Genomic DNA, 71,490 nt, shown 5'->3' on the forward strand with positions numbered 1-71,490 from the left:
TAGTAACAATATACTACAATGCAAAGACATAGTCATACTAGCAGCGTGATGCCAACACAGGAAATGACAATAGGCCCACAGGGCAGAATAAAGGGCTCAGAAACAGACTTGTTAGGTGATTGGTGATACCCCAAATCAGTGAGGATAAGATGGATTGTTTAGGAGATGGTGTTGTGACATCTCATTCAAGACAAGAGGAGAAATAAAGATTGGTTAGCACCTTACACTACAGACACTTTGTATAGAGGTGGAATCCAGATGGCCTCAGAACCAAAGCAGGAGATGTAAAACTATAAATCTACTAGAAGAAAATGTAGAAAGATATTTCTGTGGCATAGAAATGGCAAGCAACTTAAATAAAATACAAAAAGCATAAATCACGGGGTGAAAAATGGTATGGATTGGATACACAAAACTTAAGAATTCTGCTCAAAAGAGACACCATAGAAAAGTCATCAGAAAGATGATAGTCTCAGAGAAGAATCATATGATGTCTGAAAGTAACAAGAGATGTCCAGAAAACACAAGGGGTTCCTGAAACGCAGCAGAAAAGACAGAACACACCTGCTTAAAAATGGGTAAAGGATGTCAAAAGGCAACTCACAGAATGGGAAATATAGCTGCTATGTGGATTTGAAAAAGTGTTCCAATCCACTATAAATAAAAAAATGTAAATTAAAACAACAGTCAGATGTGCCTTTGTAATCTATCAGATGGGCAAGAATGAGAAAGAGGGAAGTTGCTGCTGAGGATGTGGGGAAATGGAAATCTTAGCTTGCTGCTGCCTAGGAGCTGCAAGCATCTGGGAGATTCTGGCAGTATTTTTTTTTAATTAATTTATTTTTCGCTGCATTGGGTCTTCGTTGCTGCACGTGAGCTTTCTCTAGTTGCGGCGAGCAGGGACTGCATTTCGTTGCGGTGTACAGGCTTCTCACTGCGGTGGCTTCTCTTGCTGAGGAGCACGGGCTCTAGGTGCGTGGGCTCAGTAGTTGTGGTGCGTGGGCTCAGTAGTTGTGGCGCACGGGCTTATTTGCTCCACGGCATGTGGGATATTCCTGGACCAGAGCTCAAACCCGTGTCCCCTGCGTTGGCAGGCGGATTCCTAATCACTGTGCCACCAGGGAAGGGAAGCCTTTGGCAGTATTTAGTCAGTTAAGCATGTGTCTACCCGAAGGCCCAACCACCCCTCTGCGTGGGTATTCCCGATAAACTGTCACCCAGTGCTGTGACATACATGGCATACAACAGAGTGCATACAGAGACAACCTGTTTCCACCACTAGGAAAACAATGAGTAAAACGGCTTGCATTGATATTGTGGAATACTGTTCAGTAACTACAAAGAACACGTAGACACAGCAACGTAGATCTTAAAAACTCAGTGAGAATTTAAAAAAATGACAGAATGAAAACAACAACATAAAATTTATGTTAATTAGAAAACACACAAACAATACAGTGTGTTTTATAAGACATGTATATTCACAGACATGTATCAAACATACTTGGGCGGGTGCCTATGGGAGAGGAAATAGAAATGGGGAATAGAAATAAAAGGAAGTAAATTAGTAAAACAGGAGTGGGACCGCATAAGGACTGATAATGGTTTGCTGTGAGCATGAGCTCCAATTGAAAACATTCGCTAGATGGAGCAAGCAGGAAGCTGAGCTCCATCAGGGGCACCGGGCTTTGAGCAGGATGGCCAGCCGTGGGTGGGAACCTGGGGCACGTGAATGGGATTGCATCAGATATGGGATTAATCAGGGGTTCTCAGAAACTGCTTGGTCCAACTCCCTTATTCTCCAGGAAGGCGTCTGTGATCTGGCGAGTTATGGGTCCTCAGAACCATGAGTGGCAAAGGTAGGACCAGAAGCCACAGTTTCTGCTGCCCCCTCAGCGCAGGGATTTTCCTTCTGCACTTCATCTCTTCGGCCACGGGGAGGCGCCTTCACAAGGGCGGAGGCAGCAGGGTGTCTGGAGGCAACACTGTGTCCAGATTCTTAAGGAGGGTGGATAGATTAGCCAAATAGATAAAACCTTACCTGCTGCTCCGCCCCTCCCCGCAGGCGGCGCAGCTTCCCCTGCAGCACTTCCGCTCTCGGGGATGGAGCCGGAGGGGGCTTTGGAGGCCGCGCGCAGACCTGCTTTGGCTACGCGCGGCGCCGCTGTCGTAGGAGAGCGGCAGCAGCAGCCGCGGCGGCCCCAGGGGCTCACGCCTCCCGCAACACCTCGGGGGAGCCGAGCGCGCCTCTCCTGCGAGCCCAGCACCCCCAACCTGCTCCCCGCGCGCAGCTGAACCGCCGCGCGGGACTCGCCGCCCAACATGGATTTCCTCCTGGCGCTGGTGCTCGGGTCCTCACTCTACCTGCGGGTGGCCGCGGAGTTCGACGGGAGGTGGCCCAGGCAAATAGTGTCGTCCATTGGCCTGTGTCGTTATGGTGGGAGGATTGACTGCTACTGGGCCTGGGCCCGCCGGTCCTGGGGACAATGTCAGCTGGCTTCCAGGAATGAATGCAGTAAAAATAGGAAAACAGAATTAACAAAGGCTAGAGGAAGGAAAAAGGATAGAATAAAAGCCCATGTATTTTAACGATTAGTCAGCAGTTGATAGAGTTGGTACCCAGAAGCATTGGGAATGGAATACAGATAGGTGTCTCCACCAGTATCCAGTATTAGGATCCGGTATTAGGAGGCTCTGCAAAGAAATCAGTGTGAGAATTTTTTGTATCAGATTTGTATGTTATTATTTTTGTATTCATTGAATATCAGTATAAAAAGTCATTACCAAAAAACCCCACAAAAAACCCCATACCTGCTCAAAAAAAATAACCGGCAATGGTGAGACGGGCTAATAATCCTCCAAGGAATATAAGCAAAGCAATCAATGGTATCCATTGAAGTAATAGGCACGCAGAGAACATCTTTGCTGACTAATCCTTACTGAGACGTGGCACAGTGGAAAACATCCTGGCTACACTATCCACGCAGGGCAGGGTTCAAGTCCTGGTTCTACCGTAAAACGCACGTGGCTCTGGGCAATGATCCACTTGGCTCAATAATGTTTATTGAATACCTGTCACCCACCAGATACTGTCCTGTCATGTGGAATATACCTGTGAATGAAACAGACAAAAACTCCTTCTTGCTTCTGAGAGGGTTCCCATCCTAGTAGGTTCCTGCACAGTTGGCACAGGTGCAGTCATCCCAAGTCTGGGATAACTTCTCAAGCTTTGGGCGTGGACCTTGAGTATCTGGAGGTGTCTCCTCCACCAGACTCTTATGTGATATGGGATACATGGCAATGCTTCTGATTTGCAGTCAGTTGCTGCAAATGACCCTAACCACAAATTCTTTACAAATGTGGTCCCAGGAGTTGACTTTTCTTTTTTTTTTTTTTTTTGCCATACGTGAAGCTTGTGGGATTTTAGTTACCCGACCAGGGATCGAACCCAGGTCCCCTACAGTGGAAGTTCTGGGTCCTAACCACTGGACCGCCAGGGAATTCCCAGGAGTTGAGTTTTCTTACTTGACAGCACCTAGTTTCATGAAGACGTTTGCTTCCCCAAACCTACGACTTCATTAACTTGGACACGCTTGTTTCCTCCTAGGTTTTGGCCAGCTTGCCCTGGGCTCACCCAGCCCTTTGGGGTACATTTTGCAGCCATCCCCAGACCTCTGACTTGGGGCCAGTCAGTCCTCTTCTTTTGTTCCAGTCAAACAGTTCTTCTTCTGATGTTTCTCCTTGCCTGTTTCCTTTGAAAAGACACCTCTGTTAAGTCATTATTTGAGCCAGAAACATGCAATTTGTTGGCCCTGATCACTAGACTTCCACCATGGGAGGTAGATGGTTGGTTCCGGGAGTCTAGTTTAGCATGAGAAAGCAACGCCTAACATTGTACATGTTCAGTTAAGTGTCAGAGTCATCAACTGACGTCGTCGTTAAACTTGGACTTGCCCTCGAATTCATTAGGGTATTTATTTGTGTTTATATTAGCGAAACCAGACAAGTTCCAGGGAGTTTTAGATGTTCCAGGGTCTCTCTCTCTCTCTCTCTCTCTGTTTATTCAGATGGAAAGTGCAGGACCTTCTATGGCCCTGGTCCTTACTCCTAGTCCCTCCGTCTAGCACTTTTCTGTTGTTGTTGTTAGGGGTCTTCCATGTCCTCTCCTTCCTTTCCAGCCTCCAAAGTCTTGTCCTTCCCCTCTCCCTGTCCAGCAGACCACCCTCCATAGAGATGGGTCAGCAGGGATAAGCTGGTATTTATAATTTTAATAATTATAATTCAAGTATGGAAAGACAACTTCTGAGAGGAATTTGAAACATAGTAACAGTTCCTTTTAAAATTATAGCATCTTTTAAATAAATGAAAATGTATATGGCAACCTGATGTATAAAACAGAGAAAAGCAGAGCTATCGGGTTGAAGTAGAGAGAGGAGGTCTATCCACTTAGCCTCTCCCTTGAACTCATGGTCTATGGTCACCAAAAACATCTATCACCAGGACAAGCTGAAGCTAGTGGCACTCAGTTCCATTTCTACTTATGGAAGAGCAAAATTCTTTTCTGTTTAAGTCTTAGGTCCTTGTCTTTGGGTTTTCACTGCAACTACTTTCTCTACAACCATCTAATCACGTACTGGCCAAGAGTCCCTGTGCCTTACGCTTAGATCCCAGGTCATCTCCCTCTTCACTCCTTCATGGATGGAAAGAATAGACATAGCCACACTTGAGACTTGACTGCCACTTGGTGGCAGCATACTCAAAACAATAGGTTTAAATTTCTAAAAAGCATATGTTTTGAAGGTTAACTCTTCAACCTCAAACTAGTGGTAATAGAGGCAAGATGATAGATGAAATGGGACACAAAGCAGACAAGTTTTGGCAAATGAGACAGTGTATAGAGGAAAGAAAATTTCATCACCTGAGGAAGGAGCCAGTTTTGATGGAGGGAATCCAGGTGACTATGGGGCAGCATACAAGCGTAACAAAGAAGGCAAAAGGTCATAGATAAGTTTCTGATTCACAGTTTTGTTCAAGATAGCCATGTGTGCTGTGGGTTATTACACTGATGCAATAGTAGCCCCAAATACTACCAGGCAAGGTATTCTGAAGGTCACTGAACAGAAAGGCTCACAGACCAAATTAAGATGGTCTAATCACAAGGCTTAAGTCCATTTAAAAAACAGCAAGAAGCAAGGGGAAAAGTGATGAGTCAATTAGCCCATGTAAAGTAAGGTGCCAGGGGGTGGAAGGTTCATACCTGCTCCATATAGGATTAGGCAATATTGACATGTCCTCTCTCCTCTGTTGCATTCACCTTCCCCTCTGTTGGTGTGTTTAAGAGGACTAGAGGGGTTCCAACAGATGGAGCATGTCTGGAACCAACACACATGCTTACTTCATCAGAGAGACACTGGAGCAGGTACACCTGGCCACAGCAGCAGTTCACCTATTAGCCTGCTGGGTATCTGTGAATTTTATCTGCATTCTTTGGGAGACGATGCCTAGGACCAGAATGGGGCCATACTGGGTGTTACCAATGGTTGGCCAATTTAGGATGACAGGGCTATCAATGCACACATGGCACGCTCATGACTTCTGACTTAATCTTTCCATTACTTTCTTTCTATAAGTGGTACTCTTGTTTGTTTCACCAAATATTGTTTCATAAATACTCTATTTTTAATATTGTGTGCTGTTACTATCTTACTGTATATTTTAATGCATGATATAATTTCTTTCTTTTATTTTAACATCTTTATTGGAGTATAATTGCTTTACAATGGTGTGTTAGTTTCTGCTTTATAACAAAGTGAATCAGCTATACATATACATATATCCCTATATCTCCTCCCTCTTGTGTCTCCCTCCCACCCTCCCTTTCCCACCCCTCTAGGTGGTCACAAAGCACCCAGCTGATCTTCCTGTGCTATGCCGCTGCTTCCCACTAGCTATCTATTTTACATTTGGTAGTGTATATATGTCCATGCCACTCTCTCACTTCGTCCCAGCTTACCCTTCCCCCTCCCCGTGTCCTCAAGTCCATTCTCTATGTCTGTGTCTTTATTCCTGTCCTGCCCCTAGGTTCTTCAGAACCTTTTTTTTTTTTTTTAGATTCCATATATATGTGTTAGCACACTTTATTTGTTTTTCCCTTTCTGATTTACTTCACTCTGTATGACAGACTCTAGGTCCATCCACCTCACTACAAATAACTCAATTTCGTTTCTTTTTATGGCTGAGTAATATTCCATTGTATATATGTGGCACATCTTCTTTATCCATTCATCTGTCGATGGACACTTAGGTTGCTTCCATGTCCAGGCTATTGTAAATAGAGCTGCAATGAACATTGTGGTACATGACTCTTTTTGAATTATGGTTTTCTCAGGGTACATGCCCAGTAGTGGGATTGCTGGGTCGTATGGTAGTTCTATTTTTAGTTTTTTAAGGAACCTCCATACTGTTCTCCATAGTGGCTGTATAATTTACATTCCCACCAACAGTGCAAGAGGATTCCCTTTTCTCCACACCCTCTCCAGCATTTATTGTTTGTAGGTTTTTTGATGATGGCCATTCTGACTGGTGTGAGGTGATACCTCATTGTAGTTTTGATTTGCATTTCTCTAATGATTAGTGACGTTGAGCATCCTTTCATGTGTTTGTTGGCCACCTGTATATCTTCTTTGGAGAAATGCCTATTTAGGTCTTCTGCCCATTTTTGGATTGGGTTGTTTGTGTTTTTGATATTGAGCTGCATGGATATTTTGGAGATTAATCCTTTGTCTGTTGCTTCATTTGCAAATATTTTCTCCCATTCTGAGGGTTGTCTTTTCGTCTTGTTTATGGTTTCCTTTGCTGTGCAAAAGCTTTTAAGTTTCATTAGGTCCCATTTGTTAATTTTTATTTCCATTTCACTAGGAGGTGGGTCAAAAAGGATCTTGCTGTGATTTATGTCATAGAGTGTTCTGCCTATGTTTTCCTCTAAGAGTTTTATAGTGTCCGGTCTTACATTTAGGTCTTTAATCCATTCTGAGTTTATTTTTGTGTACGGTGTTAGGGAGTATTCTAAGTTCATTCTTTTACATGTAGCTGTCCAGTTTTCCCAGCACCACTTATTGAGAGGCTGTCTTTTCTCCATTGTATATTCTTGCCTCCTTTATCAAAAATAAGGTGACCATATGTGCGTGGGTTTATCTCTGGGCTTTCTATCCTGTTCCATTGATCTATCTTTCTGTTTTTGTGCCAGTACCATACTGTCTGGATTACTGTAATTTCTTTCTGTGTCTGCAAACTCCCTGCTTATTCATGATCTGTATTTGATGCTTCCTGTGTGTTTTGTCTATGTCTTGAGCTACCAGCTTACTTTACTTCTATACTTAACACTTATTATGAGCTTCATTCATCCTGTTTTTCTTTCTTTCTTTTTAGGATTAGAATTGAATATTCTTAAGTAATAAAGCGAGCACCCATTACCTCAGGCTTCTGCTTTCCCATCTTTACAATCAGTAAGAATTTTTGCCCCATCTGTCTCTCAGGAATGCAGCTTCAGGTATTTTCAAGAACCATATGATTGGAAATCATTAAAGTGTGAGTGGGTCAAGAGACGCAAAGGGAGAGATACTCGGGGGTTGCTATAAGCTTTGTGATATGTGGACTGTGGTGGTTTGTTGACAAGGGATGAACTTGGCCTTGCAGTCAGATTTGAATAGACTTGGAGTTAAACAAAATTGGATTTGAGTTGAATTGAATTAGAACCCCAGCTCTGTCTGCCACTGAATGTGGGCAAATTGCTTAATTAAATGCAGCTTCTGTTTTTTCATCCATAAAAATAGAATTAATAGTGTTTATGTTTCTGGAACTCTCCCTACCCAGCAGTCAAGTGCTCTTTGGGACCTGGGATAACACAGTGGAGACAGAGGCTGTAGAATCTGAAGAGATTGGAGTCCAAGATGGTTTCAAAGAAATAAACTTCACACAGATTTCATGTGTGTTTTCTCCAGACTTTTTGCAATTCCATCCCCTCTCATTTCCACCAGCACCTGTAACTGACAATACACACAACCAAAGCAGCAAGAGAACGAGTTGTCTATATTACCCTTGTGAAAAAACTGAATACACAGAAACCTCAATTAAATAGAGTCAGGAGACCAGAAGGGGAAGCTCTCACACCCTGTGACGATAGTAGAGCCCAATAAGAAGAAGAAGGAGTGCTTTTCTTTCCTGGCAACAAGCTATAGACTCTTTGTTTACTATAGCCCTCCCAACTTCCTTTTCCCTGCTGTAAAATTTTGAGTTCCCTTTCCCTTGTTGTGTGGAGTTTTGCTCATGGCTCACCGTGGTTACAGACCCTGAGTTGCAATTCTTTGCTGATCCTGAATAAACCCACTTTTGCTGGGGAAATAACTGGCAGTCTATTTATTTTGGTCAACAGTTTGGTGGCCAGTACGGGGATCCAGAGAATACCCCTGATGATTCCAGGGCTGGTGGGTAAACTGGTGCAGTACCCACACTGAGCCCATTGTCACTCTCTGCTTTTGTCACCAACCCTGGAGGTGGAATGCTACTCTTTCTCCTGAATCTGAGCTTCTGCCCTCTTTGTGTTTGGAAGCTCTCCAGGTTTAATTCGAGATCTATTTTAAGATTATGTCTTTTCTGGTTAAGGTCTTGTTCTGTATGCAAGTACTTGTTTGGCATTTTGGTCTGATTTTGAAATCAGACTGTTTCATTGGAACTGGCTAGCCTTTGACCCATTCCTTCAGGAACAGGGGCTGTTTCATTGGAACTGTGCCGGTTCAGCCTTGGGCCCACCCCTTTGGAATAGGAGCTGGTCTATGGGAACTGGGCTTAGAAACCTTCAGACTGGCTCCTCAAGGACCACGTTGTTCCCTTAGAACTGGCTGGTATTAAGCCCACAGTTTGTCTGAGGTATTTGAGCTGCTGGAGTTGCACACTATTTCTCTTATTTGAGTTGTTTAAACTGTTTTGAGTTGTAAGCTATTTATGCTGTTTGAAAATTATGTTCTTTCTCTAGAGAAAGTCTTCTGAGAAATGGGATCCCAGTTATCTACATATTTTGAGGGTACCCTCCCTACAGGTACTCTAGCCTATTATGTATTTAATAACTACCATCCTTCCTCATTCACATTTCTAACTAAATGGACTGACCTAGCCAAAGGCAATTTAGACTCTCAATGGCTATTACAGGAAAGTTGTGAAAACCTCAAAATTACTTTTCTTAAAACTGAATTGGGGACTTCCCTGGTGGCCCAGTGGTTAAGACTTTGCCTTCCAATGCAGGGCATGTGGGTTCAATCCCTGGTCGGGGAGCTAAGATCCCACATGCCTCACAGCCAAAATAACAAAACATAAAACAGAAGCAATATTGTAACAAGTTCAATAAAGACCTTAAAAATGGTCCACATCAAAAAAAACCTTAAAAACAAAAACTGAATTGGACTACCATAGCTCTAAAATTTCCAAAACTGAATGGAATGCCTATTTCAGTTGGTATTTTGAGGATTCCATATGTTATCAAAACCCAAAATTGCCTCTCTGAAAAATAAGATTTTAAGATTAACTGAGGCAAACCAACAATTAAAGACAGATAAATGGCTTCTAAAGTCTCAGGCTCCATTTCATTGGCTTTTAAATCTCAGGCCATCCCTCCAGCGCCATCTTCCTCGTTCCCTTCTATGCTGCCTACATCTCCTCTATACCCTTAGCTCCCATTACTAATTCTCTCAGCCAGCCCTTCTTTTTCTGTGAAACTCTTCCCATTCCATTTTCCTGTGAACTTATCAGAGCCTGTCCTTTTTTTAAAAAACACTTTTATTTTTTAAATTGAAATATAATTTACAATGTTGTGTTAGTAACATAATATTTTATTAATTAACTGCCAAACATACACCTTTGATACTTTTTTCTTCTACATTTCTTGACTGCATACTCTTTTTTTAAAAATTAATTTTTATTGGAGTATAACTGCTTTACAACGTTGTGTTAGTTTCTGCTGTACAGCAAAGTGAATCAGTTATACATATACATATATCCAGTCTTTTTTAGATTTCCTTCCCAGTTAGGTCACCATACAGCATTGAGTAGAGTTTCCTGTGCTATACAGGAGGTTCTCATTAGTTATCTATTTTATACATAGTAGTGTGTATATGTCAATCCCAATCTCCCAATTCATCCCACCCTCCTTACCCCTTTGGTAACCATAAGTTTGTTCTCTACATCTGTGACTGTTTTTGCTTTGCAAATAAGTTCACCTGTACCATTTTTCTAGATTCCACATATAAGCGATATTATATGATATTTGTTTTTCTTTCTGACTTACTTCACTCTGTATAACAATATATAGGTCCATCCACGTCAGAGCCTGTCCTTTAAAATGAAGCCTTCCAAGGATACAGAGGCTAACCCCTTAAAATCTTATACTCCCAGGACTAAAGCTGAACTCCAACCATAGTCAAAGGTTTTCCCAAAGTAACCAAAGATCCTCACAAGTTTGCTGAGGAATTTAATATAGTTATTCAAATTTATCAATCTGGTTTCTCTGACTTATATCAGCTAGTTCATATGCTTGTTGGTGAAGGCCAGGCCAAGCATTGGATGAAAACCACTAATGGCAAATATCCTGAAAGGTCTGTAAGTACAACCAAAAGACCAGCCCACTAACTTATATGATCAGGCTCAGGGAATTACCAGGCAACTTCACTGGGCAATTCCTGGGGATTTTCCAAAGCCTGTGGATTGAAACCAGATTTAGACTTCCTCACAGAAATCTGATGAACCCGTTCATGACCATTACAATGGATGTCAGGTTATTTTAAAAGAAAAGTCTGGTCTTCCTTCAGATATTGATTCCACCTGGATAGCTTTTAACCCTGTGTTTATTGATGGGCTGAACTGGGACCTTTTCCTTCTAGTAAAAAGGATCAGGATGGAATGGAAACTATGTCCATACCAGGTTTAGTTAAGTTGTCAAACCAGCTCTCTCTCATTCTAGATGAATCACCTCAAAGGAAGGCTACCAGAGTTCTTAATCTTCAACACCAGCAAGTGAAGGCACCCGCCCCCCTCCCCAAACCCAAAGGCTTCTAGTTTCTGCTATTATTGCAAAGAGCTAGGGCATTGAAAAAGAGATTGTTATAAAATTTAAGTGCTTCAGGCGCTTTCAGTCTTCTAACCAGACTTTCCAGTGTCCTCCCAGTTCTCAATAATGGGGCTCTGAGGAACTACAGGGGCTCTTTCAAGCCCTTCATCTTAATCTGCCTGGAGAACATTTCTCCAAGTTGAAGATGAATCTCTTCCAGTCCTAACTAACAGTGGAGCCCGCACTCTCAGTGCTCAACCCCACTGCTATAAAACTCCCTGCCGTGGAGTCCTAAAAGGGCTCCAATAGTGGAGCTCTCTAATAAGTCTGAAGAGGTTCCTGTCTCTGAACCTATTCCCTTTGGTTTAGCCCTTTGAGAGATGCACACCCTTTTCTCCTTAGTTCTTCTACCACTTTCCATTTATAAGGCCAAGACTTTTTAGATAAGTACCATGCCAACATTTCTTTCTCCCCAAAGGGGGAAATAATTCTAGGAATTGACAGTAGTCATAAAAGCATCCAACCAGGTAAATTAAATGACCCTTTGATATCTTTTATTTGCTGTCTCTGATGGTACTAGAGCTGATTCTGGAAACACTGCTCATTTGTCCCTAGTGCGTCAGCTACCAAGGCAAAATCTCCAACTGATTTTGGCACAATGCACAGCACATCTCCCATAAGAATTCAAAAAGGTCTCTTCAAACCTCTTTCCAGAATTAATCAATACCCAATAAATAAGGAGCACTTCAAATCCTAACATCCACAATTTATTACAACTCTCAAGGCCTCATTATCTTGCACTATTCCCCGTTAATATTCCTATTTTACTGGTGAGAAACTTAAGGACCAAGGATGGGGGTTTTTCAGGGACCTCCACTCAATAAACATCATCGCTATCACCTGAAACCCTGCCGTTCCTACCTCCCCGACACTACTGATGTCTATTACTACCGGAAGCAAATTCTTTACTATAATTGATTTATGCAGTACATTCTTTCCTATTCCAGTTGGTAGGGTTAGCCAATACCTTTTTGCCTTCACCTGGCATGGACAGCAATGCACCTGGACAGTAATGCCTCAGGGTTTTACTGAGAGTCCTTATTTCTCAGAAGTCCTGAAGGCTGACCTATGATATAAACCTCCCTAGGAGTTCTATGGTATTGCAATATGTGGATGGTTGCTTTCTTTTTTTCTTCTTCTCAAGCTTCCTCACAGGAAGACAGCATCTGCTTGCTAAGGCTTTTAGCCATAAAGAGATATAAGGTCGCCAAAGGAAAATTGCAGCTTGACCAAACCCAGGTTCAACATTTAAGGTTTATGATATCAGAACAAGGGATACACCTAGATCCAGACAGACTTCATGGTGTTTTAAGTTCCCCCAAATCCAAAACTAAGCACCAATTGTGAGATTTTCTTGGGCTGGTTGGTTATTGCTGAAATTGAATCCCAAATTTCTCTCATGGTAAAAACTTTGTATGTTTTACTAAATAATAACAACCTCAACTTACTTTTTAATGGGAAAACCAGACAACATAGCTTTCGAGGTCTTAAAGGAAAGTTTGATGAACCCACCTGCCCTTTGGCATCCCAATTATCAGATTCCCTTTTCCTTTTTGTATATAAAAAGGAAGGGAGGACTTCCCTGGTGACACAGAGGTTAAGAATCTGCCCGACAATGCAAGGGACACAAGTTCGTTCCCTGGTCTGGGAAGATCCCACATGCTGCGGAGCAACTAAGCCTGTGCGCCACAACTACTGAGCCTGTGCTCTAGAGCCTGCGAGCCACAACTACTGAGCCCATGTGCCACAACTACTGAAACCCACACGCCCTAGAGCCCGTGCTCCAAAACAAGAGAAGCCACCGAAATGAGAAGCCCACACACCACAATGAAGAGTAGCCCCCACTCACCACAACTACAGAAAGCCCACGCACAGCAACAAAGACCCAATGCAGCCAAAAATAAATAAATAAATAAACTTATAAAATAAATAAACAAATAAAGGTCTGAGCCTTTAGAATGGGCTATCCTGTATATTTACAAAAAAAAAAAAAGGGAAGGGAATGCCCTTGGGGTATTCACCCCAAAACATGGAGACCATCACAGACCCCGGGGCACTGGGATACCCCTTGCCTTGGAGCTATTATAGCCACTGCGCTTTTGGTTAGGACCATGGAGAAAATTGTGGGATTCCCTTTAACCATTTTCGTACCTCACGCATTAGAAGCTCTCCAGAATTGCCATCACCCTCCACATTTCTCTTTCAGCCTCCTCACCTCCTATGAGGTCCTTTTGTTAACTGCTCCTCACATAACTCTTTTGCGTTGTAATAACCTCAACCCTGCTACTCTTCTCCCCTCTGTCACTGAGGAAATCACTCACAAGTGCTTGATGCTAATGGATCACATCCTGGCTCCTTGTGGTGCTCTACAAGAAGCTTCTGTGGGTAACACTGAGTTCTCATGGTTCACTGATGGTTCTTATTTAAAGGTGACAGTATTGTGCTAGGGATGTTATTACAGTTCCTTTTGATGCTGTTGAGGCAGCATCTTAAGGATGGGCTGCTTAAGCCCACCAAGCTGAATTACACAGTTCCACAGGCATGTGCCTTAGCCAAGGACAAAACTGCCAATATTTATACTGATAGCAGTTATGATTTTGGAGTAGCCCATGATTTTGGAATGTTGTGGAAACAACATGGTTTCCTTTCTTCCTCAACCTGGGCACTCCGTCTGTCATGGTTGTTAGTGAGAAGGGGCAGTTGAGGATGGCTGGCAAAGGAAACCCACTAGCCTTCCTAGCTTGAATGTTTCAAACCTTTCATTTTCTAGAAACTCACCATGGCTTACGCTCTCATTTGTGCAAGGAGAGTGAATCAGTGGTCCTAGCGGTTGGGTGAGTAAGGGGAAGATGGGGAGGTGCTGGGATTCCAGGAATGCCAGGGCAATGATGGGGAGGGAGGCTGGGGCTGGGGGGACAGCAGGAGCAGGGGACGGGCTGTGAGAATCCAGTGAGCGGGAGGGCAAGGAAGAGGGAGAGGAAGGGAGAGACAGGGAGAGGCAGAGATGGGGCACTCCTTCCTGCGGGTGGCCCTTAGGTATGTTTCAAGGATGCCTTTTGAGCGCTGCATCATCTGGAAACTGGACGGGGTCAGGGGGTGGTCTTCGTGAAGCAGATACAGTGCAGAGCTTCACCACCGGTGCACATCTCTTCATTGAGCAGGACAGCCTGGCACATTCCGGACTCTCAGCACCTCCCTCCGCTAAATGCCCACAGTGCCCTGTGCTGTAAGCCCAACAACCTCAAACACTGCTACATCATTTCCAAGTGCTCCCAAGAGGGAGGGCCACCCTGGTGAGAGCCACAGAAGGAAGCAGGAACAATTAAAAAGCCACTCTCTCTCTTAACCAATCTGGGAGTGTCACCCCACAATCTGGAGCTCGGAGGGGCAGGAGAGACCGGGGACGGGCCCTCCCTGGGTCTCCACATCAGGCAAACTGGACACATACGAGGAGCATCCTGAACACTGTAGTGGTGTGGGCTCGCCCTCCTGCCCTGCCGCCTGACACATCGTCACCAGGGCCAGGGTGGCCCCTCCTGATCAAGCACTTCCTGAAGTTTCATTTAAATGCAACACGCCGTAAAGAAATACCCATTGCCAACGTCTTCGTGGGAATACAGCCAGTGGAGTAAGTAAAAATTACAGAAGTCAGTCCTGGATGAGAGAGAGACCTGGAGAAACTCCTCACTCTACAATTCTTGGCTCCAAAACTATTTCTGCAATGGGATGGAAATCTTGAGCCAGTTGTTGGCCACTATATGCCCTACTGTTCTGGTTTGTGCTGAAACAAGAGATCATCAGTAGAATGTACTAGCAAATCCCTGCAAGAAAGTTATTTTATGACTCCAAGGGAGATGGCGTTTTGGAGTTGAAAGCGTTGTTGTCCCAGCCTGAACCTAGGGTAGCTTAGAACAGGGAGCATCAGAATAGAAATGGTTGACAGAAGATTTGTTGAGTCCATAAAGTATTTCCTTTTTTTTTTTTAAATTAAATTTAAAAAAAAAGTGAGGCCAGCACTTAAAATGGTAAAATTTCTTGCCAACCCCAGATTTCTGGAATCTCTTGAAAGATGAGGTGGCCTAGCACTGCCAAGCTGGCATAGCCGCATGAACATGGAGCCACGGTCTGGAGTGGGCATGGCTGATCGGGAGGGACGGTATGTTAGCTGCTAGCCCCTTCTGTTATTTAAATCTTCAAGATCCTCCCACAAAACTTGTGAGCATGGCAGGATTACTTAGAATCTACACCCAAGCAAGCCTTATAAAAGAATAAAAACAGGTGTGAGTCAGGGAAGCAGCATCAGGTAGGTTCAGAAAGCTGGGGATCATGTTGGCGATAGCTAAGCTGTTGACCGTTAGGTGGATGACAGGGCTCTTGTGGTCACAGACTGTCCCCCCAGTTGGCATCGAGACAGTGGGAATAGCACACCACTTTCTGAGCCTACGTGCCCGGCACTGAAGGCTTTACGTTTGTCACCTAGTTTAAGCTTTCTACCTTAACGTCACCTGCCCAGGCTTCAGAAAAAGAAGTTAATGGAAGAAATCTGGGCTGAAGGATGTTAGACACAGGTGTCTTTGGCTCTGTGGTGAGTGGAAACTGTGTTCCTTCCTTTTCCGATATCACAGGATGCTCAAGCGTAGGTTTCCGGTGATAGTAAGAGACTTCATGGTGGCTACCATCCACTTCTTGAAGTCCTTGAATACATGTGGGGCAGATCCAGCCTGGGTCATGGTCTGTGGTGACAGTGTGGGTGGGGGCGTGGCAACAATAGTTTGTCAAAACCTTGTGGACAGTTCTGATCTCCCCAGGATCCGTGCTCAGATCCTGATCTACGCCGCTCTCCAAGCCCTGGACTTCCGGCCTCCTTCTTATCAGCAGAACAAGGACGTTCCACTGCTCAGGCAGAATTTGGCCTTCTGCCGTTGGTGTGGTTACCTGGACATCAGCCCCTCCTGGAAAAGCACCGTATTGAAAAGAGCCCACTTGCCTGCCAAAGTCTGGGAAAAGTACAGAAAGTGGTTGGGTTCAGAAAACATTCCAGAGAAGTTTAAGAAGAGAGGCTACACGCCCCATGAGCCCCTGAATGAAACTGCCTATCTGGAGACAAACGTCATTCTAGATTTGACGAACTCACCCCTGATTGCAGATGATGAAGTAGTGTCTCAGCTCCCCAAATCTTGCAGCGTGAGCTGTGAGTATGATATTCTCCAGGACCATTCGCTGTTGTACAAGAAGAGGCTGGAGGACCTGGGAGTCCCAGTGACTTGGCACCACATGGAGGATGGTTTTCACGGGATGTCGGTCACCCTTGACCTGGGCTGCTTGTACTTGCCCTGCTCCATGAGGATTCTGAATGCTGCAGTCCATTTTATAAAAGAGTTGTGACCATCTTTCCTTCCTGCTGCAGTTGCAAGAGTGTGGATTCCGCCACCATCCAGTTCCCGTTGGGGCTCCTTGTTGCCAATGTAGGTGGTGCTGAGTAGGGCTGGGGAGAGTGTTGAGGATGCCATCTCCTCTTGCTTCAGGTTCTAGAATCCTAGAATGCATGTTTCTGATATCTAGAAGGAGAGCAGTAGAAGAGACAGGTTTGGGAGGAGGGTGGGGCTCTCTAGCCATGTTCACTGTAGGGAAAATTTGAGCTGACATTCTTCAGTGACCATTTGCAAGAGTGAATGAACGTATAAAGACTGCTCATGGCCTCCCCGAGGGAGAGTCCAGGCTGCTCAGGCTGACCAGGCTGTGGGCAACAGGAGTGTCTACTTGGCTGGGCCTTGGAATAACCCAGGAACATCATATGCAGTCTCATGGGCCTCTTCCAATCTGGCTCAGAGGGCAGGGCTCTGACGTCCTAGTGCTGGGTGGACGTGGAGAAACTGGTTTCACCCTCTTCCTCTGGGTACATGGTGACACTTCTCCCGCCGTTCCTCTGCCTCTGAGTTCAGAGTCTCAACTGCTGAGCTGGAAGAGTGAAGATGGATTGGGTAGGTTTTTCATAATGGTGGACACCTAGTGGCAGATGAAGACTGGAGCCACCTGATTGATTGGCAGAGCTCTGGAGCTCTTGGAGTCAAAGTCAGGCTTCCAACCAAGGCCCCAGAAGCAACATGTTTGAGGAGCGGAGTCCAGAGGGAAGCTGAGTCCTGAGTCAGAGACCCGTGAAGACAAAATCTGGCCAAACTCAACCATGTCCACAGTGGAAATCAAAGGAGGGCCCAAAGAACTGAAGATGTGTTAGTGAGAACTGTATCTGTCTTAAGACACAGAACCAACTCAAACTGGCCTAAATCAAAGAGAGAATGTATTGGCTAATGTAGCTACAAATTCCAGGGATAAATCGGGCATGATTTGATCCGGGAACTCAAACAGTGTCACCAGCTGCCTTCTCTTCTTTTCTCCAGTCTATGCTCTTCTGTGTGAACTTCACCTTCCTCTCTCTATATTGTGGCCCTGAGTACCTCCATGCTTGTATTCTTCCAGAGTCAAATCCATTATTATGAACCTAATTCTCAGCAGTCGCAGTGGAAATCACATTGCAACTCGATGGCTTTCTTGGCTTTCTGAGTGGTGTATCTAGTTGCTAAAACCCAGAGTACGGAATGTTATGACTGACTAGCCCCAAGTCCCATGTCATCCCTGGGGTGGAAGGTGGGGTCAACTCCACCTGGTGCTTGGATGGGCATGGAGGATGGAGTGAGTACTCCCTCACATTAACACTTACTCCACTATACAAGCTAAACTGAAGCCTGAGTCAAGGTCCTTGGAAGTGGCAAGAGATGTCAAGGACCACTGGGCAAGTTGACCACCTGCCACTTAGGAATAAAAATTCCTTTGAAGGGGATGGCCCAGGCTCTCATGCTGGCCCCATCTGGCCTTCAGGAGGCTCTGCTCCTGGTTGGCCAGTGGCTTTTATAGGCCAATATCCAAGTCAACTGCACAAAGGACCCCATGTTTGCCCTTACCTTGCTTTCAGTTGAAAGTTCATGCTGAAACATGGGACAGAGAGCAATCCCATTGGGTGGCTTCTTGGTCCATTCACAGCAGGAAGACCGGCTTTGTTGGAGAAATAGGAACACTCATGGAAAGCACATACTTTGGTGGCCACTCAGCTGTTGGGGAGCACTGTCCCTTCTGAGACAGGCCTCCGAGTTGAGTCTGGGTGGGTTCCCCTCCTGGACTGCTGTGTGGATTCACCCCTGCCTCTGGAGTTAGGTAGAGGGACATGAGCTGGCCTTCTGGAAATTTGGGTGGTCAGCCCTTTTACAGAGGGGTGGTGTGGAGTGGGTGAGCCACAGGGAGATGGTGCCCAGTGGAGATGAGTGGGTTACACTTTAGAGTCTGGAAGAACTGTTGGGTGGGCTCATTTCTGAAGCTGCTTCCTTCTGCAGATCATGGGAGAAATAAAGCACTTTCACTGCTAATGGCTGGTTTGATCTGGAGACCCAATGCTCATCTCTTCTCCTTTACCGATTCATTGCTATCCTTCCTGCAGCCCGTCATGAGGCTCAGGGAATGGAAAAGGGATAGGAATAAATGTTCACTGAGAGCCAGCTGCATGCTAGACTCCATACTGGGCTGTTTAAATCTACCACCTCACTGTGATGAGAAACAGATGTGCTGGGTTGCTGCCCAAGCATTTTGTAGTATGACAGCCCTGCTCACATCGAGAGTCTGGACATTTTGATAAAGACGAGCTTAGGATTCCTACCACAAGTTCCTGCTTTGCTTTGCCCTGGTCACCTTTTAAAATAACCACTTAGAGTTGAGCCTGTGAAAAGTTAGTGACCTCCACCCCAGTCACCTTAGAAGGAACAGATGCTTGCCTGCTGCCCTGCTGGCCATATCCTGCTCACTCATGACCTGGAACAGAGGACTCTCCCCACTGCTCATTAATAATAATAAATCTTGTTACTTTACCTCCTCTGTGTGAGTGTATTGAAACTGCACCTTCAGTTGAAATGACCCCTGGGTTTTTGCTTCCCCAGAGCAGGAGTTCAGATGCGGGGTGGGGGAGCTCCCTGCTGACCCCGTGTGGGTGGCTTGTGCCCCCTCATTCATCAGGTCATCATCTGCATAGTCTTAATTTAATACACCAGCTACACCGGCCCCCCCCACCCCGCACCATATGTGCCTCACATGAATTCTACAAAGTGGGTATTTTTAAAAAATTATTTATCTATTTTATACATATTAGTGTATATATGTCTTTTTTTGTTGTTTTTTTTTGTATTTTTTTTTTGCAGTACGTGGGCCTCTCACCGTTGTGGCCTCTCCCGTTGCGGAGCGTAGGCTCCGGACGCGCAGGCTCAGCGGCAATGGCTCACGGGTCCAGCCGCTCCGCGGCATGTGGGATTTTCCCGGACCAGGGCGCGAACCCGTGTCCCCTGCATCGCAGGCGGACTCTCAACCACTGCGCCACCAGGGAAGCCCTCCGGGAGTGTTTTCTCAGTAAGTTCCCAGGACTTTCGCTGGAAAGCTCTGCCAGTTAACCTGGGGCAATGCCATCAGATAGAAAATAACGTGTTGCATCCCAGATTGCTTTCTTTTGTCAGAAGGCAATCGAGGACGAGATCTTAGGGCAAAGTAGAAAAAAACTGTGTCCTCCTCAGGGTACTCCTCACCCCCACCCAGGAACTCCTTGACTGTCTGACCCCAGACCTTGTCTCCCTTTATGCCTGCATCCTCTGCTCCAGAGTGCCTGCCTGCTCTCTCCTCCTGTCCTAGTACAGGTTAGGCTCCACTGCAGTGACAAATGGCCCGGCAGTCTCAGTGGCTTATGACAGTAAAGGTCTATTTCCTGCTCAATTACCTATTACATGACCCTCAAAGGTCAGCGACAGCTCTGCTCCACATTTGTCTACTCCTGGATACAGGCTCTAATTGAAATATCTCCAGTCTCGTGGCAGAGGGAAAAAGAACCTGGCAAATCACACACTGGCTCCCCAAGCTTCTGCTCAGAAGTGATGCTCACCTTTTCTGCTCACCTTTCGTTGGCCAGAGCAAGTCCTATGACCAAGCTTGATGTTGACAGAACAGGGAAGCATAATCCTCCCCGGAGAGGGGCGACAGTTACTTTTGGACAACATTACAGCTTTCCACACTCTCATTCATAATATTTTCGTTTCCATTCTACCTTAAAAATTAATTTTAAATTATGTAAGTGATGCACAAATATATTCTCCTTTTATTTATTTATTAATTTTGGCTGTGCCACGTGGCTTGCGGGATGTTACTTCCCAGACCAAGGAGAGAACATGTGTCCTCAGCAGTGGGAGGGCAGAGTCCCAACCACTGGACCACCAGGGAATTCCCTTTTTTAAAAAAATTCTCCATTTAGAGATAAGGCTAAAGTCCCTTTTGACCACCCTCCCTCAACTCTATTCCTTTTTATCTGGATTCATCCACTGTTACCTTTTTTAGGGGGTGGAGGGTAGGTTTTCCAACCCTTCAAAACCTGTTTCTATGCTTTCACATATGCAGATATGTACCCACAGAAAATATAGAGTATTATTTTGTGGGGTGACTATGTCGTATATTGTATATAACAGATACTATTCTGTACATGTTGTGCCACTTGAGATTTTTTTTTCAACGTATCTTAGAAATCTGGCCTAGTAAACAGCATAGATATATCTTGCTCTTTTTAGCTACTGCATGGTATTCCAAGGTATGGCATATTACAATTCTTAGCCATTCCCTAGTGGTGGACATGTTTAGTCTCTTTCCAGTTTTTCACAAACAATTCTGTAGTGAACATTTCTGCACATGCCCCCTTCTGCACTTGTGATTCTCTGTGATAGATTCAAGAAGGACTTTTTACCCAGCACAATTTTACATGTTGATAGATGCTACCAAGAAGCCTGTCCCATTCCCTTTTTTCCTAGCAGGTCTCAGCTTCGGGGGAAGTAGTCGGATCGTAACCACCAATGCCAAAAGCAAAAAGAAAATTGATTGGCTTGACAACTGGTCGAGTGGGATGGAGTTGGCTGGCAGGTCCCTATTTGAAAAGGAAAATTTCTTAACTCAAATGAACCTTTCCAAAAATCAGTTGAGGAGTTTGGGCAGGCTGCAATATTGCTGGTGTGTTGCCTCTAACATCCTTGTCTCCATCTAACAAAGCAAAGGATGCCAGTCAGCAGATTGGCTCCTGGTTCCCAGGTTGTCAAGGCTTGCTCTTGGCTAGAACACCCCTACTCCAACATTGTAGCTGGTTTCTTGCAAATTGCTGTGCAAGGTTGAATCAATTAAGGCAGTGCCTGGGGCTCAGTTTCCAAAGCACTTATCGTAGGAAAACCCCACAAGAGTCTGACCGCCTTACAGTGAAACAACTCCCTGCTATGTCATCACCAAAGGATAGAACAGTTTTAATTTTAAGTTAAAGAGACACATTCTGGGTTTGTTATTGCTGCCTGTGCAAAGCCGCTTCTGCAAAGCCGCTTCCGGGAGGCAGAGTGATGGAGGACACACGGTCTGGAATCAATTAGAGGCCCAATATTTACTTAATCTCCTAGTCCCTCAGTTTTCTTGCCTTGAAATGGGGATAATCATATAGAATGCATAGGGGTGTTTGTGTAAAGCAGGCTGAATCCATGTAAGTTGTGATTAGGCATTTGCTGTTCAACAGATACAGTTACGGGGGTGCTGGTTTTCAGACTCGCAGCATATCCGCTGATGGGGATAACAAGCTGCTTTTGTGTTCAGGAATCCTTCAAAGAGAATCTAGAATTGTTCCCTTTGGGATATTTCTGCCCCAATTTCCCAAATTTACTCCTCTAATATAGGGAAAGGAATGGATTTTGTTATTAAAATAAACTTGGTTTAGGCACGAAGGGAAGAGAGGTTGAACATTTATTGATTCCTTATATGTGATAGACATTTTACGAAGTGCTTTTGTAGGTGACATTTCACTGAATTCTCATCATCTTCTCTTATGAAGTACATGATATTTACTCCCAATTTACAGATTAGGAAACCAAGGCTGGCTTAACCCAGGAACTTGGCCAAAGTGAAACAGCTGGTAAGAGGTGGGACTGGAAGTGGAAGCCAAGTTTGTCTGAGTACCCAGCAACCCCCCACCCCATCCCGTTCCTTGTGCAATAACCCAAAGCTGATTGCCCACCTTTAAGAAGTGTTTCTAGGATGTACTAGACCAGGAGAAGAGAAGTCAATTCATTATCCATCTTTGAGGTCTCACCATAGAAGGGTGCCACCTTCTGTGGAACTAGAGCCTCGTCCTATGGGCACAGAGTCTGCTGTAGCTCCTCCGGTGTGGTGCTGAGCACACAGCATTGTGATTATTCAATGACCGAAAGTGTCTGCTCCTAAACTAGATTAAAGTGAGCCCCAGTTTCTAATATGCACAGGTGATTGGGAAAGCAAGTGACAATCATCTCTGATGGAAGATAATATCATCCTAGACCTTACCATTTAGTTTTTCAGATACCAGGCATACAAGAAGAGAAGCGCTAGCAACAGAAACCCACAGAAACAACAGTTAAAAAAAAAAAAAAAGGAAGCCACTGTAAAATAGCTCTGTTTATTATGTAGATAAAATAGCTGTGCTGAGGGCTTCCCTGGTGGCGCAGTGGTTGAGAATCTGCCTGCCAATGCAGGGGACACGGGTTCGAGCCCTGGTCTGGGAAGATCCCACATGCTGCAGAGCAACTAGGCCCGTGAGCCACAACTACTGAGCCTGCGCATCTGGAGCTTGTGCTCCACAACAAGAGAGGCCGCGACAGTGAGAGGCCCACACACCGCGATGAAGAGTGGCTCCCGCTCCCTGCAACTAGAGAAAGCCCACGCACAGAAACGAAGACCCAACATAACCATAAATAAATAAATATTAAAAAAAAAAATAGCTGTGCTGAGAATTTCCTAAGATGATTGAATGATTAAGTATTAAAAAGTATTTTATGTTTTTCAACATACTTATCTTTATATACTTTTTAAATATATTTTGGACAAAATCCTTAAACCATAAAATATTGACACAATAGAGGTGATCAACAATGCCACATCTTGGTTCTCTAAAAAGACTGATAAAATTGGTCAATATCTGATGAGACCAATAAAGAAGAAAAGGAAGAAGCACAAAGGGTAAATACTAGGAATAAAAAGGGACTTCAGCACAGATCCTAGAGATATTAAAAAGATGATAGGACATTATGAACACGTATGATCCCAAATTTGAAATTTAGATGCATTGTGTAAATTCCTAGAAAAATACAACTCACCAAACTGACAAAAAAGGAAAGAGAAAAATCTGATTAGTTTTGTAACTAATAAAAGATACTAAGTCTACAATGAAAAGCCTTCAAACAAAGAAAAACAAAAGAGAAATCTCCTGGCCCTGATGCCTTGACTTATTTAATATTCATGGATGAAATACATTAATCTCATGTAAACTTTCCTAGAGAATATAAAAAGTAGGCATATTCTTTTATGAGGTTAACTTAATATTTTTAAAATTTTAATTTATTTAGTTTCCTATTAGTCATCCATTTAATACACATCAGTGTATACATGTAAGTCCCAATCGCCCAATTCATCACACCACAACCCCTACCCCCTGCCGCTTTCCCCCCTTGGTGTCCATATGTTTTTTCTCTACTTCTGTGTCTCAATTTCTGCTCTGCAAACAGGTTCATCTGTACCATTTTCTAGGTTCTACATATATGCGTTAATATACGATATTTATTTTTCTCTTTCTGACTTACTTCACTCAGTATGACAGTCTCTAGATGCATCCACGTCTCTACAAATGACCCAATTTCGTTCCTTTTTAGGGTTGAGTAATATTCCACTGTATATATGTGCCATATCTTCTTTATCCATTTGGCTATTGATGGACATTTAGGTTGCTTCCATGACCTGACTATTGTAAATAGTGCTGCAATGAACATTGGGGTGCATGTGTCTTTTTGAATTATGGTTTTCTCTGGGTATATGCCCCGTAGTGGGATTGCTGGGTCATATGGTAATTCTATTTATAGCTCTTTAAGGAACCTCCACACTGTTCTCCATAGTGGCTGTATCAATTTACATTCTCACAAACAGTGCAAGAGTGTTCCCTTTTCTCCACACCCTCTCCAGCATTTGTTGTTTGTAGATTTTCTGATGATGCCCATTCTAACTAGTGTGAGGTGATACCTCATTGTAGTTTTGATTTGCATTTCTCTAATAATTGGTGATGTTGAGCAGCTTTTCATGTGCCTCTTGGCCAACTGTATGTTTTCTTTAGAGAAACGTCTATTTAAGTCTTCTGCCCATTTTTGGATTGGGTTGTTTTTTTTTAAAATATTGAGCTACATGAGCTGTTTATATATTTTGGAGATTAATCCTTTGTTTGATGATTCATTTGCAAATATTTTCTCCCGTTCTGATGGTTGTCTTTTTGTCTTGTTTATGGTTTCTTTTGCTGTGCAAAAGCTTTGAAGTTTCATTAGGTCCCATTTGTTTATTTTTGTTTTTATTTCCATTACTCTAGGAGGTGGATCAAAAAATATCTTGCTGTGATTTATGTCAAAGAGTGTTCTTCCTATGTTTTTCTCTAAGAGTTTTATAGTGTCTGGTCTTACATTTAGGTCTCGAATCCATTTTGAGTTTATTTTTGTGTACGGTGGTAGGGAGTGTTCTAATTTCATTCTTTTACATGTAGCTGTCCAGTTTTCCCAGCACCACTTTTTGAAGAGACTGTCTTTACTCCATTGTATATCCTTGCCTCCTTTGTCATAGATTAGTTGACCATAGGTGTGTGGGTTTATCTCTGGGCTTTCTATCCTGTTCCATTGATCTATATTTCTGTTTTTGTGCCAGTACCATATTGTCTTGATTACTGTAGCTTTGTAGTATAGTCTGAAGTCAGGGAGCCTGATTCCTCCAGCTCCATTTTTTTGCCTCAAGACTGCTTTGGCTATTTGGGGTCTTTTGTGTCCCCATACAAATTTTAAGATTTTTTGTTCTAGTTCTTTAAAAAATGCCATTGGTAAGTTGATAGGGATTGCATTGAATCTGTAGATTGCTTTGGGTAGTATAGTCATTTTCACAATACTGATTCTTCCAATCCAAGAACATGGTATATCTCTCCATCTGTTGGTATCATCTTTAATTTCTTTCATCAGTGTCTTATAGCTCTCTGCATACAGATCTTTTGTCTTCCTAGGGAGGTTTATTCCTAGGTATTTTTTTCTTTTTGTTGCAGTGGTAAATGGGAGTGTTTCCTTAATTTCTCTTTCAGATTTTTCATCATTAGTGTATAGGAATGCAAGGGATTTCTGTGCATTAATTTGTACCCTGCAACTTTACCAAATTCATTGATTAGCTCTAGTAGTTTTCTGGTGACATCTTTAGGATTCTCTATGTATAGTATCATGTCATCTGCAAACAGTGACAGTTTTACTTCTTTTCCAATTTGTATATGTTTTATTTCTTTTTCTTCTCTGATTGTTGTGGCTAGGACTTTCAAAACTATGTTGAATAATAACGGTGAGAGTGGACATCCTTGTCTTGTCCTGATCTTAGAGGAAATGCTTTCAGTTTTTCACCACTGAGAATGATGTTTGCTGTGGGTTTGTCATATATGGCCTTTATTAAGTTGAGGTAGGTACCCTCTATGCCCACTTTCTGGAGATTTTTTTTTTTATCATAAATGGGTGTTAAATTTCTCAAGCTTTTTCTGCATCTATTGAGATGATCATGTGGTTTTTACTCTTCAATTTGTTAATATGGTTTATCACATTGATTGATTTGCGTATATTGAAGAATCCCTGCACCCCTGGGATAAATCACACTTGATCATGGTGTATGGTTCTTTTAATGTGTTGTTGGATATGTTTGCTAGTATTTTGTTGAGGATTTTTGCATCTATATTCATCAGTGATATTGGTCTGTAATTTTCTTTTTTTGTAGTATCTTTGTCTGGTTTTGGTATCAGGGTGATGGTGGCCTCATAGAAGGAGTTTGGGGGTGTTCCTTCCTCTGCAATTTTTTGGAGAAGGATGAGTGTTAGCTCTTCTCTAAATATTTGATAGAATTCACCTGTGAAGCCATCTGGTCCTGGACTTTTGTTTGTTGGAAGATTTTTAATCACAGTTTCAATTTCATTACTTGTGATTGGTCTGTTCATATTTTCTATTTCTTCCTGGTTCAGTCTTGGAAGGTTATACCTTTCTAAGAATTTGTCCATTCCTTCCATGTTGTCCATTTTATTGGCATAGAGTTGCTTGTAGTAGTCTCTTAAGATACTTTGTATTTCTGCAGTATCTGTTGTAATTTCTCCTTGTTCATTTCTAATTTTATTGATTTGAGTCCTCTCCCTCTTTTTCTTGATGAGTCTGGCTAATGGTTTATCAATTTTGTTTATCTTCTCAGAGAACCAACTTTTAGTTTTATTGATCTTTGCTATTGTTTTCTTTGTTTCTATTTCATTTATTTCTGCTCTGATTTTTATGATTTCTTTCCTTCTGCTAAGTTTGGGTTTTGTTTGTTCTTCTTTCTCTAGTTGCTTTAGGTGTAACGTTAGATTGTTTCTTTGAGATTTTTCTTGTTTCTTGAGGTAGGTTTATATTGCTATAAACTTCCCTCTTAGAACTGATTTTGCTGCATCCCATAGGTTTTGGATGTTCGTGTTTTCATTGTCATTTGTCTCTAGGTATTTTTTGGTTTCCTATTTGATTTCTTCAATGATCTCTTGGTTATTTAGTAACGTATTGTTTAGCTTCCTTGTATTTGTGTGTTTTACTTTTTTTCCCCTGTAATTGATTTCTAATCTCATAGCATTGTGGTCAGAAAAGATGCTTGGTATCATTTCAGTTTTCTTAAATTTACTGAGGCTTGATTTGTGACCCAAGATGTGATCTATCCTGGAGAATGTTCTGTGTGCACTTGAGAAGAAAGTGTAATTCACTGTTTTTGGATGGAATGTCCTATAAATATCAATTAAATCTATCTCGTCTATTTTGTCATTTAAAGCTTGTGTTCCCTTATTAATTTTCTGTTTGGATGATCTGTCCATTGGTGTAAGTGAGGTGTTAAAGTCCCCCACTATTATTGTGTTACTGTAGATTTCCTCTTTTAGAGCTGTTAGCAGTTGCCTTATGCATTGAGGTGCTCCTATGTTGGGTGCATATATATTTATAATTGTTATATCTTCTTCTTGGATTGATCCCTTGATCATTATGTAGTCTCCTTCCTTGTCTCTTGTAACATTATTTTAAAGTCTATTTAATCTGATATGAGTATTGCTATTCCAGCTTTCTTTTGATTTCTGTTCGAATGGGATATCTTTTTCCATCCCCTCACTTTCAGTCTGTATGTGTCCCTAGGTCTGAAGTGGGTCTCTTGTAGACAGCATATATTTTATTTTATCTATTTATTTATTTTGCCATACGCGGGCCTCTCACTGTTGTGGCCTCTCCTGTTGCGGAGCACAGGCTCCGGACGTGCAGGCTCAGAGGTCATGGCTCACGTGCCTAGCCGCTCTGTGGCATGTGGGATCTTCCCGGACCAGGGCACAAACCCGTGTCCCCTGCATCGGCAGGCAGACTCTCAACCACTGCGCCACCAGGGAACCCCGACAGCATATATATGGGTCTTGTTTTTGTATCCATTCAGCGAGCCTGTGTCTTTTGGTTGGAGCATTTAATCCATTCACATTTAAGGTAATTATCACTATGTATGTTCCTATTATCATTTTCTTAATTTTTTGGGTTTTTTTTTTTGTAGGTCCTTTTCTTCTCTTGTGTTTCCCACTTAGAGAAGTTCCTTTAGCATTTGTTGTAGAGCTGGTTTGGTGGTGCTGAATTCTCTTAGCTTTTGCTTGTCTGTACAGCTTTTGATTTCTCCATTGAATCTGAATGAGATCCTTGCTGGGTAGAGTAATCTTGGTTGTAGGTTCTTCCTTTTCATCACTTTAAGTATATTATGCCACTCCCTTCTGACTTGTAGAATTTCTGCTGAGAAATCGGCTGTTAACCTTATGAGAGTTCCCTTATATGTTATTTGTTGTTTTTCCCTTGCTGCTTTCAATAATTTTTCTTTGTCTTTAATTTTTGCCAATTTGATTACTATGTGTCTCAGCATGTTTCTCCTTGGGTTTACCTTATATAGGACTCTCTATGCTTCCTGGACTTAGGTGGCTATTTCCTTTCCCATGTTAGGGACGTTTTCGACTATAATCTCTTGAAATACTTTCTCGGGTACTTTCTCTCTCTCTTCTTCTGGGATGCCTATAATGGGACTGTTGTTGCGTTTAATATTGTCCCAGAGGTCTCTTAGGCTGTCTTCATTTCTTTACATTCTTTGTTCTTTATTCTGTTCTGCAGCAGTGAATTCCACCATTCTGTATTCCAGGTCACTTACCCGTTCTTCTGCCTCAGTTATTCTGCTATTGATTCCTTCTAGTGTAGTTTTCATTTCAATTATTTTATTGTTCATCTCTGTTTGTTTGTTCTTTAATTCTTCTAGATCTTTGTGAAACAGTTCTTGCATCATCTCGATCTTTGCCTCCACTCTTTTTCTGAAGTCCTGGATCATCTTCACTATCATTATTCTGAATCTTTTTCTGGAATGTTGCCTATCTCCACTTCATTTAGTTGTTTTTCTGAGGTTTTATCTTGTTCCTTCATCTGGTACATAGCCCTCTGCCTTTTCATCTTGTCTATCTTTCTGTGAATGTGGTTTTGTTCCACAGGCTGCAGGATTGTAGTTCTTCTTGCTTCTGCTGTCTGTCCTCTGGTGGATGAGGCTATCTAAGTGGCTTGTGGAAGTTTCCTTTTAGGAGGGATTGGTGGATGGTAGAGCTGGCTGTTGCTCTGGTGGGCAGAGCTCAGTAAAACTTTCAGGTTAACTTAATCTTAATAATAAAATCCCACAAAAACTGAGGAAATGAAAACTGCAGGCTATGAAAATCTTACTCATGTATACAGAGACAAAAATATTTTCTAAAAAATATTTGGCAAGCAGAATCCAGAAATATTAGAAAAAGGATACTGTATCATGATCATATATACTAGAGTTTATACTAGAAATGTAAGATCAGTTTAACTTTGCAAAATTAATCAATACAATTTATCACATTAATGGATTCAATGAGAGAAAGTGTGTGATTATCTTAATAGATGCAAAAAATCAAACATTTATTTATGGAAACTGTCTAAGCAAATTTAGAATAGAAGGAAACTTCTTGAACTCAATAAACAGCATTTACAAAAACATCATACTTAATGGTAAACATTAAACATTTTTCCTTTGGTATTAGGAACAGGACAAGAGTTGCTCACTACCATTTTTAATCAACATTGTTCTGGTGGTCTTAGCCAATGCAAAAGACAAGTATAAAACCAGTTAGGGGGCTTCCCTGGTGGCGCAGTGGTTGAGAGTCCGCCTGCTGATGCAGGGGACACGGGTTCGTGCCCTGGTCCGGGAGGATCCCACGTGCTGTGGAGCTGCTGGGCCCGTGAGCCATGGCCACTGAGCCTGCGCGTCCAGAGCCTGTGCTCCGCAATGGGAGAGGCCACAACAGTGAGAGGCCTGCGTACCGCAAAAAAAAAAAAAAAAACAAAAACCAGTTAGGGTTGGAAAAGAGGAAATAAAATAGGTATTATTTACAGATGCTATACTCTCAAAGAATCTACAGGGAAATTATTAGAATTCATAAGATAATTAACAAGGTTGATGGACATAAAGTTATTGTTTTAAAAAATTAATTGCATTTTAATATATAGGGAAGAATCAGAAAATGAAATAAAAATAATTCATTTAAGTAGCATAAAATACAAACTACATAGGAATAGATGATATCAAGAGAGTGAAAAGACAACTCACAGAATGAGAGAAAATATTTGCAAATCTTATATCTGATAAGAGATTAATAGCCAGAATATAAATAACTCCTACAACTCAAACACAGAGATACACACACACACACAATTAAAAAATGAGCAAAGAAAAAAAAAATGAGCAAAGGACTTGAATAGGCATTTCTCCAAAGAAGATATGCAAATGGCCAATAATCACAGGAAACGATGCTGAATTTCATTAGCCATTGGGAAAATATAAATCGAAACTACAATGAGCTACCACCTCACACCCATTAGGATAGGCTATTACAAAAAAAAAAAGAAAGAAAGAAAGAAAAAAAAAGATAACGTGTTGGCAAAAAATGGAGAAACAGGAACCCTGTGCATTGCTGGTGAGAATGTAAAATGGTGTGGTTGCTGTGCAAAATAGCTTTGTGGTGCTGATCCCACTCTTAGGTGAATACTCAAAAGAGTGTAGCTCAAACAGCTATCTGTAAACCAATGTTCACAGCAGCATTATTCACATAGCCAAAAGGTGGAAACAATCCAATTGTCCATCAACAGATAAAGTGTGGTATATATATACACACAGTAGAATATTATTCAGCCATAAAAAGGAATGAAATTCTGACATATGCTACAACATGGATGAACCTTGAAAACATTTGGTTAAGTGAAATAAGCTATAAGGTATCTAGAGTAGGCAAATTCATAGAGACAAGAAAGTAGAATAAAGGTTACCAGGGCTTGAGGGAAGAAGGAATGAGGAATTATTGTTAATGGGTACATAATTTTTGTTTCAGATGATGAAAAAGTCCTAGAAGGTGTGGACTAATGTAAACAAACACTCATACACTGTTGGGGGAGGATGTAAATTGATATAACTCTTTGGAAAATAGTTTGGCATTATCTAGCAAAGTTAAGACACACATACCCTATGACCCAGAAACCCCACTCCTAGGTATATATCTAAGAGCAGAGGTTTTCAAAGCATAGTCCACAGGCCCCCAGAGATCCCCAAGCTCCTTTTAGGGGATCTTAAAGGTCAACACTATTTTCTTTTTTTTGGTGGGTATGACTGTTTATTGGGGTATAGTTGTTTTACAATGTTGTGTTTGTTTCTATTGTACAGCAAACTGAAGTAGAGTTCCCTGTGCTATACAGCAGGTTCTCATTAGTTATCTATTTTATACATATTAGTTAGTGTAGATATGTCAATCCCAATCTCCTAGTTCATACCATCCCCCAACCCTTTGCCCCCTTGGTGTCCATATGTTTGTTCTCTGTCTGTGTCTCTATTTCTGCCTTGCAAACAGTTTCATCTGTACCATTTTTCTAGATTCCACATATATGCATTAATATACGATACTTGCTTTTCTTTTTCTGACTTCCTTCACTCTGTATGACAGCCTCTAGGTCCATCCACATCTCTACAAATGACCTTATTTCATTCATTTTTATGCCTGAGTAATATTCCATTGTGTATATGTACCATATCTTCTTTATCCATTCATCTGTTGATGGAGATTTAGGTTGTTTCCGTGTCCTGGGTATTGTAAACAGTGCTGCAATGAACACTGGGGTGCATGTGTCTTTTTGAGTTATGGTTTTCTCTGGGTATATGCCCAGTAGTGGGATTGCTGGGTCATATGGTAATTCTATTTTTAGTTTTTTAAGGAACCTCCATACTGTTCTCCATAATGACTGTATCAGTTTACATTCCCACCAACAGTGTAATATTAAGATGTTATTTGCCTTTTTCCACGTTGTTGACATTTGCACTGATGGTGCAGAAGTGATGGGGGTAAAACTGCCAGAGCCTGTGCATAAATCAAGGCAGTGCCATTAACATTTGCATTCTTCGCCACCACACACTCGCAGCTTTTTAAAAAAATTGCTAGTTTCACTTCGTCCCAGCTTACCCTTCACCCCTCCCCCATGCCGTGTCCTCAAGTCCATTCTCTACGTCTGCATCTTTATTCCTGTCCTGCCCTTAGGTTCATCAGAGCCATTTTTTCCTTTTTTTTAGATTCCATATATATGTGTTAGTGAAGTGAGCGAGTAGCATTGACATATACACACTACCAAATGTAAAATAGATAGCGAGTGGGAAGCAGCCGCATAGCTCAGGGAGATCAGCCCAGTGCTTTGTGACCACCTAGAAGGGTGGGATAGGGAGGGTGGGAGGGAGGCACAAGAGGCAGGGGATATGGGGATATATGTGTACATATAGCTGATTCACTTTGCTATACAGCAGAAACTAACACACCATTGTAAAGCAATTATACTCCAATAAAGATGTTAAAAAAACTGCTAGTTTCACATAGAGTGTCCTTGATGAAGAAGTAAAAATTATTAATTTTATTAAATCTTGACCCTTGAACAGATGTCTTTTTCACATGCTGTGTGATGAAATGGGAAGGACGCATGAGAAAGCTCTGCCTTTGTGTGCCCAAGTTCAATGGTTCTCTTGAGAAAGAACGCTGTGTGTGTGATTGTTTGAATTATGAGTGAAATGAGCTGGGTTTTTTTTTGCAGCTTGTGGGATCTTATTTCCCTGACCAGGGATCAACCTGGGCTCCTTGCTGTGGAAGCTCAGAGTCCTAACCACTGGACCACCAGAGAATTCCCAGGCTTTTTTTGTTTTGTTTTTTAATGAAACACAATTTTTACCTGAAAGAATGACTGGCAGACAAATCATGATTATTCGAATTGGAACCTTTGGCAGATGATTTCTCAAAAATGAATGATGGAAGGCTGTCACTTCAAGGAAAACAAGGGTCAGTAGTTGTTGCCAATGACAAAAATTTTGAGCTTTCAAGCTAAAACTAGAATTTTGGAAAGCCTGTATCTACCACTGTGAGCTTGTCAACTTCCTGATAGGTGCTTTTCTGATGATATCAGTAGGGATATTAGCAAATGTGATTATTTTGGGATGTAGTATAATGAAACATGTCAACATTTGGAAGATCTGCTCAGTAAAATTATCTTTTCCAAATGACCACCATGATGTTACAAAATTACAAATGGGTTAAAGATCTATCCAAAGCACAAGATCAATCAGTGGATTTTTTTTTTTTTTTTTGCGATATGCGGGCCTCTCACTGTTGCGGCCTCTCCCGTCGCGGAGCACAGGCTCCGGACGTGCAGGCCCAGCGGCCACGGCCCACGGGCCCAGCCGCTCCACGGCACGTGGGATCCTCCTGGCTCGGGGCACGAACCCGCATCCCCTGCAACGGCAGGCGGACTCTCAACCACTGCACCACCAGGGAAGCCCTAATCAGTGGATTTTAACATAATAGGGCTCAAAGAGTTCACTGAATAGTTTCAGATTCCACACTGCAACTAAACTTTAAAAACTGCCACTTGTTGAGTTTTGGTGTAGTAGCAAAGAATATCCATGATTAACTGCAAAGGCTAGTTAAATATTTCTCTTTCTTCTAACTACATATCTATGTGAGACTGATTTTCTCCTTTAAACAAAACAACATATTACAACAGATTGAAAGTTTGTTGTTAGTTATAAATTAATAAACACTAATTAATATATAATATAATTCATTGGGTCGGGCAATTCTGTGGTGTAATATTCCTGTCATGACTGATTTCAAGCTACCAACATGACTACAGAATGTAGTGTTGGCTCTCACGAACTGGTACAATCTGGCTCCAGACCACTAATATAATCCACATTTTAAAAAGCCCTTTGGGTCCTCAATAGTTTTTAAGAGACTAGAAATTTTGGGAACCAGTGCCCTAGAGAAATGGCTATATCTGGCTACTAGGAGACATGTTCTGTGTCCAAAAATATTTAGGAACCACAGCTACGTGCAACATGGATGATTCTTAAAAACATTAACCATATTGAGGAAAAGAATTCAGACTCAGATGAATACATGCCGGGGACCAGCCCCAGCCGGACAGGTTTCACCCAAAGGGGAGACGGAGTCGGCGTGGACAGAACGCAAGACACCTCAGAGGATGCGAGGATCTGCCAATTTATTGTTACAATTCCGAAGCTTTTTATACTGTGAGGCAATCTCACTTTCAATCTTAACATTCTAGTTCTCATACCAAAGCCACAAAATAAAGGTACACAACAGTAAAACCAAAAGTCATTTACATCAAAAGATTATATCAGCAGGTTAGGCAGGTTTTATGATCAGGTAATCCTCTTATCTCCTGTGGTCTCTTTCATCCCCTGTGGTTAGGTATATCTTGGTCACATCTAGGTCTGGAATTCTGTTTGCGGTTTCTTCACCTTTCTTAAAAGCAGATGTTCTTGTATTTGCACATTCTATTCAATCAGGCCATTAATCAAGGTACAAACTTAAGCACATTCTTCTCTTAACAATTACAAACCCAAAACTTAAGTACATTCTTCTCTTAACAATTACAAACCCAAAACTTAAGTACATTCTTCTCTTAACAATTATAAACCCAAAACTTAAGTACATTCTTCTCTTAACAATTATAAACCCAAAACTTAAGTACATTCTTCTCTTAACAATTACAAACCCAAAACTTAAGTACATTCTTCTCTTAACAATTACAAACCCAAAACTTAAGCATATTCTTCTCTTAACAATTACAAACCCATACAGTAATAAAAATTCTCTCCCACAGGCTTTACACGTTCACCGTTATCCTTCAGACATCGCACATTTTTCCTTATAATTATTTGGGAGGCTTTGGGGGTGGACATTCTACCTTAAACCTATTAGCAAATTCCTTTGCAAAATACTTACAATATATAATTTGTCCTTTATAAGCATTTCTGCACAAAGAGCAATGTAACTTGTATAAGCTTGCCATGTAGCCTACTTCATCCAGCTTTGAATACACCCAACGTAGCATAAATCCTCCTCGCCACCTTACCCAAATATTTCCCAGCATATCTATTACTCCCCAGGGGGGCCATAGTTCATCTAGCTTTTCTTCTAACGTAAGCTCTTGCCATACAAATGCTCCTGTTGTGTTTCCCTGCACCCAATGTCCTGGCCTGGGAGTGGGGATTTCGGGTGTAGTCATTGGGGGAGCCGGAGTCTTTTTTGGTTTTACCCTAAGTTGGGGTTTTTCCTTAAACCCTCCGTCGGCACTGGGGATATTTCCTAACATTAATAGTAATCCTATAAAAATCACTTTAAGCAAAACCAGGGGAAAACAAGGGGAACCACACAGAGGAGAGCTTTGCTTCTCCATATTTGTACCTGATAGTACCAGCTTTGCTAGGCACTATGGGTCTCGTCCGTGCTGAGACTCAAAGGCACTTCTTATGCGGCTCCCGACATCTCCCCCTTTTTTATTTTTTTTAAAAAGGCAGTATGCAATTCCACTTTGGTTCTATGTACACTCCGAAGAGCAGCTTGAATTAATCGGATGATGACTAGAAAAGAAATAAGAAGTAAAATTATAACTACTCCGGCAGCCCCATAATTTATTAAAATATGCATAAATGAATTACCATTAAAATAACTTTGTAAATTTTGTAAAAATTCTGCAGCAGCCTTAGAGGGATTCATATCATATTGTGAGGCTGCAATATCATGAATCTGTTTATGCAAATGTTCCAAATCAATTCCCAAATCACTAGAATTCCATACATTTAAAATATGCATTTGAATTTTTTCCCAGGAATACTCAGAATGATTTACTTTTAAGGGAGTGACACATATCCAGGAGTATTTTTTATGGCAAGTTAAGGATAAGCGAATTTTTAAAGCAGTAAGTTCTTGACCAATATGTAAAACTGCTTCCTCAAGGGCATCAACCTTAGTTTCTAATTTTCTATCTATAGCTTCTTGAGTAGCTAAAGCCAAGGATATATTTTTTGATAAATCATTAGCATATTGCGCTGTTTGTACCTCTTTCACTAAGGCATACGTTGCAACAGTAAAAGAGCTCAATATTCCTATCAATGCGGAAATCCCCAAAATTAAAGTAGCCACAAATCTTTTTGGCCTCATGAGTTCTCCAACCTGTTTTATAATTTCTGTCCCTAAATCTGTATACCAAGATTCATTAAGCATTACTGGCAGCATAATATAAGCTGGTCTTTTTAATAACATAATTGTTTTTATATTCATATTGGAGTTCACACAGGTTGTTAATGCACATTCATCACAAGTTATAAAAAACCTTCCATTGTTTTTTATAATTTGTAATTTTTCAGTTTTATTAGTCAATAATATGGAATATGGAGAAGTCACACAAGCCTGGATAAAATACTTACTCTCTTGAACATTAGGCCTTCTTAATATAATTGAACTTGTAGCTAAGGGCAATCTCCATAATTGTGGTTGAAAGGAAGTCTCATTGTTATTAGTAAATGTATATATAGGTGCTACCCATCCATGATTATTCCATCTATTTACTTTTATTTGTGAGGGAATCATAGATTCATTCCAAGCATAATTTGTAGCATATTTTAGATATTGCCGGTAATTGTTTTTGTTAGACCCAAACGGTCTACGAAGGATTCCAACTCGCCCAAGAACCGCCAAGAGTCGAGAGCCGCTGCAACACGCAAGAGGTTTATTAGGAGCCGATGCACCGGGGTTCCCTGAACCTCACGCAGGAGGCCGATGGGGAACCCCTAAAAGCGGAATCACATACTTTTTATAGGTTTATTTACTCATAGGGCGGGTATATTCTCACAATGATTGGGTAAATGTGGTGACTTTTGAATTCATTGGCTTAGGAACTTTTGTCCCACCTTCTGGCCGTTATAGTTGTCTGTTCATTGTGGCGGTTAGGGCGTATACCTGTTACGGGCAACTGGAAAATTACCCGCTGTCTGGCAAGTCCCCGTCAACTGAAAAACTCCAAGAATTGGTTTCGATAAGGAGAAGGAGTGGCGCACGATAGGGAGAAGAATTGGTTTCGATAGGGAGAAGGAGTGGCGCACGATAGGGAGAAGAATTGGTTTACGGGAACAAGTGAGGGGGTGGAAAGTCCCTAAAGGCCCCACATTCCCCCCTTTTTTTTTGTAACTAATTTCAATCATGGAATTTCAGTTTCTTTTTGCGAGTTTTGGTATTGTTGCCTTAGCATTAAAACTTGTACCGTACTAATGCGTTCTCTAATAAAGGCTATCAGGCGATTCAGAATGTATGGTCCAAAAGTTAAAAGCAACAATAAAATAATGAGGGGCCCTAACAAGGTGGAAACTAAAGTAGTAAGCCAGGGAGATTTATCAAACCACGATTGAAACCATCCTTTTTGATTTTCCCTTTCCTGTTGTCTTTTGTCCAGGCGCTCCCTAAGTTTGTCCATAGTTTTGGTAATAGCCCCAGAATGATCAATATAAAAACAGCATTCTTCTTTTAGTGCAGCACATAGTCCGCCCTCCTTAAGGAACAGCAGATCTAATCCCCTCCTGTTTTGCATTACTACTTCTGAAAGCGAGGTGAGAGATTCTTTTAACTGAGTTATGGAACTTTATAAATGAGTCTGGGGACCAGCTGAACTAACACACAAAAATCGGTTGAAGCTTTAAGGACCTCTAAAGAAATGCAGGGGGTCAATCCTGTGTTATATGCCCACCATCCATCCGGAGGAGGGAGGAGATACCCTGAGCCCTGTGGGAGGCTTAAATTGGCACAAAGATGTCGGTGGGACGAGGGGGCGTTCCTACACATGTACCGTTTCCTAATACTGAGGCCAGGGTCAATTTACTATTTTTTTCTTGTTTCCATCGACATTGATCTGGAGTGTTAACATTATTATAATTAGAATTATATCCTATAGCATCATAATAAGGGGGAGGAGCAGCATAGTAAAGCCAACAGGATTTGGTAGCCTCCGGGTTTGTGGCATTTAAAACCTCAAAAGCCGCCTGGACCAATGAGAGCATTCGGTCCCAGGGGGGTCTTGGGCTTGATTGTCATTCTTTTTGGCTCAGAAGTTTGGTTTTTTATCTCTGGTAACGCTGTGGGAGGGGCCAAAGGTAGCGAAGAGTGCCCTATCTCAGGGTTGGGGCTTATAGGAACTGGAGTAGGGGTTTCAATTTTTAGTTTGATGGTCATTAGTAATCCATCATTATATCTTTTTTTATAAAACCTGATTCCCCATGAATGGCCATTTATCCAGTTTTTTATCTTTTTTTCCTGGTTCACTAAAAGAGATCTTAAGGGGATGGCACCATTTAGTACATTCAGGCCTATAAGTTAAGGGGTTGGTTGGGTGTGTACAATTGGCTGTCACCTTAATAAAGTCCCAACCAGAGGTGGGCTTCCAATAGGTGTCTCCTGTGGTTTCATATCCCCAGCTTTTGCAATAAAAGTTTTCAGTTCCTCCACATTTATAATTAAGGGACCTGTGGCGATGGAACCCGGGGCATATGTAGAAAGCAGGAGCTCTGAGCCCAGTCCTCCGAATCCCGTTTTTGCAACCCTTTCCGGAGGAATCAGCTCTAGTTGATAAAAATTTTGGAACATTATGTTGATCATAATAGTCTTCTAAATCCCAACCGGGAGCCCCTATGGCCAGTTTACAAACATCAGGAAAAAGGTTTGGCCACCAGGTCCATGGGGGAGCGATATTGCTAACAGACCATATTACATCTCCAGTCTGGGAAATTACCTGCCAGGTTAAACGCTGGGGCAGGTGAGGACTAAAATTACTCACAGTCAGTAGGGGTAACAAAGTTAAAGTTATAAGTCTGATGATCGCAGAAGCTTGAGCTTGAGCGGGTTGCTGGTCTTTTGGGCTCGCCATTCCGATGTTGCAGATGCTGGTGCGGCCTTCACGTGTGAAGCGTGGATCCACGCAGCGATGCCGTCTACCTTTATAGCCGTGGGGGTGGTGAGCAGGACGATGTATGGTCCTTTCCACCGAGGCTCTAGAGTCTGGGTTCGGTGCCGACGGACGTACACGGAATCTCCGACTTGGAAGGGATGAGCCTCTGCTGGTGTTCCTGGTCGGTAAGCCTCTGCCAGCTGGGACCACACCTCCTTTTGGACCAACTGGAGTCCCAACAGCCTAGCATATAAGTCAGTGTTATTCTGGCAGTCAGGACTTAATTTTTCCCTTAGCGTAAAAAGAGGAGGTGGGGCCCCGTATAGTATTTTCAATGGAGTAAGATAATAGCGGGAGGGGGTATTTCTAGCCCGGAACAGGGCTAAGGGAAGGAGCACCGTCCAATCTGTACCGCCAGTCTCTATGGACAATTTAGTTAGGGTCTCTTTTAGAGTTCTATTCATTCTCTCTACCTGTCCTGAACTCTGGGGTCTATAGGCACAATGTAATTTCCAATCAGTCCCCAGGTATTTGGCCACACCCTGACTTACCTGGGCGACGAAGGCGGGACCATTATCTGATCCTATTACCTTTGGTGCCCCGAACCGGGGGAAAATTTCTTTTAAGATCTTTTTGGCCACCACAGTAGCTGTCTCCTTCTTCGTCGGGAAAGCTTCTACCCATCCTGAGAAGGTATCTATAAAAACTAGAAGATACCTGTTACCGTACCTTCCAGGGCGTATTTCAGTGAAGTCGACCTCCCAATAGGCTCCTGGGCGGTCTCCTCTGAGCCTTTCTCCGACCTCAAGTTTTCCTTTATGGGAGTTTACCTGTTGGCATGGAATGCACTCTCGTGCAATCTGCTCAGCTAATTTAGTTAGTCCAGGGGTATCATAACCTGTCTTGTGTAGTAGGGACACCATCTTTTTGGTTCCCAAGTGTGTCCATCTGTGAATCTGTTGTAGCATGGATTTTGCTTGTTGAGGAGATAATGTTCCTTTAGTTATGGCTGGGGTACTTGTTCCCCTATCATTTGGTTTCCCAGGACTCTCATCTGATAGTTCTAGTATGATTTCCCATAGAGCCACTTCTCGTGCCACCCTATCTGCCATGTTGTTGCCTCTTGTCACCGGGGTATTGTCCTTCTGGTGTCCGGGGCAATGAATGATGCTGACTTTAGTGGGGAGCATGAGGGCAGCTAGCAGTGCCACTATTTCTTCTTTGTTTTTAATTTCTTTGCCCGCCGAGGTGAGCAACCCTCTTTGTTGGTAAATGGCCCCATGGACATGGGCGGTAGCAAATGCGTACCTACTGTCCGTGTAGATGTTTACCTTTTTGTTTTCTGCTAGTTCCAATGCTCTAGTCATGGCGATTAGTTCAGCCCGTTGGGCCGATGTCCCTTGCGGTAATGCGGCTGCCCAGATGACCTCTTTCCCGTCTACCACGGCAGCTCCCGCCCGACGCTTACCTTCCTCTAGGAAACTGCTTCCGTCAGTAAACCAGGTAACGTCGGCGTTGGGGAGGGGCTGATCCATCAAGTCTGGTCTGCTACCGTGTGCTGCAGCCAGTACTTCCTGACAATCATGGATGACGGTAGTGCTTTCCAGGTCAGGGTCGGGTAGCAAGGTGGCCGGGTTGAGTCCTGTGGCTGAGGTAAACTTAATACGATCTGAGTTTAACAGCAGGGCTTGGTAATGAGTCATCCTGGCATTTGTTAGCCATCTGTCGGGTGGCTGGCGAATTACACTTTCTAATGCATGGGGGGCTGTTATCGTTAGGTTCTGCCCCAAAGTCAGTTTGTCAGCATCTTTGACCAAAGCGGCCACCGCGGCGATTATTTTTAAATAGGCGGGCCATCCTGCTGCCACAGGATCCAATTTCTTTGATAGGTACGCAACCGGGCGATTCCAGGGGCCCAGTTTCTGAGTTAGTACTCCCTTTGCAATACCTTTATTCTCGGCCACGTACAGATGAAAAGGCTTAGTGATCCTTCCCCCGTTCCTTTTTTTAGGGCATTCTCTTGCCCAATGACCTTTTTCTTTACAGTAGGCACATTGGTCCTTGTCTAATGGCCGCCTTCTATCCGTTGTTCGCCCTTCCTGTCTATTTCTGTCTCTACTGTTTCCTCCTCTGACTACAGTGGCCAGTATCTTACTCAAATGTCTTTCTTGCCTCTTAACTCGTCTTACCTCACGAGCCTCTTGTTCCTTCTGCTTTCTTTCTTCCCTTTCTTCTTCTGTCTCCCTCTTATTATATACCTTATCTGCCTCTTTTACTAAGTCCTGAAGGGAGAAACCTTGTAGGCCATCCAGCCTTTGTAACTTCTTTCTAATATCAGGGGCCGCCTGGTCAATAAAGGCCATTGCTATGGTGGCCTTATGTTCCTCAGAGGTTGGATCATAAGGAGTGAATCGTCTAAAAGCCTCCATTAAGCGTTCTAGGAACACGGTTGGCGATTCCTGGGGCCCCTGAGTTATCTCTCTTACCTTAGCCAAATTCGTGGGGCGCCTGGCCGCTCCATGGAGACCCGCCACCAGAGCCTGGCGATACATTTTCAGGTGCTCCTTACCTTCCGGGGTATTAAAGTCCCAATTCGGCCTGACGAGTGGAAACCCGGCATCAATCTCGTTAGGCAACTGGGTAGGTTGTCCATTGGCGCCTAACACATTTTTTAGCCTCCAGGAGAACCCGTTGCCTCTCCTCAGTTGTGAGGAGAGTCTGGAGGAGCTGTTGACAATCATCCCAGGTGGGTTGGTGGGAGAAGACAAGAGACTCTATTAGAGCAGTAAGAGCCTGTGGGTTTTCAGAGAAAGTAGGGTTATGCATCTTCCAATTATAAAGATCTGCAGAGGAAAAGGGCCAGTATTGAAGGGGCCTATTCCCGTGGTTATCGGGGGGGCCATATTCTCTAAGGGGTAAAGCAGTAGAATCCGGGGAAACAGCCCTCCGGCTTCTGGTGCCCGCCGAGGGACCCCCCCTTTCCGCCATAACAGGTGGCCCTACTGGTGCGGAGGGTTGTGAAGCTGGGGGTCCTAGGGGCGACATGGGATTTAGGGCCGGAGGATAAGGAGGTGGGGAATCTAGAAGAAGCAAATCAGACTGCAGGTCAGGATATATCGCCTTTGGCGGGTCCGGGGCAGCAGATGACTTTTCCGTGTCTGGGGTTTTCTTCAGGGCCAATATCTCCGATTGTGCTGGAGCGCATGCAGACGTGCCTGTTGAGGAAACAAAGGGCCGGACCCACGGAGGCGGGGAGAGAACTAGATCTTCCCAGACCAAGATATATGGTATCTGGTCTGGGTGTCCGTGGGGTCCTGTGTTAAAAACCCTAGACTTGACTAGCCCAACCTTATCTAACAAAAAAGATCCTTCGGGTGGCCACCCTGTCTGAAATGTAGGCCACTCAGAGGTACACAGCGTTTGCCATTTTCCTTTCCTTACTTCTACCGAAAGATTGTGGGCCCTAGCCCTAACTTCGGTCCAGCGGCTTAGGGTAAGAGAAAGAGGAGTCGTCATAGTTCGTCCCATTGTCGTCCGTCAAAAGAAAGATAATAGTACAGAAAAACAATAAAATTTCAAAAGACACACATTGATATTGCCGCCGCGAACTTAAACCCGAAACCAACTCAAATTCAGATGGCAGCTTATATAACCTGCCAGAACCAGCCGCCGCGAACTTAAACCCGAAACCAACTCAAATTCAGATGGCAGCTTATATAACCTGCCAGAACCAGCCGCCGCGAACTTAAACCCGAAACCAACTCAAATTCAGATGGCAGCTTATATAACCTGCCAGAACCAGCCGCCGCGAACTTAAACCCGAAACCAACTCAAATTCAGATGGCAGCTTATATAACCTGCCAGAACCAGATGAAGGGGAGACAAAATTTGTTTCTCCTTCCAGATGGACCACCAGGGCGTCCCCCGGGGCCCGTGGACACCAGCTTTCGGCACGTCTGCCTAGCCAGGAGTCCAATACAGATTCCACAGCAAGCCGGTTCGCACGGCTTTTTCCTAATGGCGGCTAGCAACAAACAAACGACAAACAAACAGACAATTGGGCTCGAGCCTACCTGATACCTCCGACTCCCGATGTTCTTGTGACCCGGGGGCGAGTGTGGATCCCGGACGAGCCCCCAAATGTTAGACCCAAACGGTCTACGAAGGATTCCAACTCGCCCAAGAACCGCCAAGAGTCGAGAGCCGCTGCAACACGCAAGAGGTTTATTAGGAGCCGATGCACCGGGGTTCCCTGAACCTCACGCAGGAGGCCGATGGGGAACCCCTAAAAGCGGAATCACATACTTTTTATAGGTTTATTTACTCATAGGGCGGGTATATTCTCACAATGATTGGGTAAATGTGGTGACTTTTGAATTCATTGGCTTAGGAACTTTTGTCCCACCTTCTGGCCGTTATAGTTGTCTGTTCATTGTGGCGGTTAGGGCGTATACCTGTTACGGGCAACTGGAAAATTACCCGCTGTCTGGCAAGTCCCCGTCAACTGAAAAACTCCAAGAATTGGTTTCGATAAGGAGAAGGAGTGGCGCACGATAGGGAGAAGAATTGGTTTCGATAGGGAGAAGGAGTGGCGCACGATAGGGAGAAGAATTGGTTTACGGGAACAAGTGAGGGGGTGGAAAGTCCCTAAAGGCCCCACATTTTCAGGGGTATTAATACTCCAATCTGATACATAATACTTAGTTCCAGGAATATTAATATGAATTTCTTTATTATTCATACAGTATATCCAATAAGGATATCCACCATCATCATCAATCCATTTCCATTCCTCTGTTGCCTTACTTAAAGCATTATCACAATCTGGGTATCTTTGAGGATGTTTTGTGCTAACAAATTGTACTTTATTATCTACCTTATTTTGTCCCATAAATCTTCCTAATAACACCCATAAGTTTCTTTTAACATTATTATCCTCTTTAGGAGAATCAGTTAAAAAGGCTGAATTTACTATCGGTAAACATCCATTTTTTACACGATCTGATTTTCCTAACCTCTCAGAATTTAAAAAGAAACAAATCGGAGGAAAATCCGATTGTCCCTTAAAAGAAAAATTATTATTTATAACAAATTGTTCGTAGCCTTGTACATCACGAACACCATCAGTTAGTTCAGGAAATGAGGAAGTTACCGGAATAATAGCATCTTTCCATGTACAAGCATGTAGTATAGGAAAATCAGGAAAATAAGCCCAGTACGTATCGTTAGCATTCACCTGTACTGATAAAAGACTTAACATGGCCACAAAAAAGTTAGCGGTAGTCAAAGGTATTTTTTGAGTGTTTACAGCATTTTCAGCATCCTGGCAAAGCCTTTTTATAGCTCCCCACGTTACCCGTTGCGCATCTAAAGTAGAAGCAGCATATCTCCTCTTTTTTCCCCGGCGTTGGGTCCCAAGAAGCTTAGGCTCTAAATGCTCAGGAGAAGTTTGAGTCTCTCTATGACATGTGGACTTAAGTGATAATTGTTGCAGCGGGGGAACCAGCGTTTCTGTCATTGAGTCCTTCGGTTTCTCTTTCTCTGACATTTCGGGTGTCAGACTCATTTCCTGACAGACGCTTCGGTAAATTCCTTACCACCGGATGTCTAATTAGACGATCTGGTATCCAGATGGGTGAGTCAAAGGTCTGTGGAAAAACACAAGCATATCCTCTACCATTGGTTAGTAGTATGTCTGGTCCATTCCATTTTCCAGTTAACACATCTTTCCAAAGAACCATTGGCTTTGGTTTATCGTTATTAGCCTCCCAATGTATCATCATTGGAGTTTTTCCTTCATTATTCATATTTATATAATTGATTACAAATAAAAAATGATTTACAATATAATGAGGAGAAAAATATTTTAAATCTCCATTTTGTAATTTATAAATCATATTTTTTAAAATTTGATTTGCTCTTTCTACAATTGCCTGTCCTTATGGATTATAAGGAATTCCAGTATTATGAATAATGCCAAACCTCTGGCACAATTGTTAAAAGGATTTTATAATTTCTTTTTGTATTTTATTAAAAGGTGGGGGCGGTGGAGGAGGCCCCTTTATGTTAGTCACTCCTTTTCCTAACTTTTTAGATTGAGAAGAAGAATTTTGAGAGGCTAATGGGGGAAGCCCCAACGCCCTAAAACTTCTTGACTGTGGTTTAGTTAAATTTTCTTCTCGTACAGGGAAAGCCCCAAGATCATACTTTCTTCTCTCATAATCATAAGCTGCTGCATCTAAATCATCTTGATCAGCAGGTGTTAATTCTTCATCATGGGTTGAATCTTTTAACAAAATAGGCTTAGATTTACCTTTTGACTTATCTACCTCCTCCTCTGAGTCAGAATCATAAATATTACAATCCTTCATAGCTGCCCCTACAACCTCAGCTTCCTCCGCAAATGACTTTGGAGAAAGTAAGGGTGTAGTTTCACTGACGTCCGGAGGATATTTATATGGATTTTTTTGACCTTCTGGTAACGGGGCCAAACTTTCTCTTATTAAATTCCACAAAGTAAAAGTATCTACAGGGACCTTTTCTGGCCCAAAATGATTATAATAAACCTGCAAAGTTTGTCCTACCTTTTGCCAGGTTTCTATATTAACCGTTCCTTGTTCTGGAAACCAAGGACATTGTTCCTGTACAAACTGAAAAAACTGAGTTAATTGCTTATTAGTTACCTTAATTCCTCTTCCATTTATCATATGTTTAACTATATCTATAAACAAGAGCCTCTCCTTGGACTCAGCGTGTCCCATTTTGACACCGATTACTCACCTCTCTTGCCAGTCCTTCTCTAACTGGGGGTCTGCAGCACCCTATGGTGAGACTCCTATCCGTCTGAAAAATATATATATACACTTACCCCTTCAGGTCCCTGTTCGGGCGCCACTTGCCGGGGACCAGCCCCAGCCGGACAGGTTTCACCCAAAGGGGAGACGGAGTCGGCGTGGACAGAACGCAAGACACCTCAGAGGATGCGAGGATCTGCCAATTTATTGTTACAATTCCGAAGCTTTTTATACTGTGAGGCAATCTCACTTTCAATCTTAACATTCTAGTTCTCATACCAAAGCCACAAAATAAAGGTACACAACAGTAAAACCAAAAGTCATTTACATCAAAAGATTATATCAGCAGGTTAGGCAGGTTTTATGATCAGGTAATCCTCTTATCTCCTGTGGTCTCTTTCATCCCCTGTGGTTAGGTATATCTTGGTCACATCTAGGTCTGGAATTCTGTTTGCGGTTTCTTCACCTTTCTTAAAAGCAGATGTTCTTGTATTTGCACATTCTATTCAATCAGGCCATTAATCAAGGTACAAACTTAAGCACATTCTTCTCTTAACAATTACAAACCCAAAACTTAAGTACATTCTTCTCTTAACAATTACAAACCCAAAACTTAAGTACATTCTTCTCTTAACAATTATAAACCCAAAACTTAAGTACATTCTTCTCTTAACAATTATAAACCCAAAACTTAAGTACATTCTTCTCTTAACAATTACAAACCCAAAACTTAAGTACATTCTTCTCTTAACAATTACAAACCCAAAACTTAAGCATATTCTTCTCTTAACAATTACAAACCCATACAGTAATAAAAATTCTCTCCCACAGGCTTTACACGTTCACCGTTATCCTTCAGACATCGCACATTTTTCCTTATAATTATTTGGGAGGCTTTGGGGGTGGACATTCTACCTTAAACCTATTAGCAAATTCCTTTGCAAAATACTTACAATATATAATTTGTCCTTTATAAGCATTTCTGCACAAAGAGCAATGTAACTTGTATAAGCTTGCCATGTAGCCTACTTCATCCAGCTTTGAATACACCCAACGTAGCATAAATCCTCCTCGCCACCTTACCCAAATATTTCCCAGCATATCTATTACTCCCCAGGGGGGCCATAGTTCATCTAGCTTTTCTTCTAACGTAAGCTCTTGCCATACAAATGCTCCTGTTGTGTTTCCCTGCACCCAATGTCCTGGCCTGGGAGTGGGGATTTCGGGTGTAGTCATTGGGGGAGCCGGAGTCTTTTTTGGTTTTACCCTAAGTTGGGGTTTTTCCTTAAACCCTCCGTCGGCACTGGGGATATTTCCTAACATTAATAGTAATCCTATAAAAATCACTTTAAGCAAAACCAGGGGAAAACAAGGGGAACCACACAGAGGAGAGCTTTGCTTCTCCATATTTGTACCTGATAGTACCAGCTTTGCTAGGCACTATGGGTCTCGTCCGTGCTGAGACTCAAAGGCACTTCTTATGCGGCTCCCGACAAATACATGCTAGGGGATTCCATTTAAAGTCCACAATCAGGCAATACTAAGCTTTAGTGTTTAGGAATGCATCCTTTGGTGCTAAGCATATACAGAAAATCAAGGAAGAGATGGCCACAGAAGTCAGGTTGGAGTGGAAGAAGGCATATGGGAACACTTCTGGGGTGCTGGGAACGTTTTATTTCTTGACCGACATGCTGGTGGGGTTTTGTTTACTAGAATTCATTTTTTCTGTACATTTATTTTTAAAGTAATTTTTCATGTTTGTGTTACATTTTACAATAAAAAGTTTTAAAAAATGGAATTATATAGGACACGTAGCTCTCTTGGGTTTTGATTGAAAGGATAGCCCATCTTCCTGGCTCAAGACTTGCCCAGACTATGGTACCTGCCAAATAGAAGTTTGCTCTGCTCTATCTTCCATGTCCTTTCCCTGCCACATAATTGGTTTCAATATGGGACAAATAATTTCCTGGAGTTCCTCTATTTTTGTTTAAAAGCCATTGGAAAACACTTTCTCTGAATTGCTTTCTTGAAATGGAATGTCTTCATTTGTGGCAAGCAAGACTACAGTGTACTGCTTCTTTAACTTAACCATATATTGCAGGCATCTTCCTATGTCAGCATTTTTTAACAGCTACAGGGTATTTTTTTATATGATGTGTCACAATCAGCTCTCTGCTGATAGATATCTAGGTGGTTCCTGATTTTTTGGCTTAATGAGTAAGCAAGATCATGGTCTTTATCCCATTGGACTGAGCTCTATAGGGATGGGGCCCTGATCTAGCCACTGATGCATTGTAGCCCCAGCTCAGTGCCAAGGATGTGGCATATGCTTGCTAGAATGACTCTGGAATGAACGAATGGAGATGATCTGAATGAACAATAATTATTAGTTTGACCACAAAGATAGGATTCTTCCTCAAGCCCCTTAGACAAAGGGGCAGATGGGCAGTGAGTAGAGCCCAGTGGTTTAGACCCGAATCAGAGTGGATTTAAATCCCAGCTCTCCACATGTGTGACTTGAGGCAGCTACTTAATCCCTCCTTGCTTCAGTGTCCTCATCCATAAAATGGGTACAATCATTGGTACCTGCTTCATAGGGCTGCTCTGAGGATTAAACAAGTGAGTACATGTAAAAGTCTCAGTATGGGCCTAGCACATCCGCACTCATTAAGTAGTAGAATGTGATCATCTCAAGTCGTTCTAGTTGTAAAAAGGCAGCAAAGATGATGCCTTTTATCAGGTGGTGACATAGAAACCAGGTCCTTCTGCCTCCTGCTTTTGTGGCGATTGTTGGTTTGATTTGCTTTTGTGGTGCCCCTAAAGAATCAGCTGCCCCCTTAAGGAGAGTATTTATACTCAGAGTCTATCGCCATGGAGACAGTCAACAGTAGGGAATCCAAGATCACATCACCTCTCCCTGGAGGCTGAAAGTGGACTCTCAAGGCCCTTTTATTCTGTGAAGTTAGTAGAGTTTCATCTACTACCACTCCTTCTGACTGATGAAAAGAAAAAAAAAAAGGCATCCCAAACTCAGCAACTTCATAACATCTCCCACCCCCGAAACCTTAAACTGTGTTAAGTCAAAGAAGCTTGGGGCAAATCCTTACCATGCAGTTTCTTACTGCAGTAAGTCCACAGTCATTCTCCACTCCGAGCTGGAAGATTGAGGCCAAGTATTCAACCAGAGTGCTCACTGGAAACTGGTTGGAGGAGAGGAAGACGGTAAGAAAAGAGGAGGTGGACAGAGGGCTCAGAGGGAGACGTGTGGTAGGGAGAGGGAGGAGTTAGGACATTATTATTTTCAAAGGGCCATAGGCGACTGCATCTTAAGAAGGTGACACTGTGCTATACATAGAGGAGCTACGTTCAAGCAATCATCAAGGCCCCTGTTACAGCTTGAAAACATCATAGCACAGATGTCAATATGGTTGTGCCTTGCAGTTCCATATTCAGTGGAGTGTTTCTAGGCATCCAGTGTTCCCTGTCCCTAATTCCACTGCACCTTGATTTGAAGAATGTCTGCTCTCCCTGGGCTGGCCCTTCCCAGGATGTGTTACCTGCCAAGGCAGGCTTGACACTCCTTGTGTTGATGTCCAGGGATGAACTGCTGTTCTCTGGCACCTGTTATGCAACCTTGCCCTGCCTGTGCATTTCAGCTTTCACTTTCAAAACAGAACAAATGGGCTTTTGGTGTTCCCATGTACCTTAAAGGTCATCGCAAAATACTTTGCCTGAATTGACCTACTTAAAATAGAATATCTTCATTCGTGGCAATCAAGACTGACCCACTTAAATTTCTGCAGAGACGTCTAGACATCCTCACGTCTTCTTGGAAAATAGGCAAGGGAAAGAGGGTGAGATAGAATCGGCAGCTTTGATGCAAGTGCAGGGAAGGTTGATGGTGATTTCTGTGAACTGGAAAAGGCTGTTTTCATGGGGGAACCTGAACATTTACCACCCCTCTGGTCAGATGTGGCTTTTGGCCAGTTTTAGCTCTGACTGCACTTGGCTTTGTTTGGGGAGTAGGGGCGTGTAATCCAAGGGCAAGATGGACTGGGTGAGCTATCCCTTCAGGCTCCTGTGGGCAAGGCAGTACCCAGGGATATTATGGACTGGTCCAATGCCTAGAGGAGATTGCATAAAGAGAGCAGAGTTGGAGTGATGTCAGAAAGATGGCAGACTAAGAAGCTCCAGGTTCCTTGTTCTCCCATGGAAACACTTAAAAAGCAACTATAGCCTAACTGAAACAACTATATGGGAGCTCTGCAAAGCAAAGGTCTATAGCAAAAAATCAAATGCCCAGTAGAAAAAGCCACATTCAAAATAGTAGGAGATTCCATGGCATTTTTACTTGCCCTTTCTGCATTCTCTCCCCAGCACAGTGTGGTGCAGTGTGGGGGAAGCAGTGGCTCAGCTCCCAGTTCCCTCCCTGGAACCCAGAGGGAGTGGAGCAGCATTGTAACCTGTCTGGAAGCTGCCTGAGGGATTGGTCTCTGTTCTGCCTAACTCAAGAGACCAGACAGGGAAAAGTGGGTAGTTCATACTTTAGGCTAGGAAGAGCTTGAAAAGCAGCAGTGGTCACAGTTAATGAAAGCTGCCAGGGGACTACAAACTTGCAAATGTCTGGGGGCAAGAAATTATAGGTAGAGGAATGCAACAGAACATCGAAGGCTCTGAGAAGAAGCCAGGGAGAGACTCCTCAGATAATTAAGACATTTTAAAGCAGCCATGTACACAGGGGAAATAAAAAGTGTGCACATGCATGCGTGCACACACACACACACACACACACACACACACACACACACAGGCCTAAGGAGGATGCATGCTCATGTTCAGAAAAGTCCTGAGAAGAACTTAAACCTCCATACCTGGCTGATTCCAAGGCTCAGAACATGCCCTGGTACTTAGTGGAGAACTTTCCTTGAGTGGAGCCAGTCTGCAAAGACTAGGAGAGATGGCTGTGTTTTTCAAGTGCTCAGTGTTCAACAAAAAAATCATAAGGCATACAAAGAAACAGGAAAAGATGGCCCACTAAAAGGAAGAAAATAAAGTGGCAGAAATGGTCCCTGAAGAAGCACAGGCAATGGAAGTACCAGAGAAAAACTTTAAAAAACCTGTCTTAGGGGCTTCCCTGGTGGTGCAGTGGTTAAGAGTCCACCTGCCAATGCAGGGGACACGGGTTTGATTCCTGGTTCAGGAAGATCCCACATGCTGCAGAGCAACTAAGCCCGTGTGCCACAACTACTGAGCCTGTGTGCCACACTACTGAAGCCTGCATGCCTAGAGCCCGTACTCCTCAATAAGAGAAGCCACAACAATGAGAAGCCTGCGCACCTCAATGAAGAGTAGCTCTTGCTGGACGCAACTAGAGAAAGCCAACCAACAGCAACTGAGACCCAACACAACCAAAAAAAATAAATAAAGTAAATAAATTTAAAAGAATTAAAAAAAACCCCACCTGTCTTAAATATGCTTAAAGATATAAAAGAAAATATGGACAAAGAATTAAATGAAATTGGGAAAATAATATACAAGCAAAATGAGAATATTAATGAAAGATAGAAATTATGAAAAGGAACCAAACAAAAATAATGGAATTGAAAAACTCAGTAACTAAACTGAAAAAAATTCACTAGAGACATTCAACAGTGGATTTGAACAAGCAGAAGAAAGAATCAGAGAACTTGAAGACAGATCATTTGAAATTACTGCATCCAGGGAGCAAAAAGAAAAATGAATAAGAAAAGTGAACAGATCCCAAGGACTTATGGGACAACATCAAGCTGACCAGTATACAGATTATGGGATAAAAGAGAGAGAGAAAGGGGCAGAGAGATTATTTGAAGAAATAATGGCTGAAAACTTCCCAAACTGGAAGAAAAGATATGGATCTACAAATCCAAGAAGCTCAATGAAGATCAAATAAAATAATCCCCAAAGAGACCCACACAGAGACAATTATAATCAAACTGTTGAAAGTCAAAGAAAAAGAGATCATCTTTAAAGAAGCAAGAGAAAAATGAATCATCACATACAAGGGAGCCCTAATAAGATTATCATTAGATTTCTCAAAAGAAACCTTGTAGGTCAGAAGGCAGTGGAGTGATATATTTAAAGGGGTCAAAAACAGTAACAACAAAAACCCCCACCCCACTATCAACTGAGAATACTGTTTTAACCAGCAAAACTCTACTTCAAAAATGGAGAAATTAAAACATTCCCAGATAAACAAAAGCTGAGGGAGTTCATTACCACTAGGGCTGCCCTACAAGAAATGCTAATGGGAGTCCTTGAAGTTGAAATGGAGAAATGCTAGACAGTAACTTGAAGCCATATGAAAACATAAAGACGTCTGGTAAAGACAAATACACAGACAAATATAAAAACCATTATTATTATAATTTTGGTTTGTAATCCCACTATTTTCTACATGATTAAAAAACCCAGGTATATAAAAATAATTATAAATCCATGTTAGTGCATACACGGTATATCAAGATGTAATTTGCGACATCAATAACATAAAATGGGAGAGGGCAGAGCTGTAAAGGAGTGGAGTTTTTATTAATGAGTTAAGGCAAGTTAGTATCAATTTAAAATAGATTGTTACAAAGCACAGCTAACATCATACTCATGCAAAAGAATGAAGTTGGACCCTTACCTCACACCATATTAAAAAATTAATTCAAAATGGATCAAAGACCTAGATACAAGACCTAAAACTATAAAACTCTTAGAAGAAAACATAGAAGAAAAGCTGCATGACCTTGAATTTAGCGGTGATTTCTTGGATACGACACCCAAAACATAGGCAGCGAGAGAAAAAAATAGATAGATTGGACTTCATCAAAATTAAAAAATTTATGCACCAAAGAACTCTATCAACATTATCAACAGAGTGAAAGTAGGATCTTGAAGAGAGATATTTGCACATTCATGTTCTCAGCAGCATTATTCACAGGAACTGAAAGGTAGATGTAATCCAATGACGAACGAGTGGATAAACAAAATAGAGCGTGTACGTACAATGGAATACTACTCAGTCTTTAAAAGAAAATGATGACACATGCTACCATGTAGATAAAACTTGAAGACACTATGCTAAGTGAAATGAGTCAGTCACCAAAAGACAAATACTCTATACTTCCACTTATCTGAGGTACATAGAGGAGTCAAATTCGCAGAGACAGAAAGTAGAACGATGGTTGCCAGGAACTGAGGGAGGGGAGATTGGGGAGCTGTTGCTTAATGGGGACAGAGTTTCAGTTTGAGAGGATGAAAAAGTCCTGGAAACGGAGGGTGGTTGTGGTTGCACAACAGTGTTAATGTACTTGATGCTACTGAACCACACACTTAAAAATAGTTAAAATGGTACCTTTTATTATGCATATTTTACCACAATGAATTTCAAAAAAAAATCAACCACAAAAATGTGGAAGAGTGAGCAACAAAGGAGAAAGAGAAAGGGAGGAGACAAGCAGGAGGAAGGAGCAGGGAGAGAGAGGAGAGAACAGAAACAGAAGTGACCATGAGATATGGTCAGATGACACCAAAACAGCTTTCTCAAGGGCTCTTGGGGGGGGTGCCAAGTCCCTGAGCACACTCCTTTTCAAGTACTGGAAGGGAGGGGGGCACAATTAAGCCTGTGTTGTGCAGGATGCCCGGGGTCCATATTTACCCTTTTTCTGCCCAGCTTCCAATGGTTGGGAGCTGAGGGAATACAGCAGAAGTTTGAGAAGGGGCATCACAGAAACTGTCCTGAATATTTGGTCTTTTTCAGTTCACCAAAGCCACTGAGAAAACACCCCAGACCATTTATAGAAAAGAGTATATCCCCTTCCCAGGCCACAGACCGGATCAGATCTCCAGGTGGTACAGCAAGAGGAGAGTTGAGGTAAGAGGGCTCGGGACCCCCCACTCAGGCCTGACTCCCTCCCAATGCTCAGGAGACACTAACAGCCAGACTCTTTCTAGATCCATTTCTCTCTTAGAAACTCACGAGTAACCTCATTAAATACCCTCCCCAGCCAGAGGGCTGCCAATGTCACTTACCCTTATTTACTGGGTGGACAGATGTTAATCTAATCTCAAGCTGGTAGCATTCCCCTTGGCTGGTATCCCAGCACTTTCCTGGGCCATTTCCCCCCTTCCTTCACGCCTTTCCAACAGGGTGCAGGCAAAGAATATGGGAAACAAACAAAGGTAAGTGTTCAATTAAGGTGAATGTAGTCAGGAATCACACAAAGTACTCCAAAAGTTAAGTGGTGGTGATGTTTGAACAGACAGTGTTTGTAGTAGCTATGCCCGAGCGTCCTGTTCTTTTGTATGAAAAGTCAAGGACCGTTCAGTGCACTCTCACTTGTTGGGTGCCTGTTTGTGAGTGTGGCTGTGTTCCAGGCTTTCAGAACAGGGAGCAGGGCACTGCAGCCTCAGAACATGCCTTCCACGCCCAAGACCAGGCATTTGAGACATTTATCAAATTAGGTGAGAGTGTGCCAGAGGCTCAGAGATCCTGGCCCTTCCAGGAACAGGAGAGAAAGCCTCTTCCTAGATCAGCTCTCATGGGTACTTCCCACCAGGTTCAGCCTGGAGAGAATAACCTTGTAGGTGCTCACCCACTGGGTGCACAACTATGCCTGTCCCCACCATGATCTGGGTGTTCCCCCAAGTTATTTCTTCTGCCAGCCTGCTGCTCATAGAGGTGATTTCCGTCCCCTCACTCCCACCCCACACAACCCTACCTTTGCCTAAATTCAGGGTGGGGGCAGGGAGGCAGAGAATGAGGGATGGACATCCTTCAGAATGGAGCAATTTAGAGCTGGAAGGGACCCAAGGGATTGTCCAGCTCAGCATGTTCATTTTCAGATAAAATGTGCCCAAGGGTGGCGAGTGTCCCGTCTGAAGCTGTGTAGCCTGTTGGTAAGGGACTGAACAGGGGGCTGCTCAGCAAATCAGGAAATCAAGCAAAAAGTCTCCTCAGATCCCTTTTTACCACCTGCCAGAGTTGACTCTTCAACGTCTGCATTTGGGGATTCATGTCAGTATAAACAGTGCCAGATGTTCAGTTCTGTGCTAGCATCCCTGGACCATGATGGCATCTCTGGTTTGTGCTGTCATGTCTGGGTCGCACTGCATGGTCCTCGGACCGTGCTGATGCTTTGGTGCTGCCAACCGTTAGCACTAGTGTGCACTGAAGACACAAACATACTTGAATACAAGGAAGTCAGAATTAGAACCCACAATCCTAACCATCCCCTAACCATCAATGTACATGAGACATTTAGCCTAGCTCTCAATACACCTTTGGTGCCTTTTTTTTTTTTTTTTTTTTTGCGGTACGTGGACCTCTCACTGTTGTGGCCTCTCCCGTTGCGGAGCACAGGCTCTGGACGCGCAGGCTCAGCGGCCATGGCTCACGGGCCCAGCCGCTCCGCAGCATGTGGGATCTTCCTGGACCGGGGCACGAACCCGTGTCCCCTGCATTGGCAGGTGGACTCTCAACCACTGCGCCACCGGGGAAGCCCCTTGGTGCCCTTTCTTAAAGACATTTGTTGTCCCATCACAAACCCTGATGAGGGATAACCACACATACATAGAGCCTGGATAAAATTAAGATACCTCCTCCAACACATACACAAAATAGAACCCAGCAATTGGATATTCATTTCTAGGGATTCTGTTCAAATAGCCTGTTTGTGTGCTAAGGACACTGGAAACAGCATCACTTCCACATCGCTGCTTCAGTTCTGTCAGCTCCTCTGTGTGCTTCAGCCTGTGCTCCCCTACTGGGACAGCCTCCATTTCCATCTCCCTCCCCACTTTACTCTCCTCCCTTTGGCAAATGCTGCAACTGCTCTTCAAATTGACCATGGATCAATGGAGTTTTTATCCCCTAGGCAGGTGTTTTAATCATGTTTTTTATCTTCTGTATTTTACTTTGATATTTTAGGGGTCTTGCTAATCCTGGAGAGGCTGCCCCTCCCAGGGTTAGCTAATTCCTAGGGACAGTAAACAACTTGCCTGCCATCATGCCTTTCAGATGCAAACCAACCAATCCAGAGACCATCCCTCCAATCACCTCCTTTATCTAATGCTCACATGCGAGGCCAATATTCCCCATTCCAGGCCCAGGCAGTGACAACCAGAGACACCCTGAATCTATTCAAACTGTGCAATCCTATGCTTCTCAAACATGCCTACCCTGCTTTGCCCATTCCTTTGTTGGAAAGCACAACGAAGGCTCTGGGCCATGTTCTATCTTCAGTCCTTCTGCCTCCTGACTGACCCTTGTGCTTCCCATGTGGTCCTGTGCGATGTGACATGCCCCCTCCTCTTGGGAATTGTAAGTGATAAACTCTTCTTTCAAAGGCAGTTGTCTCTATGTCTGTCAGCTTACCGTACCTGATCAAAACAAAAATCTTGTGTGCACGGTCAAGATAGCTGAGAACCCCTCCAACTTGCTTTCCCTGACCTTGGAAATATACTCCAGACACCTGGTGATGTGGACCTTGGGAACCCCTGCTTAATGTCTGTGCCCATCCCCTTTGTCTCCTTCTGGCCTTGTGATCTGACGGATTCATGGAACCACCACTTGAAATATTTGGTGCAACCAGTGTTTTTTGGCCATAGTAGGTGCAGACCTCCCCACGACTCCAGACAAGAGGAGGAACATGGGAATCCACATTATCTTCCTTGTAAATCAGTCCAGTCCTCTAGGATTCCCTTTTAGGGCCAAGAGGATTTTCTTCGGAAAAGCACTGATTCAGGCAAACGTCCCAGAGTCGGGAGAACATGGCTTTCTTCTCCCTGTAAATAACTCCCCACCAAAGAAATCACTCCCTGAGTTGCCAGCTGAGGGAGACATAAATTCTTTGCAGGAGAAGGCAATTTATGGAGCATTCTCTGACTCTTCCCATAGTAACTGATTGAAATAGAAGGTGCAGACGTCAGGCTCGGCATTTAACATCTTTCACTTGCCATGGAAATCGGCACTTGGAAGGATGAGACTTGAGACAAATCAAAGGGGGTAATTTCAGATCATCAGGGCATGCAATGAGATGGCTCGGACTCTCCCTATTCAGCTGGGCATCCTGACTTTCATTTTACTGCATCCCCCTAGCTCGTTCTCGGGATGAGTTGTCTTGGCATAGGCTGGGAGCTCCTCACACAGAGAGCTGACTGCAGCTGAGGTGGGATGTGTGTTTGAAGGTGAACTGCGTCATGATGGGCAGACAAGTGTGTTTCCTGTTGGTGGCTCCCAGGGCTCAGGCAGCCACACTCCCACGGGGGCCCCCTCTCCATCAGCACCACAGATCTCCATGGCACAGCCAGGTGGATGCCTTCCTCTGATTGGTAACATGTGCCCTGTGTCTGTCCTTCCAGGGGCTCCCGTACAAACACCTGATCACCCACCACCAGGAGCCCTCGTGCCACCATCTGATCAGCACGTACGACGACCATTACAACCGGCATAACTATAACCCAAGCTTGCCCCAGCTCCGCACGTGGGATAGACATAAGTTGCTGTGGCTCCCAGAGAAAGCTGACTTCCCCCTTCTCGGTATTTTTATAATTCGGGATCGCCTCCTTTATTGGGCTCTAAAGGGTTCATAGCTGCATAGGGCTGAGGTATGCCCACCTGGTGCGGAAGAACCTCACAGGTGACTCAGACTCCAGAAAAGCATTAGAATGAGAAGATAGGGAAAGAGTCCTATTTACCCTCCAGGTCACCTGCCCTCTCCCTGTGTTGCTGGATGATGTTGCTGTGTGATGAAACTGTCACCTGCAGCACCGTGTTTACCTGGAGCACAGGTGGTGGGGGGCAGCGTCACTGCACACTCAAATCCATCATCCATTTCATAAATACTACTGAGTAATCCCCAGGTGCCATGCCCTATTGTAGCATCTGGGGACACAGCAGTGACAGATAGGGAGGAATTCCTGCCCTCAGAGAACTGACACCCTCATGAAGAGACAAAGAAGACATCATTAATGAATAAGATAACGTAAGATCCAGTGCACTGCACCGGGACATGTGGTATGAAGAAAAGAAAACGGGTAGCGGAGAGAAAGTGAGGCCGGTATATTGATTCTCATTGGGATGGGATGACAAAGGATGGTCTTTCTGGAGGAAATAACTGAATTGAGAAGGAGGGAGCCGTGCAGGAATTGGAGGGAAGGACGTCCCAGGGGAGGCACGAGCGAGTGACAAAGCTGCTAAGCAGGGGTAGAGGAAGGCCAGGTAGGGGCTCACAGGCCACAATAAGGAGTGTGGACTTTGTCCTTCCTTCAGTAACAAGACTTTGCACAGATTTACCAGGAGAGTGCCTTGATCTGATTTACATTTCAAGCTGCCCCTGTCCTTTGCACTTATCTTTTTGTGGAGAGTGAGCGCTTGTCACAACGCATTACTTTGCAAGGGTTTCTCTCAAGGTCACTCTCGCAAGCTCACGCTGCTCCCTTCCCTACTGGGGTGGGGCAGTTATTATCCAGGAACTGATGGGGCCACTTTCAATCAGGTCATGGGGCTGAATTTTCCAAGGCTTCTCACAGTGTCTGGTCCCTCCTAGGTACACAAGGAGCAGGCCAAGCCCTGAGGCTCTCGGGGGTTGGCAGGACCACCACCCTCCTGCAAGCCTCCTTCTCCCCTCTGGTGCACGGCCAGCCTAGCTCCCTGGTACGGCAGCCTGGGAGAACCTGCAGGGTCCAACCAACCATTCTCCTGTCCCATCAACACTAGCCTCCTCCTCTACGCCCTGTTCACCCAGACTCTGGTTTGCCTTGCAGCTCCCCCTACAAACTACGGACTCTATGAGCAGTTGAAGCAGAGATGGCTCCCGTCACCCGAAGCCACCTGGAGGGAGCGCATTTACACTTCTTCCTGCCCCAGACCACCTTCTGGTGCTATGTCGCAGCGGGAACATGCAATTCCGGGGCCTCCCCCTCGCCTGCAGCCTGTCCCACACTCCTGAGAACTGCCACCCCATCAAGCACAGGTGGAATCACATGGAGACCCACCACACCGTCGGACCTGCCAGACAGCAGGCGGCTGCACATACTTCCAGAGTTTTAAATCAGGCCCATCTGAGTGGCCCTTGGAATCATGGTCTGTGTTTTATACTTTCTACCCCTCCTCCAAACCCACAGGTTCCTTTCTTTTCCAGCCCACAAATAAAGCCCTTTGACACAAGGAGTGTTATGTATGTGCAGAAGACAGACCTGAAAGTCAAGAGTAACTGGAAGAACCCATAAGTTCCCATATTTCACACAAGGGGAAACTGAGGCCCAGAGAGGTAATATGACTCCAAGTTCTCACAACTCGGTACATATCCTCTAGGAATGTTTGTTGAATGAATGAGTGACATGAGGAATGGGGAGTAGAGGAATGTTGTGGTAGAAGACATAAGAGACAGCTGACATGGAGCCGGCGGGCCTCCTCATGCCTCCCGCACCATCCATTCATCCCAGATACATCCATTGAGCCGTGGTCAAGGCAGCCTCTGGCCTCACAGCCTTCTGTCCAGCAGGAAAGGGATGTTGAATGCATCCCTTTCCTGCATTCAGGAGAGGGTGACGTTGGGGGACAGGCTTACAGAAGTGAGGACCCTGGGGGCCAGTAGGTTATAAGGGAGATCACTGGGGTTGTGCTGAACTAAAGGGGTGCATGAAAGCAGTAATGGGGGCATGGAGGCATGAGCTAGTGAGCAAGGGCTTCCCTGAGGAGGGGACATTTAGGCTGAGACTAGAATGCTGAAATGGATGAGCCAGGTGCAGGGACAGGTGGAAGGGAGGACAGGGTGGCTCAGGCTGCAGGAATGGCATATGTGAGGCTTCGAGTTGGGAAGGAGCTCGGCAGGTCTGTTAAAGGTCCAGAAAGGTGGTGTACTAGTTCTTATTGCTGCTGTAACAAATTCCACAAACTCACTGTCCTAAAGTAACACAAGTTTATTCCCTTACAGCTTTAGAGGTGAGAAGTTCACAGCGGATTCTCAGGGCTGGGTTCCCTCTGGAGGCTGTAGGGGTCAATTCTTTCCTTGCCTTTTCCCGCTACCAGGGGACACCTACATTCCTTGGCTTGTGTCCCCTTCCTCCATTTCCAGACCCAGCAGTGTAGCATCTTCTTTCCTCTCTGTCTCCCTCTCTAAGGATCCTTCTGATTATGTGAGGCTCACTGGATAACCCAGCGTCATCCCCCATCTCAAAATCCCTCAATCCATCTAATCCTTTCCAGGCAGTTGAGACGGTGGACGGACAATGGTTAGGGGTGGAGGTGGGACTGAGTGGATCCCAGAGCCCATGGATGTCCATACGTGGTCAGCGTTCCATGACCTTACACACACACACACACACACACACACACACACAGACACAGAGTCTAAAAAGTGGCTGGTAACACTGTAGTGACCGGAAGAATCCGTGGGATGTGCATGTGTTTGGTTGTGGCAGGTGGAGGAGGGGACGGGGAACAAACATTCAGGTCATAGCAACCCATCACCGTAAAGAGAACAAGACCCCAGTGGCCGCATTCCAGCGGCCCTCCTCCTCTGGAGGCCACCCTCAAGCCTCCTGTAAACTGTCAAGGCTATGGGGACTCCTGTGTCTTTCCACCTCTGTGGGTCTCCAACACGACTGCTCTGTCCAGGCCAGGATGCAGGCTGTGCTCTCTCCCTTCTTGCTCCTTTGTCCACTGACAACATTATCTCCAGGTACCCATGACAGTGGGTGTGAGACTGTTAATCAGATCATGGAAATCTTTCAAAGGATTCCGTCTTCATTCCAACTCCCACGTGACCTGCCTGTGCTCTCCCTGCCCAGCATCAGTGACTTTCACCTGTTCCCAAGTTGGCCGCACATTTCACTAAATCAGCGTTTGCACATTCCACCCAGTGCCCCAACACAATCCCCTCAAATGAAAACGTTCTTTGTTTGAGCAAAATTTATTCAGCCTCCTGAATCCTCTCCTGGGATTGTCTGTGTACTTCCTTGTAAAATCTAGTTTCAATAAGAACTGTAGGTCAGTCCAGCAAGAATCCCCATGCTTGATATCTGATGACCCCAAAAATCTGATCAAATTTCCTCACTGCCCACTATTGGTATCAGATCATGCTGGGCTGCCTTTAGCAAGAAATCTGTTACATTGGTTCAGCCAGAATCCCTCCCAGACTTTATTAATTTACCAGCCAGTAACCCCCCTGCTTTTTGGATGTGAATCCCTATTCCTATCTGTTGAAGTTTGAATGAAGCCAAGTCACATGCTGGGGTATCTTTCCCTCTATTGTCATAGCCCTGAATAAAATTCGCCTTCACCATATAAACCTGTGTCTGTCTCTGATTTCCTTCTGACACGTCTCGCTCAACAGATGACTGCTCAGGCAGGAAACCTCCTTCTGATTTTCCCACAAATGCCCACAAATCTGACAACGACCAACTTGGAGTCTAGCCACTTTTGCTCTTTTCCATATCAGCCCTCGAGTTTTTTTCAGAGAATTAGTTTCAACTCCTCACTTTAAAACAATGGTCTTTTTGGACCTCATAGAAACTGCCACCCCATAGAAACATCCCCAGCTTAAACTCTGCGCTTTCCGTGTTTCCGCTAACATCATGTGAAGACTCTTTGTCAGTCCTTTGCAACATTTAGGTTGTCTGACAATTTGAAGGGTCCTTCTGATCCAGTCACCTAATTATTCACTGCACAGAAATGGGAAGATTCCTCTACCTGGAAGAAACCTTGATTCACCAGCCTAAAAATGGAGAAAATAGCAGCGATGTTTAGATTTTCTGTGAAGGTGATCTGAGGTAGTGAATAAAAAGCGTCCGCACCATTCTTACCCAGTTTTTGTTCAATAAACGGAGATGTTTATGATTATCATTGGTACTAATCTCACTCTACCGCAGGTCTTTAATAAAAGGGATGGTTGGCCTGGGAGTTAAAATGCCTATTGAGTAGAATCCAATTTAACTCTATTTTATGCAAAGGTCATTTATACCCATGGCAGAAATGTGGTGAAAGGAATCTTCCGGAATGTGACCCAGAGGGAAAACACCCTTAAAGAATCTTTGACTTGGTGGTCAGTGCTATATAAGAATTGTTTGGGCATCAAATAAATGGGGTGGGAGAGAGGCATGGAAAATTCTTAGAGATAGAGAAAGGGTCTCCCTTTATTTGTGAACTTAAACTTCAAAAGAATCTCTGTGTGATGCAGCCCAGGTGGGAGTCATCCCTGAATATGGTAGAACCTTAAACACCAAATAGAAGAGAAAATTTTTCTCTCTTTATGAAGAGAAAAGAATTTTATTTCTGTGCCTAATGGTGTCTCCTTGTTCAGAATCTGTCTTGAACTTAGCTAAGTTTGAGAAAACAGTAATTATCTAAATACATTTGCAAAGTGGCCAATGGGATTACGGTTCGGCTTCCAATAACCAGAAAAATGTCTGGGGCTATTTGCCATCTGGAAAGTGTCTTCAGTGAGAAAAAAACTTAAAGAAAACCTCTCTTGGTAGCACCTGCCCCTGGATGACCGTGTTATTTGCTACTGACCCACGTTTATTTCTTCCCTGGCTCCAAGTTCCCAAAGAGCCCACAGTGCCCACCCTCAGTGGCTCTCAGTCTTGGAAATGTCTGATTCCAGGACTCACATCTCTTCCTCTTCTCACATTCTTAGATTTAGTCTTTTCATGGTGTGTGCTGTGCTGATCCCAACTTTCTAGGAGGAAACACCCTCAAAGGTGACACTGTTTCCTCCGAGCCACTCTCTTTTACTTTCCAAATATCACCCAGAGAAATGTCTTTAAGTCTCCATCCTCCTTAGGAGAATAAGAACTCTTTATTTTCAATTGTTGCAGTCATTCAGTGGTCCCTTCAGGAATGCTCAGCTCCAAGAGGTGAAGCCCCCACCTTTACTTCTCACTGTGATCTTGACATGCCCACCTTCACAGAAGGCTTGGCTTAAGGCTGGAAAACCAGCCACATCCACAAAAGCTCTTCTCTTGCTCCCTGAATAGGGTCATCATCTCGTATCTTTGCTACATAACATCCAAGTGACAAGTTGATACAGAAACATGTTTATTTTGTTTACTTTGGGAACCATACCACTGTCTTAATGAAGCTGTTTTAATTCAGGGACATTTCGATAACTTTGATATGGCCGAAGATCCCTCAATAATGATGGTTTCAAGTTATGTTTTTTTCTTGTCCGATGTCAGGAAGCAATAATCCCTTTCCTGTTTGACCCCCCAGGAATAGAACTGTCTGTACTGGTAGAATTCAGTCAATGTTTGTGGAGTGAATCCATGAATGGGTCCTTGATTCCCCCTCCATCATTCTTTCTGTTTCCTGAATGGATATCTGATTCAATCAAGTAATCTGGAGAAGAATGGAGATCCAATCAGGATCAATCCAATGGGCAGTATGGAATATAATCAAGGATCCTTTTCTGATTGAGTTAGTAGTTGGCCAGAGGGATGATGGGATTAGAAAGGTGTATAAAAGCCTCAGCCTCTGAAGAAGGAATGCAGAATCTTCTGGTTCCAGAGTCACTGGCTGGGGTCTCCACATGGTCTGAGGTCTGAGCACCCCGCCAACCCCATCACAGCAGTAAGTTACCAACCTCAGCTAAGGACACCCTCTTCTTACCCATGGTAAGCTCATCTTGAAGGGTAGCATGGATCTCTGGATGGCACAGAGAGTTTTTGAAAAATCATTTTTTTCAGATGAATACATTTCAGGTTTTGGTTTTGCCTCTCAGTGTAGTTTTGCCTAAATCTCAAATATTCTGATTTGTTCTTTGACTTATCTCATTTTTAAATGTCCCCACCAAGCAGATATTATTTTTTAAAATATTTATTTATTTATTTGGCTGAGCCAGGTCTTAGTTGCAGCATGTGGAATCTTCATTGCGGTATGAGGGATCTTTAGTTGCAGCACGTGGGATCTAGTTCCCTGATCAGGGATTGAACCCCGGCCCCCTGCATTGGGAGCACAGAGTCTTAACCACTGGACCACCAGGGAAGTCCCTCAAGCAGATATTCTTAGTAAAAAACATCTGTTTGGAATGTTATTTCTTGAAATTTAAAATATATATTTTGTGGACAAATAGCATTCATTGTAGGAGTATCTCCTTAATCTTTACCAGCCAAGTTAACTGAGGTAACTGAGGATGTAGGCTGTGTTGGTCCACCTGACACTCCTCTTCCCATAGATTTAGGGCTCTAAGTCATGGTCTGCAAGTCTTTCCCACATAAAGATTGGAGTCAGCTCTCAGGCTCCTTGGTACCCACTTCCCGGTAGGACAGGAATTAAGCAGAGCAGTGGATGGAACTGAATGAGCTAGTGGTTGCCTTTCCTCCTCATTGGTACTTGTGAGATGCTTGTTCTGGATCCAGTAGGGAACATGTTATAGTTTTCTGCCCCCTGAGTCCACAGTGTAATATGGGCTAATTGAGGCACTTCCGCCTCTGCCAGGGCAGTGACCTTGGCCTGAGTAGGTACTTCTGAAGGTTTGGGAGACAGTCTGAGGTGTGCTCCTGCTTGGCCTGAAATCGATGCCTTGTTCCCTGGCAGTTTCCACAGGATTCCTTTCGGAGCAGAGTCAGGATGAGTGTCCAGACCCCACCCAGACTCCTGGACCTGGCGGGAGCAAGCCTGCTGAGGGATGAGGCCTCAGCCATTTCTGCTGTGGAAGATCTGCCCACTGAGCTCTTCCCGCCACTGTTCATGGAGGCCTTCCATGGGAGACACATCGAGACCCTGAAGGCCATGGTGCAAGCCTGGCCCTTTGTCCGCCTGCCCCTGGGGGACCTGATAGACATGCCTCATGTGGGGCCCTTACAAGCAGTTCTGGAAGCACTTGATGTCCTACTTGCCCAGAAGGTTCGCCCTAGGTGAATCTGATTTGCATAGTCTGGTAAAATCCTGGGCTTCCTGGAAGAGACAGGTGGGATGAGGGAAAGTAGATGGACAAGGGATGGACAAGAGGGTTCTGATGATGACAGCGAGGGAGTTCAGAGGCCTTGGCTCACTATGGGAAATGCCTTCCTGATATGTAAGGGTACCTAAGATGCAAGGGGGGTTGAAAGAACATGCCCCGTCTCCTTCCTGTGACGCTTAACAGTACTAGAAGTGAAGAACTAGAAAGGGGGGGAAGGGAAAGGGAGACGGAGGAAAGTGAGGCAGAGAGGGAAGAGGGGGAGTCAGCAGGTGATGACAGGAATGTGAACTAAAAACATAGGTGGACAGTCTGTGGTCAATTCTGAGACAGTGGTTTTATTCTGTGTGGATTTTAATGCACCCCCACTAATCTGTTCCTCATAGGAGGTGCAAACTGCGAGTGCTGGATTTACAGGATACTGGCCAGACTTTCTGGAGCGTGTGGTCTGGAGCCAGCACTCACGGGTGCTCGAGCTCAGGAATGGTACCAGTGGCTGAGCACAGGTCAATGACACAGCAGCCCGTGGCTCCCTTGGAGGTGTTCATAGAACTTTGTCTGAAGAAAAGGACCCTGGATAATTTCCTCACCTACCTCATCAGGTGGGTGGAGCAGAGGAAAGCTTCCATACACCTGTGCTGTAAGAAGCTGAAAATTGTTAAAATGTCCATGGAAAATATTATGACGGTCCTGAGCAGGGTGCAACTGGACTGTATCCAGGAGGTGCAAGTGAACTCCACCTGGCATCTGTCCACCCTGGCCGTGTTTGCTCCTCTCCTGGGCCAGATGGGTAACGTGCAGAGACTCCTTCTTTCCCACATCCACGTCTCTGCACTTGACAAGCAGGAACAGCAGCACGTTGTCCAAATTACCTCTCAGTTCCTCAGGCTGCACCACCTCCGGGATCTCCATCTGGAATCTCCCTCCTTCCTTGAAGGCTGCCTGGACCAGATGCTTAGGTGAGAGTGGGCAACTGACCAGGTAACGGTGAACACAACACTAGAATGTCACGTGAGCCATGTCATTTGCTGCTCTATCCTGAAGTGTGGTATCCCATAACCACACAAATCAAGGTAGAGGAACAAACTGCTATAGAGGTTCTGTAATGGGACACCATAGTAGAAAGCTATAGATCATAGGGTTAGGATCCAGTGAGGGTGGACATAGGTTCTTCCTTAGAAAGAGATATCTATGTCAGATGACTTAGGAAATTAGGTAAGTGAAGAGGGCATTAAAGAAGCGAAACTACCTCAGACCCGAGCAATTCTAAGGAGAAGCTCTGGGGAATTCCCTGGATGTCCAGCGGTTAGAACTCTGCACTTTCATGGCTGAGGGCTTGGGAAACTACCGTCCCACAAGCTGCGTGGCAGAAAGAGAGAGAAAGAGAGAGAGAATCTCTGTGCTTACCAGGTTTGTGAACACAGTGAGCTTGTCTGAGATTCCCAGTCTCTAAAAGGCTGTCTTCTGCTCCAGAAAATTAATATTTAAGAAATGCATGATTCTGAGAGGATGGCAGTGGAGCAGCAGCCACAGATAATAGAAAGTGGAAGGTGGTTTGCAGATGATGCAGGGGTGTAAGTGAGGCCCTGCAGACTGGCAACCCCTGTTGATGATGTGGGATCTTGTCCAGTTTGATTCTCTATACATGTCTCCCACCAGCCTCAACTGGCCCAGAGATACAGGTGCCTAGGGCTTAAGCATGGTCTGAAAGAAGCCTGAGTTGAAAGCATTTTATATTTTCTCTCCCAATATTCAAATTCAGTGATGCCCACACTTGATTGAGACTCAGTGTTAGGCTCTCTGCTGAGTAGGTTCTAGTGCATTTCATTATCTTCATTCGTCATTTAAAAGAGGCGAAGTAAGTTTCACCCTGCTTGACCCATGATGAAAGAGAGCTTTCAAGATACTGTAAAGTTGACCCACTCACACAAAGAAGATGACAGGAGTCAGTCTAAAATGAGACTGGTCATTCTAGGTATTGACTTTCTTAAGGCAGTTAGTAGGACCTTGGCTTTGGGCAAATCAACCATCTGCCAACTTTAGCTCATGCCACCCTGGATTCTCAGACCTAATGGCTTGTTTTCCCCCCAGATGCCTGAAGACCCCCTTGGACAACCTCTCAATAACCAACTGCCGGCTTACAGATTCAGACTTGCTCCACCTGTCTCAGTGCCCAAACATCTGTCAGCTAAAAGGCCTGGATCTGAGTGGTGTCACGCTGACCGGCTTTAGTCCTGAGCTCCTCCAAGTTCTCCTGGAGCAAGTTGCAGCCTCCCTCCAGGAACTGAACTTAGAGCAGTGTGGGATCAGTGACTTTCAACTTGAGTCCATCCTGCCTGTCCTGAGCCACTGTTCCCAGCTCAGGACCCTTAGCCTGTGTGGGAACCTCCTCTCTATGACCATCATGGAGAAGCTGCTGTGTCACACCACTGATATGCCCCACTTAAGTGAGGAGTTTTATCCTGCCCCTCAGGAAAGTTACAGCCCTCATGGAGCTCTCCACCTGGGCAGACTTGCCCAGCTTCGGGATGAGCTAATTGAGATTATGAGGAATTTAGGATGTCCCAGGGCCATCTGGCTTAGCTCCAGCCCATGTCCTCGCTGGGGCAATAAGACATTCTATCAAGAGGAGCCCTTTCTATACCACTGCTATATCTCTGCCTAGTTGGGTGCATCTATCAAAAGCTTTCTTCTGGGCATTTGGAAATAAAAATCTAGACAATAGATGCATCATGAAAGGAAAACAGACCTGTGATTTCAGATATCAGCTCAATGTGAATGGGAAAAGGAAAGGTGATCCAGCACAGGTATAGGATTGCACTGGAAATGTAGATGCTGGGAGGTGAGGGGACTTTCAGGGACATGTGCTTATAGCATCAGAAATATGAATCTAAATTTCTGGATGGGAATTTGGGCTGGAGACACACATGTTGGCATTATCCCTTGGAGCGGGGGTGATTGTAAAGAAATGGTCAGAAATAAAGAGACCTTCAGTGTAAATGGACTAATGTCCTCCACGGTATATTATCCTGTTTTCTCTGTTTTCACCTCAGTAATCTCCAGTTACTGATGAAAGAAAATGCACCAAATTGTCTATGATTGGGAATCCTACTATTGCCATCAGTTCTCTATTCTGTCTTGGACATCTTTGACCTCCTTACATACGTCTGTCATCAGGTGATGACAGGAATGTGAAAACAAGCTCTTGACAGGGCCCTAACTGCTGACTCAGGCCATGACCCTGGACATGAGCAGTCCCCATAGTTCTTTAAGTGGGTCCATTAGTGCCAGTTCCCGGCCTTCGTGTGTGCTGGGAAAGGGCTTCACTACACAAGTCAAGACCTCCAGTTCTGATGAACCAACGTCTCTTGTCCTCGTCAACCCATGCTTGTCATGAGGGGGTAGTCGTCTTCCTTGAATTAAACTAGTTGTGACCAGTAACGACATACAATTTTCTTTTAGCATAATACTAAAATCATACGGGCATATAACAGGGTTTTAGTATTTCCAAACCACATTAAGAAATTATATCCTTTTGTAGGGTTATGTCATGTCATTGAAAGACTGACATTAATCCTATAACACCTACTATCTCTCCCTATCAGGGAAGACTAGTATAGCATGCTTTATTATCAACATATCAGCATGTATAAAAAAACACCTCCTCTATACATCTTGTAACTCATAGTCAACCTTCCCTACCCTCAGTTCCACATCCTCGGATTCAGCCATCTGCAGACGGTGTAGGGCTACATTTACTATAGGGAAATATTCACGGGTAAGTGGATCTGAGCAGTTCAAAGATATGTTGTTCAAGAGTCATCTGTATATACAGATATATATTAGGAGGGATTTATTATGGGAATGGATTTACATGGTTACAGAGACAGAGGGCTCACAGTCTGAAAGCTAGAGTACGAGCGGAGCCAGTTTTATAACTCAGGCTGAAGCTTAGGGCTGAAAACTGGGGGAGATGATGATGTAACTCCAAGTGTGAGGCTAAAGACTTGAGAACCAGGGGCCACTCATGTAAGTCCTGGAGTCTCAAGTCTCAAGAGCCAAAGCTTCTATGTTCATGGTCAAGAAGAGAAAGAGGGAGAGAAGAGTGTCTTGTTCACTCAGGCCCCCAAGATATTGGATGATGCCCACCCACATTGGTGAGGACAGATCTCTTTACTCAGTTGATGGATTCAAACGTTAATCTCTTCCAGAAACACCATCTCAGAAATACCCAGAACCAATGTTACATAAAATTAACCATCACAGAGACCATAAACAAAGGGAACCCAAATAAAGGTTCCTTGCTGAGAATTCAGGGGCTGGTACTGTTGGCTCAGGGGATGGAGTGAATATTGAGCTAGGATGATCTTAGGCAAGAGGCACAGCTTCTCCATAAAATGGAGGTAATCATGCACAAACAGCATATGAGGTTCCTGTAGAATGAATGAGATGATGCATGTTGAGGTCTTAGCGCTGGACCTGGCATACAGTAGGAGCTCAATAAATGACTTGTGTCCTTCTTTTCACCTGCTAGCAGACACCCCCAGGATCCTTCATTCCTCAAGCTTACTCTCTATTCTTACAACAGAAAGAAAAGAGGAAAGGGCTCATCATTTACATGAGGCCAGCAATGAATCATCATTCACCCAAGCTGCTTTGGCAGCCGGCACTGGGAGGGACAGGGGGAATGTCATAGGAAAGATTCCATTCCTCTCTGGTGATAGACATTCTGAGCCTCAGGACTCCTAGGCCACCTGCTGGTAGATCAAATGACATAAACCAGTGTTGCAAGCAGGTCTGTAGTGTTCAGCATTCTAAAAACATCTGCTGTAATGTAAATGCTCATTTAGTATAAATATTTGTGTGTAATTTATATAAATATAGAAGATATAAATTGTCTTTTATTTTTATTTTTTTACATCTTTATTGGAGTATAACTGCTTTACAATGGTGTGTTAGTTTCTGCTTTATAACAAAGTTAATCAGTTATACATATACATATGTTCCCATATCTCTTCCCTCTTGCATCTCCCTCCCTCCCTCCCTCCCTATCCCACCCCTCTAGGTGGTCACAAAGCACCGAGCTGATCTCCCTTTGCTCTGTGGCTTCTTCCCACTAGCTATCTACCTTACGTTTGGTAGTGTATATATGTCCATGCCTCTCTCTCGCTTTGTCAGAGCTTACCCTTCCCCCTCCCCATATCCTCAAGTCTATTCTCTAGTAGGTCTGTGTCTTTATTCCTGTCTTACCCCTAGGTTCTTCCTGACATTTTTTTTCTTAAATTCCGTATATATGTGTTAGCATACAGTATTTGTCTTTCTCTTTCTGACTTACTTCACTCTGTATGACAGACTCTAGGTCTATCCACCTCATTACAAATAGCTCCACTTCGTTTCTTTTTATGGCTGAGTAATAGTCCATTGTATATATGTACCACATCTTCTTTATCCATTCATCCGATGATGGACACTTAGGTTGCTTCCATCTCTGGGCTATTGTAAATAGAGCTGCAATGAACATTTTGGTACATGACTCTTTTTGAATTATGGTTTTCTCAGGGTATATGCCCAGTAGTGGGATTGCTGGGTAATATGGTAGTTCTATTTGTAGTTTTTTAAGGAACCTCCATACTGTTCTCCATAGTGGCTGTATCAATTTACATTCCCACCAACAGTGCAAGAGGGTTCCCTTTTCTCCACACCCTCTCCAGCATTTATTGTTTGTAGATTTTTTGATGATGGCCATTCTGACTGGTGTGAGATGATATCTCATTGTAGTTTTGATTTGCATTTCTCTAATGATTAATGAAGTTGAGCATTCTTTCATGTGTTTGTTGGCAGTCTGTATATATTCTTTGGAGAAATGTCTATTTAGGTCTTCTGCCCATTTTTGGATGGGGTTGTTTGTTTTTTTGTTATTGAGCTGCATGAGCTGCTTGTAAATTTTGGAGATTAATCCTTTGTCAGTTGCTTCATTTGCCAATATTTTCTCCCATTCTGAGGGTTGTCTTTTGGTCTTGGTTATGGTTTCCTTTGCTGTGCAAAAGCTTTGAAGTTTCATTAGGTCCCATTTGTTTATTTTTGTTTTTATTTCCATTTCTCTAGGAGGTGGGTCAAAAAGGATCTTGCTGTGATTTATATCATAGTGTGTTCTGCCTATGTTTTCCTCTAAGAGTTTGATAGTGCCTGGTCTTACATTTAGGTATTTAATCCATTTTGAGCTTATTTTTGTGTATGGTGTTAGGGAGTGATCTAATCTCATACTTTTACATGTACCTGTCCAGTTTGCCCAGCACCATTTATTGAAGAGGCTGTCCTTTCTCCACTGTACGTTCCTGCCTCCTTTATCAAAGATAAGGTGACCATATGTGTGTGGGTTTATCTCTGGGCTTTCTATCCTGTTCCATTGATCTATCTTTCTGTTTTTGTGCCAGTATCATAGTGTCTTGATTACTGTAGCTTTGTAGTATAGTCTTAAGTCAGGGAGCCTGATTCCTCCAGCTCCGTTTTTCGTTCTCAAGATTGCTTTGGCTATTCGGGGTCTTCTGTGTCTCCATACAAATTGTGAATTTTTTTGTTCTAGTTCTGTGAAAAATGTCATTGGTAGTTTGATAGGGATGCATTGAATCTGTAGATTGCTTTGGGTATCAGAGTCATTTTCACAATGTTGATTTTTCCAATCCAAGAACATGGTATATCTCTCCATCTATTTGTATCATCTTTAATTTCTTTCATCAGTGTCATAATTTTCTGCATACAGGTCTTTTGTCTCCTTAGGTAGGTTTATTCGTAGATATTTTATTCTTTTTGTTGTAATTGTAAATGGGAATGTTTTCCTGATTTCACTTTCAGATTTTTCATCATTAGTGTATAGGAATGCCAGAGATTTCTGTGCATTAATTTTGTATCCTGCTACTTTACCAAATTCATTGATTAGCTCTAGTAGTTTTCTGGTAGCATCTTTAGGATTCTCTATGTATAGTATCATGTCATCTGCAAACAGTGACAGCTTTACTTCTTCTTTTCTGATTTGGATTCCTTTTACTTCCTTTTCTTCTCTGTTTGCTGTGGCTAAAACTTCC

The 71,490-nt window shown here is 43.5% G+C and overlaps 3 protein-coding genes across 3 annotated transcripts; all 3 read left to right on the forward strand.

The window, feature by feature from the left end:
* Positions 1 to 2,322: 2,322 nt before the first annotated feature.
* Positions 2,323 to 16,540, forward strand: AADACL3 (arylacetamide deacetylase like 3). Its single transcript, XM_065871124.1, has 4 exons — positions 2,323 to 2,437; positions 13,926 to 13,989; positions 15,463 to 15,471; positions 15,781 to 16,540. The coding sequence occupies exons 1-4, from the start codon at positions 2,323 to 2,325 to the stop codon at positions 16,538 to 16,540; spliced, it is 948 nt and encodes a 315-aa protein (XP_065727196.1).
* A 31,840-nt stretch (positions 16,541 to 48,380) lies between these two features.
* CFAP107 (cilia and flagella associated protein 107) lies at positions 48,381 to 58,676 on the forward strand. Its single transcript, XM_065894478.1, has 4 exons — positions 48,381 to 48,704; positions 53,266 to 53,379; positions 56,868 to 57,045; positions 58,272 to 58,676. Exons 1-4 carry the CDS (start codon positions 48,591 to 48,593, stop codon positions 58,454 to 58,456), a joined length of 591 nt encoding a protein of 196 aa, XP_065750550.1. The 5' UTR covers positions 48,381 to 48,590; the 3' UTR covers positions 58,457 to 58,676.
* A 5,401-nt stretch (positions 58,677 to 64,077) lies between these two features.
* Positions 64,078 to 67,073, forward strand: LOC136118283 (PRAME family member 15-like). Its single transcript, XM_065871612.1, has 3 exons — positions 64,078 to 64,364; positions 64,795 to 65,367; positions 66,500 to 67,073. The coding sequence occupies exons 1-3, from the start codon at positions 64,078 to 64,080 to the stop codon at positions 67,071 to 67,073; spliced, it is 1,434 nt and encodes a 477-aa protein (XP_065727684.1).
* Positions 67,074 to 71,490: the final 4,417 nt, after the last annotated feature.

Source organism: Phocoena phocoena, chromosome 1 (assembly GCF_963924675.1).
Source record: "Phocoena phocoena chromosome 1, mPhoPho1.1, whole genome shotgun sequence".
Classification (NCBI taxonomy): Eukaryota; Metazoa; Chordata; class Mammalia; order Artiodactyla; family Phocoenidae; genus Phocoena; species Phocoena phocoena.

Coding starts and splice junctions, on each gene's coding strand:
- AADACL3 (XM_065871124.1), top strand. CDS start 2,323: ATGGATTTCCTCCTGGCGCTGGTGCTCGGGTCCTCACTCTACCTGCGG. Junction 2,438..13,925: donor CATTGGCCTGTGTCGTTATG/GTGGGAGGATTG, acceptor TTCATTTTCTAG/AAACTCACCATGGCTTACGC.
- CFAP107 (XM_065894478.1), top strand. CDS start 48,591: ATGCAGTTTCTTACTGCAGTAAGTCCACAGTCATTCTCCACTCCGAGC. Junction 48,705..53,265: donor GGTTGGAGGAGAGGAAGACG/GTAAGAAAAGAG, acceptor GGTCTTTTTCAG/TTCACCAAAGCCACTGAGAA. Junction 53,380..56,867: donor ACAGCAAGAGGAGAGTTGAG/GTAAGAGGGCTC, acceptor CTGTCCTTCCAG/GGGCTCCCGTACAAACACCT.
- LOC136118283 (XM_065871612.1), top strand. CDS start 64,078: ATGAGTGTCCAGACCCCACCCAGACTCCTGGACCTGGCGGGAGCAAGC. Junction 64,365..64,794: donor GCCCAGAAGGTTCGCCCTAG/GTGAATCTGATT, acceptor TGTTCCTCATAG/GAGGTGCAAACTGCGAGTGC. Junction 65,368..66,499: donor TGCCTGGACCAGATGCTTAG/GTGAGAGTGGGC, acceptor TTTTCCCCCCAG/ATGCCTGAAGACCCCCTTGG.